Source organism: Sycon ciliatum, chromosome 3 (assembly GCF_964019385.1).
Source record: "Sycon ciliatum chromosome 3, ocSycCili1.1, whole genome shotgun sequence".
Lineage (NCBI taxonomy): Eukaryota > Metazoa > Porifera > Calcarea > Leucosolenida > Sycettidae > Sycon > Sycon ciliatum.
The window spans coordinates 30,644,637-30,716,725 of NC_088645.1; the positions used below are offsets into that span (position 1 = coordinate 30,644,637).

Sequence of the window (72,089 nt, forward strand, 5' to 3'; positions counted from 1 at the left end):
AGTATCTTCAAAGCACACTCTGTGCAGAGTGCTTCTGCATCAGCAACAGCGGATGCTGGTACTACTACGAATGATATCTTGAAAGCAGCAGACTGGAGCAGCCAGTCGGTCTTTCAGAAGCTCTATTATTAGACCCCAGCATGATGAGAAATATGCTCAGGGAGTTCTCTCGAAGCTGTCAACCACTGGCAGAGAGCTACAAAATCACATTGATATGGAGACAGAGCATTCTGAAGTATAATTACAGAATGGCTCAGACCACGCAGTGGTTGCCAGCTATTCTGGATTATGAAGAATGTGATGTCGAACATATCAATGTCCCAACCCTGACCCTCCCTGTGTTATAATGCACATAATATGCTTGTTCCGAGGCTCGCTATTCAAAAGGCCGAAGAACATAGAGGGAACAAGGGCTTTTATCAACGAAACCTGGTGTTCCACGCATGCGTTAACACCAAGGATTCAAATAAAATCACAAAATTCATGAATTTTCACTACAAAAAAGCTATCAAGAGTTAGGAAACTAGGCCAAACACATTGATATGTTCGACATCACATTCTTCATATAATCCAGAATAACTGGCAACCACTGCGTGGTCTGAGCCATTCTGTAACTCGCGGTTGGGTAGGCCCACGGCGGAATTTTTTTGCGAGTCTTTCGGAAAGTTGACCCTCGTGGTCTTGGCCGGCTTTACACTACAAGGTCGGTGCCCGACACGTGCTCTCACACTGCTCTGCGGCAAAATGCGCGTTCTTCTGAAAAAAGGTGACGTCAACAAAAAAGGGGGGGGGTATCTGAAGATTGTGCAGGAGAGATCCGGAGTTGCACACTCTTGTTTATCTACTCTTGATATCACCAAGAGTACATGATCCCCAGTACATAACATAATTCTACTCTTGATGTTACATGTATGTGAGCTGCTGGTGTCGTCTCGCGTAGTCCCGTGGCGAGCGTGAACCATGCGTTTGTTTTCACCGCCTTGTGAGCCGACGTGGCCATACGTGTACGAGTACAGCATAACTGCTGCGTGTGGTTGAAGCACTTGTTCACGAGTTGTCTCACTTCCCTAGTCACTGTATCACCGTCTTTCATTATTATTTTCAAGCTGTAGGTACGTGAATAATTATTATAGTAAAAACTCACATTGCAACCACTGGACTTGCCACTGGACTTGCCACTGGACTTGCCACTGGACTTGCCACTGGACTTGCCACTGGACTTGCCACTGGACTTGCCACTGGACTTGCCACTGGACTTGCCACTGGAGCCCGGACCGTTCGTCCATTGCTTGGAACATGCGTCCCCGGTTGGTAATCGTGAACGAGAGTCAGGTTTAGGAAACACCCAACCTGAACGTGCTCAGTCTCTACTCTTTGTTAGTCGTGAGTATATTGTGTGCAGTCATTCAGCCAGTCATATTGCCACACTGATTAGGTGTATTGGCGGTGAAGCATCCCGGCGGGGAGTATGACTCGACGCCTGCTATTCAACAGTGCAGTGAAGTCTGAATGCAATGCATGGAGCACTGGACCATTGGACCGCATACATGTCCATCTACCCGATGACCAGCGTGTGCAGTACACAGTAGATGTGTCTACTTGGTCGCAATCTGCTATCGTCTGCGGCTCCGGCATTCACACTGATTAGCTGTATTGGCTGGTATTGTAACAATGCATGATGTTGAACACCGGGTTGCTCATGACTGTGCTCAGTTTAATTAGGTTCAGAGCTAGTACATAGTACTCCCTCTAAATACATACTGTCCTGCTGCCATCTACTCCCATTTACTACCTACATGTATTCCTCGACTCAAGAAGTCACGTCCACAACCTGCAATACTGTAAAACCAGAAAGTCTAACGAGTCGCAATGTCTAGCGTTTTAATTATCAATTTGTCCCTTATTTGAAGAAACGTTATCGTGAACCCGGTTTGACATGTCTGTGTAAAGATGTGCAAACAGCCATGCATGTTCTTTCCGTCTTACAAACATCGTTAAACTTTCTGCACGGTATCATGCCAAAATTACCAAAATATTAAACTTTTTTGGAGACTTTACTTCTACCTGCAAACCCCAGAAACGGTCCTTCACTGCGATTCAAATTCAAATTTTCATTCAACTTTCCAGTTTTACAGTACACAAAAGATATAATTTTGAAATCCGATGACATTTTTGCAACAAATGCACTGCGCCTTGCTAGCGCTGAAGCAGGCAAGAAAGGGCAATGCACCGAATAGAAGAAACAGCAACTTCCCTCGTAGTATCATAGTCACAGCAGATCAATACAAAGTCAATCACTAAAAAGAAAAAAGGAGTGCTGCTCGAGGCGAAAGGGAACCGAAACTGGGGACTGGTCAAAATCGGCCACAAAACATGGTGTGAGTACATACCATACAGTTATGTATATTTTAAAGGAAGCATACAGCTTGCTAAACTAGCTCAGGCAACTTGCCACCAAGAATCTAGGGATACTATCTCTACAAGTGTGAAGGAAAAAACCCCAGGAAGAGCTAAAATAAAATAAAAACATAGGGCCCGCAATCACATGCCGCGACGCTCAAATATGCACAACAAAATTAGGGAGGATTGCACGCAGCAAACACAGAGTGGACAGGAAAGCATTGTGAAGGGCGTTGGTAAGCAGGTGTGTGTATGTGTGGGCGCACGTGTGTCTGTATGTCTGGTCGTGAATCAATCATGTGTGATTGAGTGGGCGTGGGTGCACATGCGAGGGTGTGAATGCATGGAAGCGCATGTGTGGGTGTGCATGCGTGGATGTGGATGTACATGCGTGGATGTCCATGCGTGGGTGTGCATGTGTGGGGTTTACATGTGTGGGTGTGCATGCGTGGATGTGCATGTGTGGATGTGCATGTGTGGCTGTGCATGTGTGTGTGGGCCGATAGTGACAGACACACCTGAGCGCGTCAGCGGGAAGAACCGTGGCATAGTTTCAGACAGGCTTGCCCGAGGCTCTGGAGTACAGGAAGATGAAGAGGAAGAGAGAAAGAAACAGGGAAAGACAGACACAATGAGAACGCAGGAGTGATTGCTGACGTACAACAAAGGCCGATGACGATAACATTGAAAGAGGGAAAGAGAGAGGGAGAGAGAGAGAGGGAGAGAGAGAGAGAGAGAGAGAGAGAGAGAGAGAGAGAGAGAGAGAGAGAGAGAGAGAGAGAAAGAGAAAGAGACATACAGACAGAGCGAGAGGGAGGGAGAGAGAGAGAGAAAGAGATATATATATATATATATATTCTTACGCGCCTCAAGTTCACACTACACTACCATAAGAATGTATGGAGCAGTGGAAAAATGCGGGAAACAACACATGAAGGGAATGCAGTACCAGAACAAACACGTGATAAAGTTGTCAGTCCGGTTGCAGCTTGATTCACACTGGAGGCGCTGTACATTCGCAGTTTGAGGCCAGAGCTGTGTCGACAAAAGAAGCACATCAAGGTGCTGCGGCTGTTCAAGCTGCAACCGGACTGACAACTTTATCACGTGTTTGTTCTGGTACTGCATTCCCCTCATGTGTTGTTTCCCGCATTTTTCCACTGCTCCATACATTCTTATGGTAGTGTAGTGTGAACTTGAGGCGCGTAAGAATATTCTTGCTGATTCTCTACCCCCAGTATAAATTCTGGCTTCGTTTTCGTTCTTGCTCATTCCCATGTACCTACTGATGAAAATGGGTGAAAAGCTTTTAGTGTTATGAAACTTACAACCTTGTTGTTGTGTGTATATAAATTTTGTTCGCCTACCTCTCTATTTAAATATATATATATATATATATATATATATATATTTGAAACTCGGATGTTGAGCCATAAATAAATGTGGAAGAGAAAAAGACATATGGATACGAGTTAAGAGTAACTCTCCATCACTGTAACATGATACTATATACAGTCAGAAAGTGCAATAACTAGGCACAAAACTGACAGAGTACTGAAACATTCGACGTCCTGACACCTAGCTTTAACACATCTCCGTGGCGCTAACCGACAGCCTTCCAACTTGGAAGGTTCAAGGTTATGGAAAAGACCAAAGAGGGGAAGGCAAGCGCAACGAAAACGAGCAAAAGCCACAGTCCCAACGGAACAAAGAATGTCGATTGTTACTGGACGATGACGAGACCAGTACGATATTTGACAAAGCGGTCTAACTACAATTCGAAACAGCAAAGCAGCACACCACCCAACTTGGGTGGGTCATAAATATCAAAGATAAGTAAAGAAAGGGAAGCTTTGCGAAAACGAATTGTACAAGCCGAAAGCCAAACTCCTACAGTACTCCTCATGCATGACATTGTGATGGACTAGTTGACTACAAAACAAGTTGTTTCACACGACGTACGTTTCGCCGTATGGTTCATGACGGCTCATCAGGTGTGCAATTTGAAACTCGGATGTTGAGCCATAAATAAATGTGGAAGAGAAAAAGACATATGGATACGAGTTAAGAGTAACTCTCCATCACTGTAACATGATACTATATACAGTCAGAAAGTGCAATAACTAGGCACAAAACTGACAGAGTACTGAAACATTCGACGTCCTGACACCTAGCTTTAACACATCTCCGTGGCGCTAACCGACAGCCTTCCAACTTGGAAGGTTCAAGGTTATGGAAAAGACCAAAGAGGGGAAGGCAAGCGCAACGAAAACGAGCAAAAGCCACAGTCCCAACGGAACAAAGAATGTCGATTGTTACTGGACGATGACGAGACCAGTACGATATTTGACAAAGCGGTCTAACTACAATTCGAAACAGCAAAGCAGCACACCACCCAACTTGGGTGGGTCATAAATATCAAAGATAAGTAAAGAAAGGGAAGCTTTGCGAAAACGAATTGTACAAGCCGAAAGCCAAACTCCTACAGTACTCCTCATGCATGACATTGTGATGGACTAGTTGACTACAAAACAAGTTGTTTCACACGACGTACGTTTCGCCGTATGGTTCATGACGGCTCATCAGGTGTGCAATTTGAAACTCGGATGTTGAGCCATAAATAAATGTGGAAGAGAAAAAGACATATGGATACGAGTTATTTCTGACTGTATATAGTATCATGTTACAGTGATGGAGAGTTACTCTTAACTCGTATCCATATGTCTTTTTCTCTTCCACATATATATATATATATATAGATTGGAAATTTTTATTTCCATTGCTATCAGGTTCGGCCTCATTTTCTCTGTGCTGCGCTGATGAGTTCAAAAAGAACGAAACAGCATGCTGTCCGCAGATTGAGTATATATATATATATATATTTAAATAGAGATGTAGGCGAACAAAATTTATATACACACAACAACAAGGTTGTCAATTTCATAATACTAAAAGCTTTTCACCCATTTTCATCAGTAGTTACATGGGAATGAGCAAGAACGAAAACGAAGCCAGAATTTATACTGGGGGTAGAGAATCAGCAAGAATATTCTTACGCGCCTCAAGTTCACACTACACTACCATAAGAATGTATGGAGCAGTGGAAAAATGCGGGAAACAACACATGAGGGGAATGCAGTACCAGAACAAACACGTGATAAAGTTGTCAGTCCGGTTGCAGCTTGAACAGCCGTAGCACCTTGATGTGCTTCTTTTGTCGACACAGCTCTGGCCTCAAACTGCGAATGTACAGCGCCTCCAGTGGAACGTGGAAAGGGCAAAATTGCATTGCCTTCCGCAAAAAGATTAAAGCTGCAATTTTGAACTGCTATCCTACAGTATCCCCCATTGTAATTTATACAACCAGACCCGCATTCAGGTCTATCGCGAAGGATGTTTCACCAACTCTTGAAAACAGTAATTTTATTTATAAGTATGCGTGTCGCTGTGAGCGGACGTACGTTGGTGAGACATGTCAGCGATTCTCGGAAAGGATCAAGCAGCATATCCCAGACAAGCTGTACAAGAAGCCGCCTGACAAACGTGTGGCAACAAGTGATAGCGCCATCACAAAGCATTTGCAGGCGCAACCTGAATGCATCCCGCAGGAACGCAACAGCAGCTTCAGTGTGATCACACCAGCCCGGAACAGCGCGCACAGATTCACACTGGAGGCGCTGTACATTCGCAGTTTGAGGCCAGAGCTGTGTCGACAAAAGAAGCACATCAAGGTGCTACGGCTGTTCAAGCTGCAACCGGACTGACAACTTTATCACGTGTTTGTTCTGGTACTGCATTCCCCTCATGTGTTGTTTCCCGCATTTTTCCACTGCTCCATACATTCTTATGGTAGTGTAGTGTGAACTTGAGGCGCGTAAGAATATTCTTGCTGATTCTCTACCCCCAGTATAAATTCTGGCTTCGTTTTCGTTCTTGCTCATTCCCATGTAACTACTGATGAAAATGGGTGAAAAGCTTTTAGTATTATGAAATTGACAACCTTGTTGTTGTGTGTATATATATATATATATATATATATATATATATAGAGAGAGAGAGAGAGACAGCCAGAGGGAGAGCGACGGAGAGAGACAGACGGACGGACGGACGGACGGTCGGTCGGACGGACGGACGGACGGACGGACGGACGGACGGACGGACGGACGGACGGACGGACGGACGGACGGACGGGGAGAGAGAGAGAGAGAGAGAGAGAGAGAGAGAGAGAGAGAGCGGATAGTGCATTGAAGGAAACAGTTGGAAAGCATCATCTTTTGTCGTCCACATGTATCTAAGGACATGAAACCGTCAGTTTGTGGTGTTACGCTAAATAAACTTCTACAACAGCAACATCAGACACAGGTTGCGCTTGTTTGAAAGTCATCGCACCTTGTTTTGGTTCCAGTACGTTTGTTTGATACACTCGGCTGTGTTCGCGCAATGCCAATTCCGGTCGCGGAATGAATGGAGCAGAATCGGTTTCCGCGATTCCAAAGAAAAAGTGGAATGAGTTCCCATCCCGAGCGGAATGACAATGCGCTTCGGCCACTGTGGCCTTTGTCGCTGGTGCATACCTCCGCCAACAAACTTTAAACTCGATTCTCGCCATACGCAACATTGTATAGGGTATAGTGCGGCACTGCAAGCTCGGCATAGTTACTTGTTGGTGGTATTTTGACCCTTGGCTGCCTGAGAAAGTGTTCGCCAAGGATAAGAACTGGAAAGATGGCCTCGCACCTCTCCTCCTCATCGTCGAGCAGGGGTTCTAGAATCACAGCGAGACTAGCCAGAACTCATTGTCGAGCCCCACGATCCACAGCACATAATCTTCCAAACAGGTACTGAGCGTGCCACTTGGCTTCTGCTCACTGCAGTGCTTAATTTCTGTCAAATATAAAAAAGCCTCAGTTACGTGTAGAACTAGAGATGTTTCTGTGACTGAGACGAGGTGTTGAATAGTCATGATGAAGTAGTGGACAAACACCATGTATAGGCACCCTAGTTACGGGTGCTCGTAGATCTACGCCGCGTTTGGCCGCACCATCATCTGGACTGTTGTAAGGGGCATGCAGAAATGTACGCAAGCAAAAAAGTAACTACCGATAGCCTTGGCAAGGCTACAAAACAACAGGTGAAGCTGGTATACAAACAAAACATCCAACCATCATTTCCAGAGTTGCACAAAACGCCAGATTCACTAGTCAACGCGGGCGGGTTTGTTTGCTACCCTCATTCCGATTCCACGATGGGTACCGCCCGCCTTTCATGCCCATTCGGGGAAGGACCGAACCAATGCAACCTTAAACTTTCCATGTAAAAGTAGTGCCGGGTTGTAGGAAGTGGACTTACATAACTACGTCAGCAGTTCAATCTCCCCGGAAGAAGATACTTCTTCAATTGAGTGTACATGGGATTTCGTTGCGGGTGCAACAACTACAAATGGTCGCGCCACCTTGCATTTAGTCGTTGACCTTTGCGGTACCCGTTGGCTGACTGCAATTGTTGTTGTGGTTGTGTCTGGCTGGGCTGCAGCCTGTTGGTCATCACCACCTTCCTCCTCGGTGGTGTTGGGGGGCAGGATATCCACGGGGACAGTGACAGGAGTGTCCACAGGCAGTGTCCTGTTGAAGTGGAATTGATGACATCAATAAGTTCGATGTACTTGCACTTTTAAGTGCAAGTACATCGAAAAGAATGAACTGTAATTCTGACGCTCGTCATATAAAACCATTCTGCTCTATCCTTTATTCTATGTAACTTCTACTCGCCATGGGTTTTGAGCCCACATGGAACCTTTCTACATGTTCTCGTTTTATTGTTTTGTGCAGCTATGTTCGGGAGATTGTGGTAATGAGCATGCCATCAGTGTTGTACTGACCAGATAAACTTCGTGTCTTTTCATTACTTTCTTGCCAGTGCTTCTTTTTCTATTCTACTATAGGCTGTCGAAGTGCCTACGCCACGCTGCCTGAAAACTCTTAGTCACACGTAGTTACAAGCCCAAGTGGTAACAAACAAAAGTCGCGTCGCCTGCACTTGTCGTGTTTCCAACGGTCACAGCATCACTTTGACTGGGGCGCGCTGGTGCAGATTGCGACTTCAAAATTGGTTTTACTTCAACAAGTTTCTCCTTGCCTCTCAAGCCATCGTGCAGTGTTTACCTGCTGAGTGTTACCCAGCACCTGAGAGATAGGAGTTATGATTTTCACTTGCCGCTGGACAAGGAAACCAGCCCAGAGTTGGTTGGTCTCAGAACCAAAAGAAATCAGCGATCGCGGCGATAGAAATAACAGAGACACCGATCATTGTTTCTTGGCTGGCGACTACATGTAAAGTCAAACGACAGTACAGGCACAGCAGTGGCCAAGCAAAAAAATCAGCTACGGCTTCTCCTTCTCTACAAGGCGAAAACTAGAAACTCGGCGACAAGTAGCAGTTTATTTGAAATAAATAGTCTCGCTGGTGCTCTCCTCAGTCAAAAAGATGCTGTAGCTGTGGTCACTGCATAATGCTGCCACTGGAAACACGAAAAGTGCAGGTGACGCGACTTTTGTTTGGCACCACTTGGCCAAGTAACTACGCGTTGTCAAGAAGCTGTGACGTCAGAGTTCGACGGCCTACTATGTCTCTATAATAATAATAATAATAATATAATATTCGCGGGATCCGCGTTAGCATCACTTGAATGTTCAGAAACACACAAGCTATAGCCTTCGCTTCCGCAGGCCACCGCTATGCCTTTACACCTTAGTAGCGAATGCAGACCTCACAAGTGAGTCAGGGGAGAGGAGGTGAGTCTCTCAACCAATCGGGCGTGTAACGGCCCATAACCCTGTAAACTGCATCCTTGTTATCCTCACTCGAGCTGTGAGTACCCAGTTGACCGTGGGTTTCGGCGCAGTTCAACACGCGTAAAAAGTCTTTTTACACGCTCCCTGCTGCCAGCGCGGGTCTCAAACTCGGGACCTCATGATTCGCAGGCAGGCCTGCAAACCAATCGGCCATATGCGTTGGTCTCTATAATCAAATCGTTAATCCAGTATTCGGCAGTATTCTAGGGTGTTGACATGGGGGTTTGTCTAAGACCATGATTGAGAAATAGATGGTACCAGGTTCAAGTCCTGCCAGGAAGCGGAAGGATTTGTTCCAGCTGTGCTGCGGCCCATAGTCGATAGGAAACTCGTGGCCTGGCACGAGGGAAACATGAATGCAGCAAATGAGCTTTTCGGTCTCGGACCACTTTGGTGGTGGGCCTCCCACCGCTTTAGGAGCTGCTTCTGCACTTTAAATCTTTAAAGGGTGGTGGAGTTCCTACGGATGCTGAAAATTCACTCCAACTGAGTCTCGAGCGGACCGTGAAATTGATTTCTACGTTTGTTGACAGGGGGTGACTTGGGCCTGTGGAGACTATCCAAAACTGTTATTATTGTTGATGTTATCATTTCACTCGGATGGTGAGCAAATTAAATTATTGTGAAAAGAAGAAGGACAAAATATTACGAGTTATGAATAACTGTCCACCATTTTGTCGCACTCTCTGACTGTATAAGATCTGGTTACGTTGGTGGGCAGTTAGTCATAACTCGTAACATGGTGTCCTTCTTCTTATCAGGATGTTATCATTGCATGTGTAATATGCACAGACATACCACTCTGCCATACTCCACCATTGAGAAATCAATGTGTTATGCACAGACATACCACTATGCCATACCCCACCATTGGAAAATCAATGTGTTATGCACAGACATACAATTATGCCATACCCCACCATTGGAAAATCAATGCAACTGCGTTTATATACAATCTTTTTTTCTTTTTTTCTATTTCGGACATACTTTTGCATGTGCAATGACGGAGACTCAATCGATTTAGGCTAAGGCCTGTGGAGAATCCATAAATACAATTGAAGGGCTCCAATTCAAAACGCTATAATGACCAAACCGGAGCTTTTGCGTTTTTTTGTAATGGAAGAATTCATTATCACGCCACGGACGTCTGTGTGTGTCGGTTTTACGGGTCAAAATGAGATACATCCCAGTCAAAATGATGCCTAAAGTTTATGTTCTTCTGGAAAACACGATAAAGGTCATTGCTGCTGCAGTGCAGACCGAAAAGAACGAAGGAAAAACTGCAGTTCCTGAACTTTCCATAAAACGGTTTTACATCGTGTTGAATCGGAGCCCTTCAATTGCAAATGCGATGCAGAGGTGGATCGTACTTAAATCCGAACATAAAAACGGACACATCGATGTTGATCAAAAATTGCACAGTTTTGATTTATCCTATCGGACTATTGTCAAAGTGAGATGTTGAGACTTGGGCAGTTATTGTAGAAGAAGGTGGCTGCTCCAGACATTGGACCTACTCAGCTTACTCCAGTTCAGCTGATGAGTCAGTGATGACGAGAGGGGAATTCCCCGAAACACTGTGTGTTGAGCAGAGAGTGGTGCTTTCTTGCAGGCTTCACGAGGGGACCGCCTCACGTACTTTTCATGTGCTCCACACGGCAGTCGTGAGTCAGTCGTCTGGGCAGGAAGCGCAAGTTCAAACGTTTGTAGCAGCCATCTTCTTAGACTATTGCTAGTGCCGAAAAATGGAGAGGATTGAAACACTCCTTCATAGATAGTAGCAGCCTGAAACTTGGGAATCTGAAAAAAATAGATTGTTGTAGGTGACCTTCATGCAAAACAGATTTTTGCCAAAAAGTAGGTAACATTCCAATTCTCCGTTTCTACCTTGTTCGCTCACACATGATGCAACCAGGCGAAACTGTTCCTGTGCGCATTTCTCCACCGTACAGGGTTTTCTCATTGTAAAGGCAGGGCAACATGTAACTGCTGGTGGCACTTCGGATGTAGGTAATTTCCAGAGCCACTAGCCATCCTTCATATCCTATGAGCGCATACACGTAAGTAGCGTAAAGTACAGCGAGTACGGGGCGTCCTTTTCTGGTCATAGTGTGGACGTGGGGTCCTGTCTGTAGGTCATACCACACGAACCGTGTATACACATTGCACGTTGTGCAGTCAATCCGTATACACGTTAACATTTGGCGGGCACGAGCTGCACACAAAAACCTAAGTGTGACTTTAGTACACTAAGGCTCTCACATCGCACACAATCTATTGCACTCTGCCATAGGATTATGTGTTTTCCCTGGCTGTGAAATCAAGGTGGGGTGCTCTGGTGGTAATTTACAGTAGAGACCAAGAGCAAACAGTACACAAGCCGCCGCCACACCAGTATAAAGTAGAAATTTATAGTAAGATCCTACCTGTCAACCTTCTTCATCTTAAAGGTGAGAAGGATGGCACATGCCACTGTCACGATGCTTACTACACTAGCAATGCCAACGATAGCTCCAGTTGATACACGCTGCTTTGTAGAATCATCGGCAGTGGAAGGCGGATGCAAGGATCGTGTTCCACTTGACATAGCTGATTTTAAGATGTAGGAGGTAGCGAGTTTGTGTGAAGTAGTCGTGGCGTCGTGGGCAGAAGCGCCGATGAAGTGGTAGTTGAACCGTAGGTTGTGACATTTTGGGCCACAAAAGGACATAAACAGAAACGAGGCATTCAGTACGAGATGTCGAGCAGCAACTAGTTACTTCTGACACACTGAGTGGTGTGGTACAGGCATACTGGGCCTACACAGAGTACACACCGAACCTACCATGAAAGACACATACATTCTTGCTCGCCTAGACGTATACAGCGTGCACACCGAGCCACCATGAAAGACACAAACATCTTTGCACGGCTAGAAACAATTCTGCCACAAGTCTTTCTAGTAGATGCTGAAGAAAGTTGTTGTCACTGCACTAATAGTCACTTCTGCACCAGTAGATGCAACACAGTGGTCATACAGTGTTTTCAAAACCCATTGCAGTGCTTGATGCACTCACTGAAAGTGCAAGGCAAGGAGAAACAGAATAGAACGTACCACTGGTGTCATCACTTGTAGGAGAGACTTCTAAATAGAACACAGCAAAATACACGCACATATATTATACCAGCGATTTTAGGGTAACAAAAGGACATAAACGAGAACGAGGAATTCAGTACCAGAGGTCGAGCAGCAACTAATTTCTTCTTACATGCTCTGTGGTGTGGTACAGACGTACTAGTTGTATACAGAGCACACACCGAGACTGCCAAGAAAGACACATACATCTTAGCACGGCTAGTTGTATACGGAGTACACAACGAGCCTACCATGAAAAACACATACATTTTTGCACGGCTAGTCGTATAGAGAGTACACACTGAGCCTACCATGAAAGACACATACATCTTTGCACGGCTAGAAACAATTCTGACACATGTTTTTCTAGTACATGCTGAAGAAAGTTGTTGTCACTGCTCTAATGGTCACTTCTGCACCAGTAGATGCAACACAGTGGTCATACAGTGTTTTCAAAACCCATTGCCGTGCTTGATGCACTCACTGAAAGTGCAAGGCAAGGAGAAACAGAATAGAACGTACCACTGGTATCATGACTTGTAGAAGAGACTACTGAATAGAACAGAGCAAAATACACGCACACAGATACCAGCGATTTTAGGGTAGCAAAAGGGCAGAAACGAAAACGAGGAATTCAGGACCAGTGCTAGAGGTCCGGCAGCAACTAGTTACTTCCGACATGCTCGGTGGTGTGGTACAGATATACTAGCAGTGTCTGCTCTAGGATTGTAGGACAGCCGGGTACACGTGTACCTGGCGCAACCATTTCAACCGGGTCGGAGCCGGGTACACATGTGCTTGGCGCTGTCTCACCAGCCGAGTCACATGCGAGGTCTGTGGATTCGCCTCTTCGCTGGAGGCTCAAAGCAACACCTCAAACGATCAAGCTCAAACTGAGCACTTGCACACACCGGATACTGACTACTTTCACTTCGATGCGCGCCTCTGCATGATCTGTCACACATACAAGCCATGTAGTCAATCCCTTCAAAGTTCGAGCGTGTAAAGTACGAACCGGGTCACAGGTGATCCGGTACTATATTTTCAACCAGGTCCAAGCGCCGTCCAACCGGGTCAATTACCCGGCTCACCCGGCTCTGGAGCAGACACTGACTAGTCGTATACGGAGTACACACCGAGCCTACCATGAAAGACACATACATTTTTGCACGACTTGTCGTATAGAGAGTACACACTGAGCCTACCATGAAAGACACATACATCTTTGCACGGCTAGAAACAATTCTGCCACAAGTCTTTCTAGTACATGCTGCAGAAAGTTGTTGTCCCTGCTCTAATGGCCATTTCTGCACCAGTAGATGCAACACAGTGGTCATACAGTATTGTTGAAATGAGCGTATCTATAACCAACGAGCGATCGGTTCCACTAACGAGCAAGCTATCGAGCGAGCTAACGAGTTTCATTGATGTGGCAAATATGTTTTTTGAATATTTTTTTCTAAGTTAGATTTTATTCAGCTGGTTCAAATCATCACCACCGGCATTTGGGATTGCTGCTTCTTCACTTCATTCTGCTGTTTGGTGTCGAGATGTCTTTTCAGCGCCGTCGTTGAGTAGCCTTTGTAAGAATGGACCGTTTTGCAAAGATTGCAAAGAGCCCTGGTCCTCGCTGCTTAGCGGGAGAAAATTTCCAAACGACTGAGCGTAACTTTCACTCGAATGGAGAGGCGACCGAAGCATATCCTGCGACAGGTCAGCAGATGCGGAACAAGACATCAGTAGAGTCCACCAAAGCTGCAACGGCAACTGAAACAACTCAAGTGTCGTGCAGACATACAGTCACCGTAACTGCGAGTGATTTTCACTTTGCGTGGGACTGGACTCTCGATCGACCAGGGAGTCGTAAAATATTTTACGACTCCCCAGTCAACATGTACTGAGAAACGCCGCTGCTATGAGGAGCGTGTTCGAGAGATCGAACATGCAACTTTTTCACCTCTCGTTCTCTCCTCAACAGGCGGCATGGGCAAGTCGGCAACAGCCTGCTATAAGCGGATTGCCGGGCTCCTGTCCGACAAGACGAAGGAGCCGTACAACCGTGTAATGGCGTGGATTCGCTGCCGACTTGGCTTTGCTCTGGTTCGCTCCAGCATGGTTTGTTTGCGTGGTGCTCGGCGACGCCCCATGCGCGTCAGCGATGTGGCGGATGCATCTGCTACCTTGGCCGTTGCCGAGGCCCGCTGCCCTGTGTAACTGACTGCAAGTGGTTCCTAAATCAGTTCCTATTCCTCATTGTTGCTTCTTTTTTCCCCTCTAGTTTTCTTTTACGGTATTATAATTTCACGGAGAAGGCGGAGAGCGCGAACATGTGCAGTTTTATGTTTATTATTTGCCATGGCGACCCCCGTAAGTCCAAATAACTGGCAGGGCAGGGTTGGGCCTTTTTCTTTCTTCTCGGATTTATTTTCATGACATGCTCACTGATGGTAAAAAAAATTAAAAAAAAGTTTTGCAAAGTCAACATGTACTGTCATGTGTACGGAGTACGGTGTACGGTGTTCGTTAGTGCAAACAAGCTGGCCGCACAAACGAGCCGAGTTTCTGGCGAGCGAGCTAACGAGTATCCGGTGAGATCGTTTCAACACTATCATACAGTGTTTTCAAAACCCATTGCAGTGCTTGATGCACTCACTGAAAGTACAAGGCAAGGAGAAACAGAATAGAACGTACCACGGGTAACAGGACTTGTAGGAGAGACTACTAAATAGAACACAGCAAAATACACACACATAGATACCAGCGCATTTAGGGTAACAAAAGGACATAAACGAAAACGAGGAATTCGGTACCAGGGGTCGAGCAGCAACTAATTTCTTCTGACATGCTCTGTGGTGTGATACAGACATACTAGTTGTATACAGAGCACACACTGAGACTCCCAAGAAAGACACATACATCTTAGCACGGCTAGTCGTATACGGAGTACACACCGAGCCTACCATGAAACACACAACAGTGGCGGATCCAGGATTTGGCCGAAGAGGGGGCCCAAGGTATCCGTCCCGGATGCCCCCTGCCCCCCCCCCCCCTGGATCCGCCACTGCACATACATCTTTGCACGGCTAGAAACAATTCTGCCACAAGTCTTTCTAGTACACGTTGCAGAAAGTGGTTGTCACTGCTCTAATGGCCATTTCTGCACCAGTAGATGCAACACAGTGGTCATACAGTATTGTTGAAATGAGCGTATCTATAACAAACGAGCGATCGGTTCCACTAACGAGCAAGCTATCGAGCGAGCTAACGAGTTTCATTGATGTGGCAAATATGTTTTTTTGAATATTTTTTTTCTAAGTTAGATTTTATTCAGCTGGTTCAAATCATCACCGCCGGCATTTGGGATTGCTGCTGCTTCACTTCATTCTGCTGTTTGGTGTCGAGATGTCTTTTCAGCGCCGTCGTTGAGTAGCCTTGGTTAGAATAGACCGTTTTGCAAAGATTGCTAAGAGCCCTGGTCTTCGCTGCTTAGCGGGAGAAAATTTCCAAACGACTGAGAGTAACTTTCACTCGAATGGAGAGGTGACCGAAGCATATCCTGCGACAGGTCAGCAGATGCGGAACAAGACATCAGTAGAGTCCACCAAAGCTGCAACGGCAACTGAAACAACTCAAGTGTCGTGCAGACATACAGTCACCGTAACTGCGAGTGATTTTCACTTTGCGCGGGACTGGACTCTCGATCGACCAGGGAGTCGGAAAATATTTTACGACTCCCCAGTCAACATGTACTGTCATGTGTACGGAGTACGGTGTACGGTGTTCGTTAGTGCAAACAAGCTGGCCGCACAAACGAGCCGAGTTTCTGGCGAGCGAGCTAACGAGTATCCGGTGAGATCGTTTCAACACTATTATACAGTGTTTTCAAAACCCATTGCAGTGCTTGATGCACTCACTGAAAGTACAAGGCAAGGAGAAACAGAATAGAACGTACCACGGGTAACAGGACTTGTAGGAGAGACTACTAAATAGAACACAGCAAAATACACACACATAGATACCAGCGCATTTAGGGTAACAAAAGGACATAAACGAAAACGAGGAATTCAGTACCAGGGGTCGAGCAGCAACTAATTTCTTCTGACATGCTCTGTGGTGTGATACAGACATACTAGTTGTATACAGAGCACACACTGAGACTCCCAAGAAAGACACATACATCTTAGCACGGCTAGTCGTATACGGAGTACACACCGAGCCTACCATGAAACACACATCAGTGGCGGATCCAGGATTTGGCCGAAGAGGGGGCCCAAGGTATCCGTCCCGGATGCCCCCTGCCCCCCCCCCCCCCCCTGGATCCGCCACTGCACATACATCTTTGCACGGCTAGGAACAATTCTGCCACAAGTCTTTCTAGTACACGTTGCAGAAAGTGGTTGTCACTGCTCTAATGGCCATTTCTGCACCAGTAGATGCAACACAGTGGTCATACAGTATTGTTGAAATGAGCGTATCTATAACAAACGAGCGATCGGTTCCACTAACGAGCAAGCTATCGAGCGAGCTAACGAGTTTCATTGATGTGGCAAATATGTTTTTTTGAATATTTTTTTCTAAGTTAGATTTTATTCAGCTGGTTCAAATCATCACCGCCGGCATTTGGGATTGCTGCTGCTTCACTTCATTCTGCTGTTTAGTGTCGAGATGTCTTTTTAGCGCCGTCGTTGAGTAGCCTTGGTAAGAATAGACCGTTTTGCAAAGATTGCAAAGAGCCCTGGTCTTCGCTGCTTAGCGGGAGAAAATTTCCAAACGACTGAGCGTAACTTTCACTCGAATGGAGAGGTGACCGAAGCATATCCTGCGACAGGTCAGCAGATGCGGAACAAGACATCAGTAGAGTCCACCAAAGCTGCAACGGCAACTGAAACAACTCAAGTGTCGTGCATACATACAGTCACCGTAACTGCGAGTGATTTTCACTTTGCGCGGGACTGGACTCTCGATCGACCAGGGAGTCGGAAAATATTTTACGACTCCCCAGTCAACATGTACTGTCATGTGTACGGAGTACGGTGTGCGGTGTTCGTTAGTGCAAACAAGCTGGCCGCACAAACGAGCCGAGTTTCTGGCGAGCGAGCTAACGAGTATCCGGTGAGATCGTTTCAACACTATCATACAGTGTTTTCAAAACCCATTGCAGTGCTTGATGCACTCACTGAAAGTACAAGGCAAGGAGAAACAGAATAGAACGTACCATTGGTAACAGGACTTGTAGGAGAGACTACTAAATAGAACACAGCAAAACACACACACATAAATACCAGCGCATTTAGGGTAACAAAAGGACATAAACGAAGACGAGGAATTCAGTACCAGGGGTCGAGCAGCAACTAATTTCTTCTTACATGCTCTGTGGTGTGATACAGACAAACTAGGTGTATACAGAGCACACACTGAGACTCCCAAGAAAGACACATACATCTTAGCACGGCTAGTCGTATACGGAGTACACACCGAGCCTACCATGAAACACACATCAGTGGCGGATCCAGGATTTGGCCGAAGAGGGGGCCCAAGGTATCCGTCCCGGATGCCCCCAGCCCCCCCCCCCCCCCCCTGGATCCGCCACTGCACATACATCTTTGCACGGCTAGAAACAATTTTGCCACAAGTCTTTCTAGTTCACGTTGCAGAAAGTTGTTGTCACTGCTCTAATGGCCATTTCTGCACCAGTAGATGCAACACAGTGGTCATGCAGTGTTTTCAAAACCCATTGCAGTGCTTGATGCACTCACTGAAAGTGCAAGGCAAGGAGAAACAGAATAGAACGTACCACTGGTAACATGAATTGTAGGAGAGACTACTAAATAGAACACAGCAAAATACACGCACATATATACCGACACACAAGCATATGCGTTACACACAGAAAGGCAGAGATGGAAAGAAGCAAGTGAAAACCTAGATTGCAGCTACTAGTGATCCCCATGTGAAGTACACATAGGTTTTGCCATACAGGAGTGTGCACTCAAACATTGCCAGTGACATTAGTGTTCAGCGCCTGTCTCTGTCTCACCCAAGCATGAACCATGGCACAATTCACAACACATCAATGTGAAGTTGTGTGATGCATAGCACATAAGGCACTTACCCACACACTTGCTCCCTGCCCATATATAGTTTAGTTTACAAATACAGTTGACAGTGCCTTGTCCCATCACGTGATTACAGGATTCAACATTGATGTCATCGGAACATCTAACTCTGCAACCTGGAATGGAAATAGAAGAGAACGGGTGCAAAAAAAGTGTGCCATTTACCGGTATTATTATAGACCAGCATGTTTGTGTGTTTGCTTGGAACTAGGATAATTCAAGGTCTATTTTAGATGTTAGTTTTATTACGCAAGTCGTCATTGTCGGCAAAAACGGATAGTGAGCGTGAAATTGTGTGCTAGAGTGATCACTATATTTAGATAGGCATAGCAAGTAGAATGTGACCTCCATCACCAGTTAGTAACACTTCGAGACACCAATGACCGGTGCACAACTTCACGGCCATTTGAAACCGCTTTCCAACTGTTCTCGTTCGGCAACTCGACAGACCCAAATAAAGCTGGAAAAATAACTCACTGCTTCACACTCTTAAAACCCCGAAAAAACCCTCATCACTAGTAGTGTGGAAACGATCTCACCGAGTACTCGTTAGCTCGCTCGCCAGAAACTCGGTTCGTTTGTGCGGCCAGCTCATGTGCACTAACGAACACCGTACTCCGTACACATGGCGGTATATATCGACCGGGGAGTCGTAAATATTTTACGACTCCCTGGTACGAAGACTCCAGTCCCACGCAAAAAGAAAATCACTCGCAGTTACAGTGACCGTATGCCTGCACAACGCGAATGTGTTTCAGTTGTCGTTGCAGCTTTGGTGGCCTCCACTGATGTCTTGTTCCGCATCTGCTGATCTGTCGCAGGACATGCTTCTGTCAACTTTCCATTCGAGTGAAAGTTAGTCCCAGTCATTTGGAAGTTTTCTCCCGCGATGCAGCGAAGAACAGGGCTACTTGCAATCGTTGCAAAACGGTCTATTCTTACAAAGGCTGCTCAACGACTGCGCTGAAACGACAGCTCGGTACCAAACAGTAGTCCGAAGTGAAGCAGAAGCAACCCCAAATACCAGCAGTGATAATTATTTGAACCAGCTGAATTGAATAAGAAATCGAGCTTAGAAAAAAATACGTAAAAAATCATATTGCCGCATCAATGAAACTCGTTAGCTCTCTCGATAGCTTGCTCGTTAGTGGAACTGTTCGCTGGTTTGTTAACCCCTTTAGCGCAAACGTCGTACTGGTACGACGCACATGAGTTGCATGCCCCACGGCCGTCGTACTAGTACGACGCGCGCTGTACACTGTACAGTGAACCTGCATCTCATAGTCGTTGGGTCCGTGTTGAGTCCATAGCGACTTATTCAAACTATCGTAACTCACTCCATACTTGGTCGATTCTCACAATCGAAACCTGTATCTGCACGTGAAAACTCTCAGTTGGCGATAGAAACAATCGCCGATGCGTTACGACTACCGGTTGTTGAGATATGCGACTCGACACGGCAAATTTCAGCTAGATTTTTTCGTGCAGTCTGCAGAACGCGTATTTTCCATTGTGGATCATTTTTTGCGCTACTTGCTGCCATGGAAACAGGATTCAAATGATGGTAGTAGATCCCGCGAGTCTTGACAAAACATTTGAGCTCGATACGAGCAAGGAGACCGAAATGGCAGCTGAATATTTGACCCCGGTTAGTCTTGGCCGTACTCGAGTCTGTCGAGCACGTTGATGAAGTTTGCCAGACTGTAGCACGGGGTTTTGGTTTTGCTCCGAGCTGGGTTTGCCACCAGTTTGTTCCTCGGCTCAAGACCTTTCCAGGAAGCTCAAGATCGTGGAATTTGTCCAACGGAAGGTAAAGTTATCAATCCTTGAACAGGTAGTACTTTCATGGGAAAATACGATTTTTACAGGTGTTGACGTTTGGGCGCGTTCAGGTAGCGTTCAGGTAGCGTCGTGGTAAAGATACGCTTGTTTCAACACCAATAATAACTAGTGTACTGACTTACTTTCACATGCTGGTGGTCTTGGGTTCCATACTCCGCCACTCTGGCATGTAGAATAGGTCACATCCAGACTGGTGTTAGCAAGAAACCCAGCTTGACAACTTATTGATATGTTCGTGCCAATCGCTCTGCTAAAATCAGTAATGGGTTTGAAGTTGTGTTTTGCAAAAATGAGATCTGGACAAAGTTCTGGAAACAAAGAAGAGAACATTCAAGCCGGTTGTAGGTTTTGTGGTAACAAGTCTTCAGTGTACAATAATGGATAGAGTGAAGACTTGAGAAATAAACTCTGATCGGAATTTCAAAATTTGGGACTTGATGGAGAGTTGCAAAGTATTAGGAAATTAGACCAGGTGCCTCGTACTGCTCTTTTTCTCTCCGAAACTCAACACTTGCTAATCAGATACGAAAGAAAGAAAAAACTCATCAGTCACACCCCCACTACTCGAACCAGGGATCTTCGCGAGAAAGGTCCCTGGTTCGAGTTAGTCCCATATAGTCCCATATTAGCTGCAGAATGTGAAAGTGAAAAAAACAAAAAAAACAAGCGCCCTACATCAGAGCCTCGGGACACGAGTCCGTGTGTGGAAGGTGTGGGGGAAAGCATACGGGGTGCAGTGACAGACGTACAGCCAGCATGCAACACAGAGTGTGCATAAACCATGAGCGGAAATCACGTATTATTCATGCCGAAATGTGAATATAGGTCATGCACAAGTGCTACCAAACTAGGCTATTGTTCCTTCGAATATAAATACTCCAACATAGTCGGAGACCAGGTTCTAGATGCGCCTATGGAAGGATATTCGGGACGAGAAAAAGTGGTCGGATCGATAAGGTTGTCGGAGACTCAAGTTTCACTGTGCAGGAATTTAGTGTTATTTTGTATCACACATGTGCAATAGTCAGGTGTACACACACACACATGTGCAATAGTCAGGTGTACACACACACACACATGTGCAATAGTCAGGTGTACACACACACACACACACACACACACACACACACACACACACACACACACACACACACACACACACACACACACACACACACACACACACACACACACACACATGTCCAATAGTCAGGTGTACACACACACATGTGTACATACACGTCATATTGCGAGTGAGACGCAAAGCTAATAAATCATTTCTCAATTTCATTCTCCTTTCTACTCCAGTAACCATGCTGTACAGTACACAGTCAGTTATTGAGAGATTATTGCACAGAAAATAGGAAATGGTTTCAAACTTACCTACAATGTTGAGTTGATATGTTTCTGTTGAGTTGTAATCCACTGTTCTGCAATGGTACAGTCCAGTGTATGAAGTGTTCAGTATAGGATGTACTGTGCTGTTCACCTGTACAATAGTACCTCCTGAGAAGGCACCTGTCTCAGCCCACACTAGACTACCATCAGTCTTCTCTAGTCGAATGAATGGTCCTGATCCACTGGCCACCAAGCATACAGGTAAGTAACTGGTAAAATTGACTGCAGGTTGTCCATCACCAAATGTCACCCTGTATGGTGCTAACTGTCGTGTACCAGCAGCATTTAGACTGACATGTTGACCTGTATGAAGGTACACATGTGGAACAGTGTGACAATGCTAACTCAATACATCACTACCAGCAATGACAATGACCTGACTGGTGTTTCGCTAGGCTTCTGCCGCACGCAGTCCCGTAATGGGCCGTATACCAAGCTCACACTCGACGGAGTCACTCACAACACGAAAGACTTTATGGTTGATTAGAAGTAGAACGCCATGTCACGAACCGACTATTTCGTTCTAAGAAACTACAAGTGCAAAGAAAAACTCTCTGGAAAACAAAAGGCAGCGCAGCCAAACAAAGGTACAGCTAAAAACCTCATGCCGCACGCACAAGAACACAACAACCAAAAAGGCTACACGGTGCCAAGGCTGGCTCAGCGAAACCGACCGCAGCGGAACCTAAATGGTAGCCCGCTGTACAAATTCGATATTACATCAGGCATCAAGGTGCCCCCAAGGGGAGCACATGAAGACAGTAAGATGCCAGGAGATAAAGGTCAAATCACAGAGAACAGACAGCATGACCGCAATGGCAATCAGGAAGAGAAAGCAGATCGCAACTGAACATGATATGAACGTGTAGACTGAACTCCGTGGCATTCTCGCCACGCCATTCTCCCCTTCCTGATGTGTCTACGGAGAGATACATCACCAACACTCGAAGCGGAAAAATGAAAGAAAAAACAGAAAAGATTGCCTGAGTTGCTAGTGCTCAAGCAAACAGAAACAAAAAAAACAAAAATCAAAAAAAGATGATAGGCAACGGAACAAGAAATGAAAACAACATGAAAGAACATGTGCGAAGCAAGAGAGAAGCAAGAGAGTGAAAAGACATGACCATACTTCAATGGCGATGGTCCAATGCTGTTGCTACTCAGTAACTCACTGATATGCTTCCAGCGAGCAGATCTTGCTTATTGGGCGACGTAGCGTGGTCTTCTTCACCTTTACGTCCACGACTCGTACCAGCCCGTCACGTCCTGGGTGAACATCGACAACTCGTCCCAGCTGCCACTGACCACGTGGTGTGTCTTTGGCGAGTAGGATAACGACATCACCGACTTGCACGTTGTTGTAGGGTTTCTTCCATTTGGCACGACCACTCAGCATGGGCAGCCATTCTTGCATCCATCTTGCCCAGAAATGTCTGACCAGCTCCTGGACTCGTCTCCAGCGTCTCCTCAGGCTAGCTGCTGGGTCATCACCGGGTACATCAATACTGTGGCTCGCGTCGCCTAGCAGCAAGTCACTTGGAGAGATAGGAGTACAGTCTCTGGCATCTGAAGATACCGTTGTCAAGGGCCGACTGTTGATCAGGTGTTCTGCTCCAATCGTTGCCGTCACTAACTCCTCATCTGTGATGTCACCTGACTTCAGAATGGCGTACAGTGCTCGTTTGGCAGCCTTCACCATGACCTCAAATGGTCCTCCGAAGTGCGGTGCTGCGGGTGGGTTGAAGTGCCACTGAATCCGTTGACCGTTGGTTGCCTTGATGATCTTCTTCTCGTCCAGTTCACTTCTCAACTCGCGTAGCTCGGTTACTGCACCAACAAAGTTCGTGCCATTGTCAGTGAGCACCTCGTGTGGGGCGCCACGTCGTCCGACCATTCGGAAGAAGCAGTTCAGAAAGCTTCCAGTATCAAGACCATACGCTACTTCGATGTGGATAGCGCGTGTGGCAAGACAGGTGAAGATGCACAGCCATCTCTTTGCCTGCGCTCGGCGTCCCTGCTTGGTGTACATCGGTCCTGCAAAGTCGATTCCAACCCTTTCAAACGCACGGGTGCCGGGTTCAATCCGGAGTGTTGGCAGTGGCGCCATGAGCTGCTTAGCAGGCTTGGCCTTTCGGCGTTGGCATTCAGGACATTGACGATCCACTTCCTTGACTGCTTCGCGTGCACCGACAACCCAGAACCGCTTTACTAACTCGTTCAGAACTTGATTGTTGCCGAGTGCGTGATGACCGTTGCCATGGATCCGCGTGATCACAAGCTTAGTCGTTGGATGCGTCCTGGGAAGGATGATCGGTGAGATCGTGTCAGAGGGCAAGAAGTCCGCGTACTGAAGACGACTCCTTGCACGCAGCAAACCACTGTCATCTAACTGTGGATGGAGTGCTGCAATCTTGCTCTGGGAACTCACAGGTTGTCCCTTCTTGATGGCCTTGATCTCATCTCGGAACTCAGACTCTTGCGCTGATTTCACCAGCATCAACTCAGACTCACTCAATTCGTCCACTGTCAATTCACCCAGTTCGCGGCGTTCGTGTGGCGCGCGAGCGTTGTGAAGAAATCTCATCACCCACGCTTGCACACGAATCAAGCGCTCCAAATCAGAGTATCGCTGCGGTTCCAGTCGCCAAACACTGGGCTCCGTTGCGACTGTGCCCTCATCATCAGTACCCGTCTCAGTGCTGCTCATCAGAACGGTCTCCTTCATAGACTTTGTTTCCTTTGCTTGGGCTGTAGGTAACTGTCGTACTGGCCAGTCATCAGACGGCTTGGCCATGAAGCTAGGACCGGTCCACCACATACTGTCCGGCGTGAGCGATGTTGGGGCGCATCCTCTCGACACAATATCAGCCGGGTTCTCTGCCGTAGGGACATACCGCCATTGATCTGGGCTGCTTGCCTGGTGAATCGTGCTCACTCTGTTGGCAACGAACGTCTTGAACAAGCGACTCCGGCCACGGATCCACCAGATCACGTCCATACTGTCAGTCCAGTAGATGATGTTCTGCGGGTTGATCTGCAACACCTTGGCTACTTCGTTGGCCATTTCGACTCCCAGCACAGCAGCCATCAATTCGAGCCGTGGGATGCTTGTGGCGGTAGTTGGCGAAACTCGTGACTTAGCAGACACAAATACGTTGCTGATCTCGCCGGAGGCGTAGCGGATACGTTGGTAGATGACGGCACCATACGCTAACTCTGATGTGTCGCCAAATACGTGAAGCTCGACATCTTGCGGTGTAGCGCCTGCAATGGCCTGCAAGCAGCGTGGCACTTGAATTGAGCTCAGTGCAAGGAGATCCTGGAACCACTGTCTACAACGTGAGCTCAGTTCGACGGGAAGCACTTCGTCCCAAGTTGCACCGCTAGCCCAGATCTCTTGCATCAGTATCTTGGCACGGATGATCACTGGTGCCAGAAATCCTAGCGGGTCGAAGATCGTCGCGATCTTTCGGAGGATGTTCCTCTTCGTCATCATCATATCGTCAGGTGGTATGACAGCCTGAAAGCTGAACATGTCGCTGTCGCTCAACCAACTGATCCCTAGAGTCTTAATCTGGGATGGGCCGTCTCCGTTCAGGCTGAGTTGCGTTGCCTGATCTTCTCTGGGTATGTGACCCAACAGCTCCGGAGCATTCGACAGCCACTTCCTCACTGCCATGCCTGCTCCCTTCCATGCTGCTGTCACACTCTTGTACAGGGCCACACCCTCGGCAATCGTAGAGACTGAGTCCATACCGTCGTCCATGTAAGTTGATTCGAGCATCATCTCGGCTGCACGGGCGAATTCTGGATCTAGTGTCTTAGCGTGCTCTAGCGCGACCAGTTGCGCTAAGAACGGGGAGCAGTTCAGACCGAATACCACCCGGTTGAATTCGTACACGTCTGGAGCCGACTGCGAGTCTGTATTCCACAGGAATCTCAGATATGGCCGATCTGATTTTCTGACTTCAACCTGTAGATACATCTCCGTAACATCACAGCCAATGCAGATCGGATGCCGCCGAAACCTGAGCAGAACAGCCGATAGATCACGTTGTAACTTCGGACCGGTGTGCAGCAGGTCGTTGAGGGCGGTGCCATCATGCTTAGCTGACCCGTCGAACACAATGCGAACTTTCGTCGTACTTTTGTCCAGTCGGACAACCGGGAAGTGTGGAAGGAGCCACGATCCTGCTTCACGTGGGTTTGCATTCACCTTCACCACGTACCCTTTTCTCACGTAACTCTCAATGGTCTCTGCATAACGCTCTGCAATTTCTGGGACCCGTTTCAGCCTCTTCTGTGTTTGCGCAAGTCTCTTCGCTGCCATGTCGTAATTGTTGGTGGGCCGTGATGCATCTGCCCGCCATGGCATCCCGAAACAGTAGCGACCATTGGTGAACGTCATTCGTTTCTTTGTCGCTGTCAGGACGTCCAGGTTTTCCGGTGACATGGGGTGTTCTGGGCTGGTCACTTGCTCAATTTCCCAGAACTGTCGCAAAGTCTTATCCACACTCAGGAGGGTCTCGCTGCTGGCGATGATAGCGCTGCAGCAGTGGTTTGTGCCCCCGCCACGGCTAACCCCTGCTCCGACGCAGGTCCATCCGAGAGGTGTGAGACGCGCGATGGGCTCTCCGGCTGGTCCAGACACTTCATACAACGCACGATGAAGCTCGGCAATGTCGACGCCAATGAGCAGCTCGATCCTTTCAGGGGTGGCCGGTTCCGGAAACGGTATATCAGCCAAGTGCTCATAGCCAATCTTCTTGCTACTCCAGTCCGTTAGCTGCAGACGTCCTATTACCTGGTTGGGAGTTGTGAGTCCGACTACGGTTGTCCGTGATTGACCGTTAATATTGGCGATATCGAACTCCACTTCCATGGATTTGAAAGTGCTCCGCTTTCCATTCAGCATATTGATAGTCATGTCATGCTGCTCACCACTCATTCCTAGCGCTGTGGCAACGTCTTCATGGATGAAGGTGTTGGTACTTCCGTCGTCCAGAAGCGCATTGACGACGAGCCGCTTACTACCGGACCTGAGAACGACAGGCACAGTGCGTAAACTGGTGTAGCTCGTCTCGGCTGTTGCATTGCTGCATTGCTGGGGGGACTCCCCTTCCATTGGAGTCTCATGCGCTGTTGCGACGCCACAGTGTCCTTGTTCAGCCTTGGTGTTTGCTTTGTCATAACTCCTTTCCTTGCCATCGGCTCTCGGCTTCTTCCTGATCTCAAAATCTGATCGTGCCAAGCCGTGTAGTAGACGATGATGATTCCGTTGGCAACCATCGACACCACAAGTGCGAGTTCGAGGACACTTGTCGCCTCTGTGCCCTGTTCCCAGGCAGCGATAGCACAGGCTTAATTCCTTTGCTCTTGTCCACCGTTGGCCTGTGTCGTGTCCTTTGAAGGTGGAGCATTCCCAAATGCCATGGCTCCCGCTGCATTCTGGACAAGTGGCGCGAGAGGATATGAAAGAAGTCTCCTCGTCTCGTGCCGTCTGTCCGTCTGCCAAGTGTGTATGAGCGTTGCGCTGCTGCAACGAGCGATGGCTACTTGGCCGGGATGATGCCGACTTCTGGATACCGTCTACTATCTCCGTTGCCGTAGTCTGGAATTCAGCCTCCAGTGTCACCCATTTCAACAATGATAACACATCCTCGGTTTGCTGGTGCTCGTACAACCAACGTTGGTACTGAGCCACCATCTGCTTCGTCAGCTTGCTCAGGAGACGGGAGAAGAAGGTGCCGTTCTGTAGCTCCATGTGGCGACCTGCATCTTTGAGGTTCACTACGGCAATCTCGAGCAAATCTGCAAACTTCTCCAGTGCTTGCGGGTTGTAGCGCTGTATCGGCTGGAATGCTTCCAATGTTTCCAGCTGTATAGCCACCTGACGTCGTTGTCCGCCGAATTTTCTTTCAAGCCGCTCCAGGGATATCCTGTATGCCTCTGCGGTGTAGCCAAGCTGCTCTATTGCTCTGAGTGCCTCACCAGTAACATACTGCCGAAGCTGTAGAAGCTTAAGTTGTGGAGAGACGGGTGCAGCGTCAATGCATGCCATAAAGGCGGCCTTCCAGGTCTCGTACATCCGCACATCTCCGCTGAAGGTCGGAACAGCTACTTTCTTCAGCCTTCCAAAGACATCACTGCTGGGCAACCCTGTGCCGTACACAGGTGCTCTGCTGCTTACTGGTTGAGCTGCAGGCCGGAACGCAGGGGCCTGAAAGTTGAGGCTAGCTCCAGGATGTCCTGGAAAAGATCCAACTCTCAACACAGACTTGCCTACATGACCACTGCTTGGGCCTGCAAGTCTGGCATGAATGCTAGCAAGGCTAGATGGCTGACTGGTACTAGATTTGACCAGAGAAACATGGTCCTTCACAGGTACAGCTTGTCCAGAACTAGGTATGGGTCTAGTCACACTTGAGCTTGTGACAGGTACATGCTGTGCAGTGGTAGTACAAGACGTGATACTAGACTGTACACTGTGACTTGAACTGGGGAGGCTCGTGACAGACTCAGTGGTGTGTGCAGGGGGAAGGCTATTCTCCGTTTGATCAGCTCCTTGCTCACCCGGTTTTGGACTGGTGTTGGTCTCTTCAGCTGCTGTGTCCTTGCTGTCATCAGTACTAAAGCCTCTCGGCGTCCTCCGTGACGGTGATCTTTCTAGTAGCAGTCCAATCCTGGGATCTGTTTCCATTGTCAGCGCACTCAGTTCACTCTGCATTTGTCGTAAACCGACTGGACTAGTTGATCTACTGCCTTGGCGTAGTCCGAATTCATCCACACCCAGTAAAGGAAACGACTCCCCTCGTTCAAACTGGCTCTGTGCTGCTTGAGCCTGTCCATACTGCTTCGCTCTTGCAGTCCACAACTCTACAAACTCGTCGTATCTGTCAATTGCCGTCTGCACATCGCGATCGACTTCCTCCATTTCCTCCAAAGTCCGTATCACGTTCCTTTTATCGTTTACGAATTCATATTTTCTTTTCAGCTCGGAAAGCACTGCTGTTACTGCTTGCTCACAGCAGCGCAGCTCATCGTAAAGGTGTCCTGCACCCACAGCGTCGACCTCATTGTCGCGCATTCCTATCGTCAACCCACGTCGGGTATTCGTTAGATTGCGTTTCAGTTGAATCTTATCACTCTTCAGCTTCATGATCAGGCTCTCCATGCCTTCCGTATGTTCACCAGAATCAGCGCCATCATCTCCGGTCGGCTCTGACATCGATGCCGCCGTCGCTGTCTCAGTCTCAGCACTATATTCTCCGCATGCACAACTTTTCTCTCGTTCTTCCTCCATGGTTGGAACTATTTTTGAAATCCAACCTCGTAACTAAATTTCTTCGATCGAAACGTGTATCAACTATCAAACCATCCTCTGCTACCAAATGGTGTTTCGCTAGGCTTCTGCCGCACGCAGTCCCGTAATGGGCCGTATACCAAGCTCACACTCGACGGAGTCACTCACAACACGAAAGACTTTATGGTTGATTAGAAGTAGAACGCCATGTCACGAACCGACTATTTCGTTCTAAGAAACTACAAGTGCAAAGAAAAACTCTCTGGAAAACAAAAGGCAGCGCAGCCAAACAAAGGTACAGCTAAAAACCTCATGCCGCACGCACAAGAACACAACAACCAAAAAGGCTACACGGTGCCAAGGCTGGCTCAGCGAAACCGACCGCAGCGGAACCTAAATGGTAGCCCGCTGTACAAATTCGATATTACATCAGGCATCAAGGTGCCCCCAAGGGGAGCACATGAAGACAGTAAGATGCCAGGAGATAAAGGTCAAATCACAGAGAACAGACAGCATGACCGCAATGGCAATCAGGAAGAGAAAGCAGATCGCAACTGAACATGATATGAACGTGTAGACTGAACTCCGTGGCATTCTCGCCACGCCACTGACAATACTATCACAATGTTAACTCAATACATCACTACCAGCAATGACAATGACCTGACAATACTATCACAATGTTAACTCAATACATCACTACCAGCAATGACAATGACCTGACAATACTATCATAATGCTAACTCAATACATCACTACCAGCAATGACAATGACCTGACAATACTATCATAATGCTAACTCAATACATCACTACCAGCAATGACAATGACCTGACAATACTATCATAATGTTAACTCAATACATCACTACCAGCAATGACAATGACCTGACAATACTATCATAATGCTAACTCAATACATCTCTACCAGCAATGACAATGACCTGACAATACTATCATAATGTTAACTCAATACATCACTACCAGCAATGACAATGACCTGACAATACTATCACAGTGCTAACTCAATACATCACTACCAGCAATGACAATGACCTGACAATACTATCATAATGCTAACTCAATACATCACCACCAGCAATGACAATGACCTGACAATACTATCATAATGTTAACTCAATACATCACTACCAGCAATGACAATGACCTGACAATACTATCATAATGCTAACTCAATACATCACTACCAGCAATGACAATGACCTGACAATACTATCATAATGTTAACTCAATACATCACTACCAGCAATGACAATGACCTGACAATACTATCACAATGCTAACTCAATACATCACTACCAGTAATGACAATGACCTGACAATACTATCATAATGCTAACTCAATACATCTCTACCAGCAATGACAATGACCTGACAATACTATCACAGTGCTAACTCAATACATCACTACCAGCAATGACAATGACCTGACAATACTATCATAATGCTAACTCAATACATCACCACCAGCAATGACAATGACCTGACAATACTATCATAATGTTAACTCAATACATCACTACCAGCAATGACAATGACCTGACAATACTATCACAGTGCTAACTCAATACATCACTACCAGCAATGACAATGACCTGACAATACTATCATAATGCTAACTCAATACATCACCACCAGCAATGACAATGACCTGACAATACTATCATAATGTTAACTCAATACATCACTACCAGCAATGACAATGACCTGACAATACTATCATAATGTTAACTCAATACATCACTACCAGCAATGACAATGACCTGATAATACTATCACAATGTTAACTCAATACATCACTACCAGCAATGACAATGACCTGACAATACTATCACAATGCTGCAGTTGCATTAGCCTTCACACAAACATCAGGGAAGCAAACAACATTGACATCTGACACACATGAAAATAATGACATTGCCAGAACCAAATTCATCCACCATAATATATCTTACCATTGCAGCCTGTCAGCAACAGGGGACAGAAGAGAAGCAAGCAGCCAATCAGGACACCTTCACAGTGGGACACACAAAGAGAAAATGAGAACAGAGATCTAAATTTTAAAAATGACACTAATGTTGTTGTTTCTTTATTTTACTTCACCATATGAACAGGCAAGACTGCCTTCTCACCGGGGCTATTGGCCCACGGCTCTCACAATATGATGAATGTTGGGTATGACTAGTATGGAAAGGACGGGAAGCTAAATGAATCGCACACGAAACTAAAAACCTTGCAATCTTTGTTGGGTATACATGCATTGAATGGGTTGAATCCAACCAATTCCATTTGCATGCAAACCCATGCCTGGTAAGATGTGAACCATCAACCCACAAGGAAATCCTGATACCCACAGGCCCCGGTGCATTGCCAAAGCATGATTTTGACAATAGCTGAAGAGGTCTGGAAGGGGGTGCATTTCACTTTGCTCAGAAATGCGCCGTTGAAAAGCAACAGAAGTGCACACGCGCCCTCATTACAGTAAGCTTCCGTAAAAAGGCTCACGAGCTGCAATTTTAGTTGTGCTTCGAGGCCGACTTGCTCTCCCATCACTTCTGTGAGGATGAAACAGTCCTTTGTTCTGGAAAGGAAAGGAGAAGATAAGTATACTAGGGTCGAAAGGGGTGATCCGAGTACCCGAGTAGCCGTCTGTTTACCTGCTGATCCGTTAGCAAACGAGTACCCGTTAGTCATGTACGACGTTCCGGTACGGTATTATTAGCTGGCTTCTACAGTCGTACAGTTCGCTGTAAAGTTTGAATGTGTTGTTGCTGGTTGGATGCTGCTACATATGACAACTCCTCGGACTGTTTTGCATGCTAGGGCTGTGAGTGTGCATGCTGTGCTTGTCGCCATGCAGAGCACTTGCTGTGAAGTGCATGACTTTGCTTGTCGCCATGCAGTGCACTTGCTGTGAAGTGCATGACTTTGCTTGTCGCCATGCAGTGCACTTGCTGTGAAGTGCATGACTTTGCTTGTCGCCATGCAGTGCACTTGCTGTGAAGTGCATGACTTTGCATGTCCTTCTGGTATGAAATGTGGAAGGCTATTGTACAGTCACTGTTTAAAGGGTATAAACCGGGTAACTATTTACACTCAGCTCAGCTGGGTGTCGGAACGTGATTTAGTGTAGTACGGTCAGCTATCTGAACTGTACAATTTACGCGTGACGGAGGGGTGGTGGAGCCGAAATGTTTGGAAATTCAGAGCCCAAATCAGCACATGTTATTGATTCACGGGGTACTTGCGGCAAATAGTGGTACGGTCAATACCGTAGTGACTGTTGCGTGTCCGACGCCCCTGCAGCTATTTAGTTTCAGCTATACGGCACCAACCCGAAATGCCGAAATAAAAATGCTGAGGAAACTTTTCAAATCGGCTTTGGTGATGCAGTAGTATTGACCGCGTGCCGAAAAATAAATTGCTGTTAAAATGTCAAAAATCATGAAATGCCGGAATTTTCTCTATACACTGTTGCATTTCTAAAATTGGTCCGTGGAGCCAGATCCCAAGCTGGACGCCCAAGCTGGAAACCAAGCTGGATCCCAAGCTGGACCCCAAGCTGGACCCCAAGCTGGAAACCAAGCCGGATACCAAGCTGGATACCAAGCCAGATCCGAAGCTGGACCCCCAAGCTGGAAACCAAACTGGAAACCAAGCCGGATACCAAGCCGGATACCAAGCCGGATCCCAAGCAAGATCCCAAGCCGGATCCCAAGACGGACCCAAACCGGACCCCAAGCCGGATCCCAAGCCGGATCCCAGGCCGGATACCAAGCTGGATCCCAAGCCGGATCCCAAGCCGGACACCAAGCCGCATACCGAACCGGATCCCAAGCCGGATCCAAATCCGCATCCCAAGCCGCATCCCGCTGATGTCGGCAAAGTGAAGAAAGGCAGACCTGAGTGTGGCCTTCACCAGAGCAGGGATCGAGCTATTGGACAACATCAAGAGAATAATAATAATAATATTCTCGGGATCCGCGTCGGCATCGCTTGAATGTTCAGAAACACACAAACTAGCCTTCGCATCCGCAGGCCACCACTATGCCTGTTCACCTTAGTGGCGGATGCAGACCTCACAAGTGAGTCAGGGGAGAGCAGGTTAATCTCTCAACCAATCGGGCGTGTAACAGCCCATAACCCTGTAAACTGCATCCTTGTTACTCTCACTCCGTGCTGTGAGTACCCAGTTGACCGTGGGTATCGGGATAGTTCAACACGCGTAATAAAAAGTCTTTTTACGCGCTCCCTGCTACCAGCGCGGGTCTTGAACTCGGGACCTGATGATTCGCAGGCAGGCCTGCAAACCAATCGGCCATATGCGTTGGTCCTCAAGAGAATAGCAACCGTAATGGAGGTAAAACTGTCACTTGTGGAGTTTGTCTTGAAAAGTAGAATGTTTGCTACGTACAAGCAAGAAGTGCAAGCAAAAACTGTATATCTACCGTGGTTGGTGATTATTTGTGCGAGATGTGTTCAAGTACACGCACTAGCGCAAGTTCGATAAGCGGGGTGCAGTATACTCGCAATGTTGATAAGGTGAAGGTGTACCTATCGAGTTTACAATAAGAGCAACACGCAGGTAAAGACGCTGATCGCGTACCGGCACACGGCCCTGTCCCGAGCGGGCACCATATGCAGCAAACAGAAAATCCGAAGTATCTCGACACGGGCAAAGGTGTTCTACCTTTTGAACTCGTCAGCTTCAGCCGTGGTCGCAGCCATTGTTTCGCAGCCGTCGCACAGCCATTTTGTCGCAGCCGTGGTCCCAGCTCTTTTCACAGCCATGGTCGCACCCATTTTTTCCCAGTCGTGGTCAGTCATTTTTGCAGCCGTGGTCGCAGCCATTTTGTAGCAGCCGCGGTTGCAGCCATTTTCGCAGCCGTGGTCGCAGCCATTTTCGCAGCCGTGGTCGAGCCATTATTTCGCAGCCGTCGTCGCAGTAATTTTCGCAGCCGTGGTCGAAGCCTTTTTCGCAGCCGTGGTTGCAGCCATTTTTCGAAGCCGTGGTCGCAGCCATTTTTCGCAGCCACTTTCTGTGTCGCAGTCATCGTCGCAGTCTGTGACGCCTCCGTTGTCACAACCCTTTTCTGTGTCGCAGTCATCGTCTCAGCCTGTCCCGCCTCCGTTGTCGCAACCGTTTTCTGTGTCGCAGTCGTCGTCTCAGTCTGTGCCTCCTCCGTTGTCGCAACCGTTTTCTGTGTCACAGTCATCGTCGCAGTCTGTGCCGCCTCCGTTGTCGCAACCGTTTTCTGTGTTGAAGTCAGCGTCGCAGTCTGCGCCGCCTCCGTTGTCACAACCATTTTCTGTGTCGCAGTCGTCGGCGCAGTCTGTGCCCCCTCCGTTGGCACAACCGTTTTCTGTGTCGCAGTCGTCGTGGCAGTCTGTGCCGCCTCCGATGTAACAACGACTTTCTGTGTCGCAGTCTGTGCCGCCTCCGTTGTCGCAACCGTTTTCTGTGTTGCAGTCATCGTCGCAGTCTGCGCTGCTTCCGTTGTCAAAACCGTTCTCTGGGTCGCAGTCGTCGTCCCAGTCTGTGCCTCCTCCGCTGTCGCAACCGTTTTCTATGTCACAGTCATCGTCGCAGTCTGTGCCGCCTCCGTTGTCGCAACCGGTTTCTGTGTAGCAGTTATTGTCGCAGTCTGCGCTGCCTCCGTTGTCACAACCATTTTCTGTGTCGCAGTCGTCGGCGCAGTCTGTGCCCCCTCCGTTGGCACAACCGTTTTCTGTGTCGCCGTCGTTGTGGCAGTCTGTGCCGCCTCCGATGTAACAACCATTTTCTGTGTCGCAGTCGTCGCAGTCTGTGCCGCCTCCGTTTTCACAACCGTTTTCTGTGTCGCAGTCGTCGTCGCAGTCTGTGCCGCCTCCGTTGTCACATTTGCTGCCTACATGTATGTCACAACCGCTGTTTGCAACGCAGACATTTTTTCGCAGCCTTCGTCGCAGCCATTTTCGCAGCCGTCGTCGCAGCCATTTTTTTCGCAGCCGTGGTCGCAGCCATTTTCGCAGCCGTGGTCGCGGCCATTTTCGCCAGCTGTGGTCGCAGCCATTTTCGCAGCCGTTGTCACGAACATTTTTTCGCAGCCGTGGTCGCAGTCGTTTTCGCAACCTTGGTTGCAGCCCTTTTTTCGCAACCGTGTCGAAGCCGTGGTCGCGGCCATTGTTTCGCAGCCGTCGTCGCAGCAATTTCGTCGCAGGCTTGGTCGCAGCCATTTTCGGAGCCGTGGTCGCAGCCGTTTTTTCGCACCCGTGGTCGCAGTCATTTTCGCAGCCTTGGTCGCAGCTATTTTCGCAGCCGTGGTAGCAGCTATTTTGTGGTAGCAGCTATTTTTGCAGCCGTGGTCGCAGCACTTTTCGCAGCCATGGTCGCAGCCATTTTTCGCAGCCGTGGTCGCAGCCATTTTCGCGGCCGTAGTTGCAGCCATTTTCGCAGCCGTGGTCGCAGCCATTTTCGCAGCCGTGGTCGCAGCCATTTTCGCAGCCGTGGTTGCAGCTATTTTCTCAGCCAAGGTCCCAGCCATTTTCGCAGCCGTGGTCCCAGCCCTTTTCGCAGCCGTTGTCGCAGCCATTATCAATACGCAACTGGTGCCTGCGTCGCAGTCATTTTCACAGCCGTTGTCTGTGTCGCAACCGCAGCCGTGGTCGCAGCCATTGTTTTGCAGCCGTCGTCGCAGCCATTTTGCCGCAGCAATGGTTGCAGCCATTTTCCCAGCCGTTGTCGCATTCATTTTCGCAGCCGTGGTCGCAGCTATTTTCGCGGCAGTGGTAGCAGCCATTTTTGCAGCCGTGGTCGCAGCCATTTTCGCAGCCCTGGTCGCAGCTGTGGTCGCAGCCATTTTCGCGGCCGTAGTCACAGCCATTTTCTCATCCGTGGTCGCAGCCGTTATCGCAGCCGTGGTTGCAGCCATTTTCGCAGCCGTTTTCGCAGCCATTTTCGCAGCCGTGGTCGCACCCATTTTTTAGCAGCCATTTTCACAGCCATTTTTGCAGCCGTGTCGCAGCCATTTTTGCAGCCGTGGTCCCAGCCCTTTTTTCGCAGCCGTCGACGCAGCCATTTTCGCAGCCGTGGTTGCAGCCAATTTTATTAGAAGCTGTGGTCGCAGCCATTTTTCGCAGCCGTGGTCGCAGCCATTTTTTTCGCAGCCGTGGTCGCAGCCATTTTTTCGCAGCCGTGGTCGCAGCCAATTTTATTAGAAGCTGTGGTCGCAGCCATTTTTCGCAGCCGTGGTCGCAGCCATTTTTTTCGCAGCCGTGGTCGCAGCCATTTTTCGCAGCCGTGGGCGCAGCCATTTTTTTCGCAGCCGTGGTCGCAGCTATTTTCGCAGCCATTGTTTTGCAGCCGTCGTCGCAGCCATTTTGTCGCAGCCATGGTCGCAGCCATTTTCGCAGCCGTGGTAGCAGCATTTTTGCAGCCGTGATCGCAGCCATTTTTGCAGCGGTGGTCGCAGGCAGTTTTCGCAGCCGTGGTCGCAACAAATTTTGCGGCCGTAGTTGCAGCCATTTTCGCAACCGTGGTCGCAGCAATTTTCGCAACCGTGGTCGCAGCCGTGGTCGCAGCCATTTTCGCAGCCGAGGTTGCAGCTATTTTCGCAGCCGTCGTCGTAGCCATTTACGCAGCCGTGGTCGCGGCCATTTTCGCAGCCGTTGTCGCAGCCATTATCGATACGCAACTGCTGCCTGCGTCGCAGTCATTTTCGGAGCCGTTATTTGTGCTCAGTCGTTGTCTGTGTCGAAACCGCAGCCGTGGTCGCAGCCATTGTTTCGCAGCCGTCGTCGCAGCCATTTTGTCGCAGCCGTGGTCGCAGCCATTTTCCCAGCCGTGGTCGCAGTCATTTTCACAGCTGTGGTTGCAGCTATTTTCGCACCAGTGGTAGCAGCCATTTTTGCAGCCTAGGTCGCAGCCATTTTCCCAGCCTAGGTCGCAGCCATTTTCGCGGCCGTAGTCGCAGCCATTTTCGCAGCCGTGGTCGCAGCCATTTTCGCAACCGTGGTCGCAGCCATTATCGATACGCAACTACTCCCTGCGTCACAGTCATTTTCACAGCCGTTATTTGTGCTCAGTCGTTGTCTGTGTCGCAACCGCAGCGGTGGTCGCAGCCGTCGTCGCAGCCATTTTGTCGCAGCAGTGGTCGCAGCCATTTTCGCAGCCGTGGTCGCAGCCGTGGTCGCACCCATTTCTTTGGAGCCATTTTCGCAGCCGTGTCTCAGCCATTTTCGCAGCCGTGGTCCCAGCCATTTTTTCGCAGCGGTCGACGCAGCCATTTTCGTAGTCTTGGTCGCAGCCATGTTACGCAGCCGTGGTTGCAGCCATTTTCGCAGCCGTGGTTGCAGCCAATTTTTTAGAAGCCGTGGTCGCAGCCATTTTTCGTAGCCGTGGTCGCAGCCATTTTTTTCGCAGCCGTGGTCGCAGCCATTTTCGCAGCCGTGGTCGCAGCCATTATCGCAGCCGTGGTCGCAGCCATTTTCGCAGCCGTTTTCGCAAACATTTTTTTCGCAGCCGTGGTCGCAGTCATTTTCGCAGCCGTGATCGCAGCCCATTTTTCGCAGCTTTAGTCGCAGCCATTTTTGCAGCCATGGTCGCAGCTATTTTCGCAGCCGTGGTCGCAGCCATTGTTTCGCAGCTGTGGTCGCAGCCATTTTGTCGCAGCCGTGGTCGCATCCATTTTCGCAGCCGTGGTCGCAGCCATTGTTTCGCAGCCGTCGTCGCAGCCATTTTTGCAGCCGTGGTCCCACCCATTTTTTCGCAGCCATTTTCGCAGCCGTGTCGCAGCCGTGGTCCCAGCAATTTTTCCGCAGCCGTCGACGCAGCCATTTTCGTAGTCGTGGTCGCAGCCATAATACGCAGCCGTGGTTGCAGCCATTTTCGCAGCCGTGGTTGCAGCCATTTTTTAGAAGCCGTGATTGCAGCCATTTTTTCCCAGCCGTGGTCGCAGCCATTTTCGCAGCCATTTTCGTAGTCGTGGTCGCAGCCATATTACGCAGCCGTGGTTGCAGCCATTTTCGCAGCCGTGGTTGCAGCCATTTTTTAGAAGCCATGGTCGCAGCCATTTTTTCGCAGCCGTGGTCGCAGCCATTTTCGCAGCCGTCGTCGCAGCCATTATCGCAACCGTGGTCACAGCCATTTTCGCAGCCATTTTCGCAAACATTTTTTCGCAGCCGTGGTCGCAGTCATTTTCGCAGCCGTGATCGCAGCCCATTTTTCGCACCCATTTTTTCGCAGCCATTTTCGCAGCCGTGGGCGTAGCTATTTTTTCCGTGGTCGCAGCCATTGTTTCGCAGCCGTCGTCGCAGCCATTTTGTCGCAGCCGTGGTTGCAGCCATTTTCGCAGCCGTGGTCGCAGCCATTTTTTCGCAGCCATTTTTTCGCAGCCGTGGGCGCAGTCATTTTCGCAGCCGTGGTCGCAGCTATATTCGCAGCCGTGGTAGCAGCCATTTGTGCAGCCGTGGTCGCAGCCATTTTCGCAGCGGTGGCCGCAGCCATTTTTCCCAGCCGTGGTCGCAGCCATTTTCGCGGCTGTAGTTGCAGCCATTTTCGCAGCCGTGGTCGCAACCATTTTCCAAGCCGTGGTCGCAGCCATTTTCGCAGCCGTGGTTGCAGCTATTTTCGCAGCCGTGGTCCCAGCCCTTTTCGCTGCCGTTGTCGCAGCCATTATCGATACGCAACTGGTGCCTGCGTCGCAGTCATTTTCACAGCCGTTATTTGTGCTCAGTCGTTGTCTGTGTCGCAACCGCAGCTGTGTTTGCAGCCATTGTTTCGCAGCCGTCGTCGCAGCCATTTTGTCGCAGCCATGGTCGCAGCCATTTTCCCAGCCGTGGTTGCATTCATTTTCGCAGCCGTGGTCGGAGCTATTTTCGCTGCAGTGGTAGCAGCCATTTTTGCAGCCGTGGTCGCAGCCATTTTCGCAGCCGTGGTTGAGCCGTGGTCGCAGCCATTTTCGCGGCAGTAGTCGCAGCCATTTTCGCATCCGTGGTCGCAGCCATTATCGCAGCCGTGGTTGCAGCGTATTTCGCAGCCGTTTTCGCAGCCATTTTCGCAGCCGTGGTCGCACCTATTTTTTCGCAGCCATTGTCGCAGCCATTTTCGCAGCCGTGTCGCAGCCATTTTTGCAGCCGTGGTCCCAGCCATTTTTTCGCAGCCGTCGACGCAGCCATTTTCGCAGCCGTGGTTGCAGCCATTTTTTAGAAGCCGTCGTCGTAGCCAATTTCCGCAGCCGTGGTCGCAGCCATTTTCGCAGCCGTGGTCGCAGCCATTTTTGCAGCCGTTGTCGCAAACATTTTTTCGCAGCCGTGGTCGCAGTCATTTTCGCAGCCGTGATCGCAGCCCATATTTCGCAGCTGTGGTCGCTGCCATTTTCGCAGCCGTGGTCGTAGCTATTTTCGCAGCCATTGTTTCGCAGCAGTCGTCGCAGCCATTTTGTCGCAGCCCTGGTCGCAGCCATTTTCGCAGCCGCGGTAGCAGCCATTTTCGCAGCCGTTTTCGCAAACATTTTCGCAGCGGTGGTCGCAGCCAGTTTTCGCAGCCGTGGTCGCAACAAATTTTGCGGCCGTAGTTGCAGCCATTTTCGCAACCGTGGTCGCAGCCATTTTCGCAGCCGTGGTCGCAGCCATTTTCACAGCCGTGGTTGCAGCTAGTTTCGCCGCCGTGGTCGCAGCCAGTTCCGCAGCCGTGGTCGCAGCCATTTTCGCAGCCGTTGTCGCAGCCATTATCGATACGCAACTGCTGCCTGCATCGCAGTCATTTTCGGAGCCGTTATTTGTGCTCAGTCGTTGTCCGAGTCGCAACCGCAGCCGTGGTCGCAGCCATTGTTTCGCAGCCGTCGTCGCAGCCATTTTGTCGCAGCCGTGGTCGCAGCCATTTTCGCAGCCGGGGTCGCAGTCATTTTCACAGCCGTTGTCCCAGCTATTTTCGCACCAGTGGTAGCAGCCACTTTTGCAGCCGTGGCCGCAGCCATTTTCCCAGTCGTGGTCGCAGCCATTTTTCGCAGCCGTGGTCGTAGCCATCTTCGCGGCCGTAGTCGCAGCCATATTCGCATCCGTGGTCGGAGCCATTATCGCAGCCGAGGTCGCAGCCATTTTCGCAGCCGTTGTCGCAGCCGTTTTCGCAGCCGTCGTCGCAGCCATTTTGTCACAATCTGTGCTGCCTCCGTTGTCGCAACCAATTTCTGTGTAGCAGTTATCGTCCCAGTCTGTGCCGCATCCGTTGTCGCAACCGTTTTCTGTGTCGCAGTAATCGTCGCAGTCTGTGCCGCCTCCGTTGTCCCAACCGTTTTCTGTGTCGCAGTCGTCGTCGCAGTCTGTGCCGCCTCCGTTGTCACAACCAGTTTCTGTGTAGCAGTTATCGTCGCAGTCTGTGCCGCCTCCGTTGTCGCAACCGTTTTCTGTGTCGCAGTCATCGTCGCAGTCTGTGCCGCCTCCGTTGTCCCAACCGTTTTCTGTGTCGCAGTCGTCGTCGCAGTCTGTGCCGCCTCCGTTGTCACAACCGTTTTCTGTGTCGCAGTCATCGTCGCAGTCTGTGCGCCTCCGTTGTCACAACCGTTTTCTGTGTCGCAGTCATCGTCGCAGTCTGTGCCGCCTCCGTTGTCACAACCGTTTTCTGTGTCGCAGTCGTCGTCGCAGTCTGTGCGCCTCCGTTGTCATAACCGTTTTCTGTGTCGCAGTCATCGTCGCAGTCTGTGCCCCCTCCGTTGGCACAACCGTTTTCTGTGTCGCAGTCGTCTTGGCAGTCTGTGCCGCCTCCGTTCTCGCAACCATTTGCTGTGTCGCAGTCTGTGCCGCCTCCGTCGTCACATTTGCTGCCTACATGTATGTCACAACCGCTGTCGTCGCAGCCATTTTTTTCGCAGCCGTGCTCGCGGCCATTTTCGCCAGCTGTGGTCGCTGCCCTTTTCGCAGGTGTTGTCGCGAACATTTTTCGCAGCCGCGGTCGCAGTCATTTTCGCATCCTTGGTCGCAGCCCTTTTTTCGCAGCCGTGTCGAAGCCTTGGTCTCAGCCATTGTTTCGCAGCCGGCGTCGCAGCCATTTTGTCGCAGCCTTGGTCGCAGCCATTTTCGGAGCCGTGGTAGCGGCCATTTTTTTTCGCTGCCGTGGTCGCAGTCATTTTCGCAGCCTTGGTCGCAGCTATTTTCGCAGCCGTGGTAGCAGCCATTTTTGCAGCCGTGGTCGCAGCACTTTTCGCAGCCGTGGTCGCAGCCATTTTTCGCAGCCGTGGTAGAAGCCATTTTCGCGGCCGTAGTCGCATCCATTTTCGCAGCCGTGGTCGCAGCCATTTTCGCAGCCGTGGTCGCAGCCATTATCGATACGCAACTACCGCCTGCGTCGCATTCATTTTCACAGCCGTTATTTGTGCTCAGTCGTTGTCTGTGTCGCAACCGCTGCCGTGGTCGCAGCCATTGTTTCGCAGCCAGCGTCGCAGCCATTTTGTCGCAGCCGTGGTCGCAGGCATTTCGCAGCCGTGGTCGCAGCCATTGTTTCGCAGCCATCGTCGCAGCCATTTTCGCAGCCGTGGTCGCACCCATTTTTTCGCAGCCATGTTCGCAGCCATTTTCGCAGAGGTGTCGCAGCCATTTTCGCAGCCGTGGTCCCAGCCATTTTTTCGCAGCCGTCGACGCAGCCATTTTCGCAGTCGTGGTCGCAGCCGTATTACGCAGCCGTGGTTTCAGCCATTTTCGCAGCCTTGGTTGCAGCCATTTTTTAGAAGCCGTGGTCGAAGCCATTTTTCGCAGCCGTGGTCGCAGCAATTTTGTCGCAGCCGTGGTTGCAGCCATTTTGCAGCGGTGGTCGCAGCCATTTTCGCAGCCGTGGTCGCACCCATTTTTCGCAGCCGTGGTCGCAGCTATTTTCGCGGCCGTAGTCGCAGCTATTTTCGCAGCCGTGGTCGCAGCCATTTTCGCAACCGTGGTCGCAGCCATTATCGATACGCAACTACTCCCTGCGTCGCAGTCATTTTCAAAGCCGTTATTTGTGCTCAGTCGTTGTCTGTGTCGCAATCGCAGCCGTGGTCGCAGCCATGGTTTCGCAGCCGTCGTCGCAGCCATTTTGTCGCAGCCGTGGTCGCAGCCATTTTGGCATCCGTGGTCGCAGCCATTGTTTCGTAGCCGCCGTCGCAGCCATTTTCGCAGCCGTGGTCGCACCCATTTTTTCGCAGCCATGGTCGCAGCCATTTTCGTAGCCGTGTCGCAGCCATTTTCGCAGCCGTGGTCCCAGCCATTTTTTCGCAGCCGTCGACGTAGCCATTTTCGTAGGCGTGGTCGCAGCCATATTACGCAGCCGTGGTTGCAGCCATTTTCGCAGCCGTGGTTGCAGCCATTTTTTAGAAGCCGTGGTAGCAGCCATTTTTCGTAGCCGTGGTCGCAGCAATTTTTTTCGCAGCCGTGGTCGCAGCCATTATCGCAGCCGTGGTCGCAGCCATTTTCGCAGACGTTGTCGCAAACATTTTTTCGCAGCCGCGGTCGCAGTCATTTTCGCATCCTTGGTCGGAGCCCTTTTTTCGCAGCCGTGTCGAAGCCGTGGTCTCAGCCATTGTTTCGCAGCCGTCGTCGCAGCCATTTTGTCGCAGCCTTGGTCGCAGCCATTTTCGGAGCCGTGGTAGCAGCCATTTTTTTCCCACCCGTGGTCGCAGTCATTTTCGCAGCCTTGGTCGCAGCTATTTTCGCAGCCGTGGTAGCAGCCATTTTTGCAGCCGTGGTCGCAGCACTTTTCGCAGCCATGGTCGCAGCCATTTTTCGCAGCCGTGGTCGAAGCCATTTTCGCGGCCGTAGTCGCAGCCATTTTCGCAGCCGTGGTCGCAGCCATTTTCGCAGCCGTGGTCGCAGCCATTATCGATACGCAACTACTGCCTGCGTCGCATTCATTTTCACAGCCATTATTTGTGCTCAGTCGTTGTCTGTGTCAAAACCGCTGCCGTGGTCGCAGCCATTGTTTCGCAGCCAGCGTCGCGGCCATTTTGTCGCAGCCGTGGTCGCAGCCGTGGTCGCAGCCATTGTTTCGCAGCCGTGGTCGCAGCCATTTTCGCAGCCGTGGTCGCACCCATTTTTTCGCAGCCATGGTCGCAGCCATTTTCGCAGCCGTGTCGCAGCCATTTTCGCAGCCGTGGTCCCAGCCATATTTTCCCAGCCGTCGACGCAGCCATTTTCGCAGTCGTGGTCGCAGCCGTATTACGCAGTCGTGGTTGCAGCCATTTTCGCAGCCTTGGTTGCAGCCATTTTTAGAAGCCGTGGTTGCAGCCATTTTTCGCAGCCGTGGTCGCAGCAATTTTGTCGCAGCCGTGGTTGCAGCCTTTTTGCAGCCGTGGTCGCAGACATTTTCGCAGCCGTGGTCGCAGCCATTTTTCGCAGCCGTGGTCGCAGCTATTTTCGCGGCCGTAGTCGCAGCTATTTTCGCAGCCGTGGTCGCAGCCATTTTCGCAACCGTGGTCGCAGCCATTATCGATACGCAACTACTCCCTGCGTCGCAGTCATTTTCAAAGCCGTTATTTGTGCTCAGTCGTTGTCTGTGTCGCAACCGCAGCCGTGGTCGCAGCCATTGTTTCGCAGCCGTCGTCGCAGCCATTTTGTCGCAGCCGTGGTCGCAGCCATTTTGGCAGCCGTGGTCGCAGCCATTGTTTCGCAGCCGCCTTCGCAGCCATTTTCGCAGCCGTGGTCGCACCCATTTTTTCGCAGCCATGGTCGCAGCCATTTTCGTAGCCGTGTCGCAGCCATTTTCGCAGTCGTGGTCCCAGCCATTTTTTCGCAGCCGTCTACGTAGCCATTTTCGTAGGCGTGGTCGCAGCCATATTACGCAGCCGTGGTTGCAGCCATTTTTGCAGCCGTGGTTGCAGCCATTTTTTAGAAGCCGTGGTCGCAGCCATTTTTCGTAGCCGTGGTCGCAGCCGTGGTCGCAGCCTTTTCGCAGCCGTGGTCGCAGCCATTATCGCAGCCGTGGTCGCAGCCATTTTCGCAGACGTTGTCGCAAACATTTTTTCGCAGCCGTGGTCGCAGTCATTTTCGCAGCCGTGATCGCAGCCAATCTTTCGCAGCTGTAGTCGCAGCCATTTTTGCAGCCATGGTCGTAGCTATTTTCGCAGCCGTTGTCGCAGCCATTGTTTCGCAGCCGTCGTCGCAGTCATTTTGTCGCAGCCGTGGTCGCAGCCATTTTCGCAGCTGTGGTCGCAGCCATTGTTTCGCAGCCGTCGTCGCAGCTATTTTCGCAGCCGTGGTCGCACCCATTTTTTCGCAGCCATTTTCGCAGCCGTGTCGCAGCCATTTTTGCAGCCGTGGTCCCAGCCATTTTTTCGCAGCCGTCGACGCAGCCATTTTCGCAGCCGTGGTTGCAGCCATTTTTTAGAACCCGTGCGCAGCCGTGGTCCCAGCCATTGTTTCGCAGCCGTCGGCGCAGCCATTTTGTCGCAGCCGTGTTCGCAGCAATTTTTGCAGCCGTGGCCGCAGCCATTTTTTCGCAGCCGTGGGCGCAGTCATTTTCGCAGCCGTGGTCGCAACTATTTTTGCAGCCGTGGTAGCAGCCATTTTTGTAGCCGTGGTCGCAGCCATTTTCGCAGCCGTGGTCGCAGCCATTTTTCGCAGCCGTGGTAGCAGGTATTTTCGCGGCCGTAGTTGCAGCCATTTTCGCAGCCGTGGTCGCAGCCATTTTCGCAGCCGTGGTCGCAGTCATTTTCGCAGCCGTGGTTGCAGCTATTTTCGCAGCAAAGGCAGCAGCCATTTTTGCAGCCGTGGTCCCAGCCCTTTTCGCAGCCGTTGTCGCAGCCATTATCGATACGCAACTGGTGCCTGCGTCGCAGTCATTTTCACAGCCGTTATTTGTGCTCAGTCGTTGTCTTTGTCGCAACCGCAGCCGTGGTCGCAGCCATTGTTTCGCCGCCGTCGTCGCAGCCATTTTGTCGCAGCCATGGTCGCAGCCATTTTCCCAGCCGTGGTCGCAGTGATTTTCGCAGCCGTGGTCGCAGCTATTTTCGCGGCAGTGGTGGCAGCCATTTTTGCAGCCGTGGTCGCAGCCATTTTTCGCAGCCGTGGTAGCAGGTATTTTCGCGGCCGTAGTTGCAGCCATTTTCGCAGCCGTGGTCGCAGCCATTTTCGCAGCCGTGGTCGCAGTCATTTTCGCAGCCGTGGTTGCAGCTATTTTCGCAGCAAAGGCAGCAGCCATTTTTGCAGCCGTGGTCCCAGCCCTTTTCGCAGCCGTTGTCGCAGCCATTATCGATACGCAACTGGTGCCTGCGTCGCAGTCATTTTCACAGCCGTTATTTGTGCTCAGTCGTTGTCTTTGTCGCAACCGCAGCCGTGGTCGCAGCCATTGTTTCGCCGCCGTCGTCGCAGCCATTTTGTCGCAGCCATGGTCGCAGCCATTTTCCCAGCCGTGGTCGCAGTGATTTTCGCAGCCGTGGTCGCAGCTATTTTCGCGGCAGTGGTGGCAGCCATTTTTGCAGCCGTGGTCGCAGCCATTTTCGCAGCCGTGGTCAAAGCCTTGGTCGCAGCCATTTTCGCGGCCGTAGTTGCAGCCATTTTCGCATCCGTGGTCGCAGCCATTATCGCAGCCGTGGTCGCAGCCATTATCGCAGCCGTGGTCGCAGCCATTTTCGCAGCCGTGGTCGCAGCCATTTTCGCAGCCGTGGTCGCAAACATTTTTTCGCAGCCATTTTCGCAGCCGTGTCGCAGCCATTTTTGCAGCCGTGGTCCCAGCCATTTTTTCGCAGTCGTCGACGCAGCCATTTTCGCAGCCGTGGTTGCAGCCATTTTTTAGAACCCGTGGTCGCAGCCATTTTTCGCAGCCGTGGTCGCAGCCATTTTTTTCGCAGCCGTGGTCGCAGCCATTTTCGCAGCCGTGGTCGCAGCCATTTTCGCAGCCGTTGTCGCAAACATTTTTTCGCAGCCGTGGTCGCAGTCATTTTTGCAGCCGTGATCGCAGCCCATTGTTCGCAGCTGTGGTCGCAGCCATTTTCGCAGCCGTGGTCGTAGCTATTTTCGCAGCCATTGTTTCGCAGCCGTCTTCGCAGCCGTCTTCGCAGCCATTTTGTCGCAGCCCTGGTCGCAGCCATTTTTGCAGCCGTGGTAGCAGCCATTTTTGCAGCCATCTTTGCAGCCGTGATTGCAGGCAGTTTTAGCAGCCGTGGTCGCAACAATTTTTGCGACAGTAGTTGCAGCCATTTTCGCAGCCGCGGTCGCAGCCATTTTCGCAGCCGTGGTCGCAGCCATTTTCGCAGCCGTGGTTGCAGCTATTTTCGCACCAAAGGCAGCAGCCATTTTTGCAGCCGTGGTCCCAGCCCTTTTCGCAGCGGTTGTCGCAGCCATTATCGATACGCAACTGGTGCCTGCGTCGCGGTCATTTTCACAGCCGTTATTTGTGCTCAGTCGTTGTCTCTGTCGCAACCGCAGCCGTGGTCGCAGCCATTGTTTCGCCGCCGTCGTCGCAGCCATTTTGTCGCAGCCATGGTCGCAGCCATTTTCCCAGCCGTGGTCGCAGTCATTTTCGCAGCCGTGGTCGCAGCTATTTTCGCGGCAGTGGTGGCAGCCATTTTTGCAGCCGTGGTCGCAGCCGTTTTCGCAGCCGTGGTCGCAGCCTTGGTCGCAGCCATTTTCGCGGCCGTAGTTGCAGCCATTTTCGCATCCGTGGTCGCAGCCATTATCGCAACCGTGGTCGCAGCCATTATCGCAGCCGTGGTCGCAGCCATTTTCGCAGCCGTCGTCGCAGCCATTTTCGCAGCCGTGGTCGCACCCATTTTTTCGCAGCCATTTTCGCAGCTGTGTCGCAGCCATTTTTGCAGCCGTGGTCCCAGCCATTTTTTCGCAGTCGTCGACGCAGCCATTTTCGCAGCCGTGGTTGCAGCCATTTTTTAGAACCCGTGGTCGCAGCCATTTTTCGCAGCCGTGGTCGCAGCCATTTTTTTCGCAGCCGTGGTCGCAGCCATTTTCGCAGCCGTGGTCGCAGCCATTATCGCGGCCGTGGTCGCAGCCATTTTCGCAGCCGTTGTCGCAAACATTTTTTCGCAGCCGTGGTCGCAGTCATTTTTGCAGCCCTTATCGCAGCCCATTGTTCGCAGCTGTGGTCGCAGCCATTTTCGCAGCCGTGGTCGTAGCTATTTTCGCAGCCATTGTTTCGCAGCCGTCTTCGCAGCCATTTTGTCGCAGCCCTGGTCGCAGCCATTTTCGCAGCCGTGGTAGCAGCCATTTTTGCAGCCATCTTTGCAGCCGTGATCGCAGGCAGTTTTAGCAGCCGTGGTCGCAACAATTTTTGCGGCCGTAGTTGCAGCCATTTTCGCAGCCGTGGTCGCAGCCATTTTCGCAGCCGTGGTCGCAGCCATTTTCGCAGCCGTGGTTGCAGCTATTTTCGCAGCCGTGGTCGCAGCCATTTTCGCAGCCGTGGTCGCAGCCATTTTCGCAGCCGTGGGTCACAGCCATTTTCGCAGCCGTTGTCGCAGCCATTATCGATACGCAACTGCTGCCTGCGTCGCAGTCATTTTCACAGCCGTTATTTGTGCTCAGTCGTTGTCTGTGTCGCAACCGCAGCCGTGGTCGCAGCCATTGTTTCGCAGCCGTGGTCGCAGCCATTTTGTCGCAGCCGTGGTCGCAGCCATTTTCGCAGCCGTGGCCGCAGTCATTTTCACAGCCGTGGTCGCAGCTATTTTCGCACCAGTGGTAGCAGCCATTTTTGCAGCCGTGGTCGCAGCCATTTTCCCAGTCGTGGTCGCAGCCATTTTCGCAGCCGTGGTCGTAGCTATTTTCGCAGCCATTGTTTCGCAGCCGTCTTCGCAGCCATTTTGTCGCAGCCCTGGTCGCAGCCATTTTCGCAGCCGTGGTAGCAGCCATTTTTGCAGCCATCTTTGCAGCCGTGATCGCAGGCAGTTTTAGCAGCCGTGGTCGCAACAATTTTTGCGGCCGTAGTTGCAGCCATTTTCGCAGCCGTGGTCGCAGCCATTTTCGCAGCCGTGGTCGCAGCCATTTTCGCAGCCGTGGTTGCAGCTATTTTCGCAGCCGTGGTCGCAGCCATTTTCGCAGCCGTGGTCGCAGCCATTTTCGCAGCCGTGGGTCACAGGCATTTTCGCAGCCGTCGTCGCAGCCATTATCGATACGCAACTGCTGCCTGCGTCGCAGTCATTTTCACAGCCGTTATTTGTGCTCAGTCGTTGTCTGTGTCGCAACCGCAGCCGTGGTCGCAGCCATTGTTTCGCAGCCGTGGTCGCAGCCATTTTGTCGCAGCCGTGATCGCAGCCATTTTCGCAGCCGTGGCCGCAGTCATTTTCACAGCCGTGGTCGCAGCTATTTTCGCACCAGTGGTAGCAGCCATTTTTGCAGCCGTGGTCGCAGCCATTTTCCCAGTCGTGGTCGAAGCCATTTTTCGCAGCCGTGGTCGCAGCCATTTTCGCGGCCGTAGTCGCAGCCATTTTTGCATCCGTGGTCGCAGCCATTATCGCAGCCGTGGTCGCAGCCATTTTCCAAGCCGTCGTCGCAGCCATTTTCGCAGCCGTCGTCTCAGCCATTTTGTCGCAGTCTGTGCCGCCTCCGTTGTCGCAACCAGTTTCTGTGTAGCAGTTATCGTCGCAGTCTGTGCCGCCTCCGTTGTCGCAACCGTTTTCTGTGTCGCAGTCATCGTCGCAGTTTGTGCCGCCTCCGTTGTCCCAACCGTTTTCTGTGTCGCAGTCGTCGTCGCAGTCTGTGCCGCCTCTGTTGTCACAACCGTTTTCTGTGTCGCAGTCATCGTCGCAGTCTGTGCCGCCTCCGTTGTCACAACCGTTTTCTGTGTCGTCGCAGTCTGCGCCCCCTCCGTTGGCACAACCGTTTTCTGTGTCGCAGTCGTCTTGGCAGTCTGTGCCGCCTCCGCTCTCGCAACCATTTACTGTGTCGCAGTCTGTGACGCCTCCGTTGTCACATTTGCTGCCTACATGTATGTCACAACCGCTGTTTGCAACGCAGACATTTTTTTGCAGCTGTCGTCTCAGCCATTTTTTCGAAGCCTTCGTCGCAGCCATTTTCGCAGCCATTTTTTTCGCAGCCGTGGTCGCAGCCATTTTCGCCAGCTGTGGTCGCAGCCATTTTCGTAGCCGTTGTCGCAAACATTTTTCCGCAGCCGTGGTCGCAGTCATTTTCGCAGCTGTGGTCGCAGCCCTTTTTTCACAACCGTGGTCGCAGCCATTTTCGCAGCCGTGGTCGTACCCATTTTCGCAGCCGAGGTCGCAGCCATTATTTCGCAGACGTGGTCGCAGTCTGTGCCGCCTCCGTTGTCGCAACCCGTTTCTGTGTAGCAGTTATCGTCGCAGTCTGTGCCGCCTCCGTTGTCGCAACCGTTTTCTGTGTCGCAGTCATCGTCGCAGTTTGTGCCGCCTCCGTTGTCCCAACCGTTTTCTGTGTCGCAGTCGTCGTCGCAGTCTGTGCCGCCTCTGTCGTCACAACCGTTTTCTGTGTCGCAGTCATCGTCGCAGTCTGTGCCGCCTCCGTTGTCACAACCGTTTTCTGCGTCGTCGCAGTCTGCGCCCCCTCCGTTGGCACAACCGTTTTCTGTGTCGCAGTCGTCTTGGCAGTCTGTGCCGCCTCCGTTCTCGCAACCATTTACTGTGTCGCAGTCTGTGACGCCTCCGTTGTCACATTTGCTGCCTACATGTATGTCACAACCGCTGTTTGCAACGCAGACATTTTTTTGCAGCTGTCGTCTCAGCCATTTTTTCGAAGCCTTCGTCGCAGCCATTTTCGCAGCCATTTTTTTCGCAGCCGTGGTCGCAGCCATTTTCGCCAGCTGTGGTCGCAGCCATTTTCGTAGCCAGTATCGCAAACATTTTTCCGCAGCCGTGGTCGCAGTCATTTTCGCAGCTGTGGTCGCAGCCCTTTTTTCACAACCGTGGTCGCAGCCATTTTCGCAGCCGTGGTCGTACCCATTTTCGCAGCCGAGGTCGCAGCCATTATTTCGCAGACGTGGTTGCAGCCATTTTATCGCAGCCGTGGTCGCAGCCATTTTCGCAGCCGTGGTCTCAGTCATTTTGCAGCCGTGGTCACAGATATTTCCGCAGCCGTAGTAGCAGCCATTTTGTAGCCGTGGTCGCAGCCATTTTTCGCAGCCGTGGTCGCAGCCATTTTCGCGGCCGTGGTCGCAGCCATTTTTCGCAGCCGTGGTCGCAGCCATTTTCGCGGCCGTAGTCGCAGCCATTTTCGCAGCCGTGGTCGCAGCCATTTTCGCAGCCGTGGTCGCAGTTATTTTCGCAGCCGTGGTCACAGCCATTTTCGCAGCCGTTGTAGCAGCCATTATCGATACGCAACTGCTGCCTGCGTCACAGTCATTTTCACAGCCGTTATTTGTGCTCAGTCGTTGTCTGTGTCGCAACCGCAGCCGTGGTCGCAGCCATTGTTTCGCAGCCGTCGTCGCAGCCATTTTGTCGCAGCCGTGGTCGCAGCCATTTTCGCAGCCGTGGTCGCAGCCATTTTTCGCAGCCGTGGTCGCAGTCATTTTCGCAGCCGTGGTCGCAGCTATTTTCGCAGCCGTGGTAGCAGCCATTTTTGTAGCCGTGGTCGCAGCCATTTTCGCAGCCGTGGTCGCAGCCATTTTTCGCAGCCGTGGTCGCAGCCATTTTCGCGGCCGTAGTCACAGCCATTTTCGCAGCCGTGGTCGCAGCCATTTTCGCAGCCGTGGTCGCAGCTATTTTCGCAGCCGTGGTCGCAGCTATTTTTGCAGCCGTGGTTGCAGCCATTTTCGCAGCCGTTGTCGCAGCCATTATCGATACGCAACTGCTGCCTGCGTCGCAGTCATTTTCACAGCCGTTATTTGTGCTCAGTCGTTGTCTGTGTCGCAACCGCAGCCGTGGTCGCAGCCATTGTTTCGCAGCCGTCGTCGCAGCCATTTTGTCGCAGCCGTGGTCGCAGCCATTTTTGCAGCCGTGGTTGCAGCCATTTTTCGCAGCCGTGGTCGCAGTCCTTTTCGCAGCCGTGGTCGCAGCTATTTTCGCAGCCGTGGTAGCAGCCTTTTTTGTAGCCGTGGTCGCAGCCATTTTCGCAGCCGTGGTCGCAGCCATTTTTCGCAGCCGTGGTCGCAGCCATTTTCGCGGCCGTAGTCACAGCCATTTTCGCAGCCGTGGTCGGAGCCATTTTCGCAGCCGTGGTTGCAGCTATTTTCGCAGCCGTGGTCGCAGGAGTGGTCGCAGCTATTTTTGCAGCCGTGGTCGCAGCCATTTTTGCAGCCGTTGTCGCAGCCATTATCGATACGCAACTGCTGCCAGCATCTCAGTCATTTTCACAGCCGTTATTTGTGCTCAGTCATTGTCTGTGTCACAACCGCTGCCTGTGTCGCAGTAGTATTCGCAGCCTTTGTCGGCGTCCCGGTCATTGTCGCAATCGTTGCTGCATCGCAGTCGCTGTTGCAGCAGTTGTCTGCGTCACAATCCTTGCCTGTGTCTCGGTCAGTGTCACATCTGTTGCCGGTGTCGCTTTCATTGTCTGCACCACAGTCGATGTCAAAGCTGTTGTCTATGTCGTTGTCTAAACCTCTACTGTTTTCTATGCTGCCGACATTGCCTGCACCACCTTCCATGGCAGCAGAGTATGAGAAGCCGGCCGTTGATAAGCAGTTTCATGCAGCATGGGCACCAAGCAAGACGCCTGCACTCGGTTAGCAATCCTGACCGGTGATAATGTATTAGACGGATTTCCAAAATGTCATTTCCAATACCTACTAAGGGCAGAAGGAGAGTAGTATTTCTAAAAGTATGTCTAAATGTTCGAACTTATTTATTTTTAGCATCCCCCCACCTCACAACAGAGCAACCGAGTTTTGCATTAAGCTGGGAGTGCCGATTCGAGAAACTGGTAGGATGGCTCTGCTTGGAGCCGCTAGATGGCTCGCAGCTGAGCCAGCAAATGACTCCGCATGGAGCAGGAGAATGACTCCGCATGGAGCCGGCAAATGTCTCCGCATGGAGCCGGGGAATGACTCCGCATGGAGCCGGCGAATGACTCCGCATGGAGCCGGCGAATGACTCCGCATGGAGCCGGCGAATGACTCCGCATGGAGCCGCCAATTACTCCGCATGGAGCCGCCGAATGACTCCGCATGGAGCCGCCAAATGACTCCGCATGGAGCCGCCAATGACTCCGCATGGAGCCGCCAATGACTCCGCATTAGGCCCAGACAGATCCTGCCGGCAATTCTTTCGGCAAAATATCGAAGAATTGAAAGAGCGGAAATTGCCGGCAAAATCGGAGCAAAATATTGAGATGTTGGGTAAAATCGATGCCTGATGCTTGGATTTCCTTGTTCCTTGTCACCCGTTCAGCAGGATACACTGCCCAGGACGAGATCATGTCACCGAAATATCTGAGATTCACTGTGGATCGACTTGATTTTGGAAGAATTCAGGGACACGCGTGTTGAGACCCGTGTTGAGAAACCGACCTTGCGATTTTTATGGAACGTTGTACGGGATTGTACGGGAAGTGGATACAATACACGTTTTCCCGGAGCAAAATGAAGCAAAATATCGATTTTCTTGTGCCAGGCTCGGCAAATTATCGACGATTTCGCAGCAACATTTTGCCGCAAAATATCGAGGCGACCGAAGCAGAATCTTTCTGGGCCTACTCCACATGGAGCCGTCAATGCCTCTGCATGGAGCCGCCAATGACTCTGAGTAGAGCCGCCAAATGCTAAATATATAGAGATGCATAACCAGTTGAGAGCATATATTCTCATGGACTTTACAGATACCGTCATGTGTGCGCCAGAAACATGAGTTGAGCTAGTGGGTGGGAGGCTGGGAAGGAAACCGTTTGGGAACACATGTTCCGCAAGTTGCACGCTCGAAAGTCCAAACAGCAATGACATGCAAGAGACATTGTAGGGCGTGTGCCCACGTGACATGCGCATGCGTGCAGGTTGGGCCAGCTCGCTGGGCTGGCTGCTAACTCGCGTTAGCATGCTAACGCTCATCGCTCAGAAAATGTACGTGTTTAGCACCCCCCTCCCCCCCCCCCCCCAAAAACACAGGCTTAGGGCGCGTTCAGACTGGTGTAAAAAGCAAGCGGAATGTGAAAGTTGTCACGGTGAATCGGTTCCCGCCAGCGCAAACACGGAAAAGGTTTCCCACCACCAAGGTTTCCCTGCAGCCCGCGGTGGGATGCAGATTCCAGCGGAACGAGGCGGGAGCACTTTTGATTATTTTGAGTTTTGACTTCTAGACTGCCAACTTCTTCCATAATGCCGAATGTTCGGCTCAGCAATGGAGAGGGAGCGCATGGAGCTGTACGTGGTGATTTTTGAGGGCTCTGCAGGGAAACCGTTGACTGCAAAAGAGAGGCATACTCTGATCGCTGAGCGGATGAATGCCACCCAAGCAGCACACACTCTGGACATCGTGTTCTTTCTGTCGACAAGCACAAGCAAAAGCACGAGAGCTTTCCTGCGGAGGTATGACTTTGGCCGTATTTCAGCATGGTCGAGTGGAAAATTTCAAAAAGGTTTATTTCAAGAAAACCCCAAAAGGAAGACGGGGGGGGGGGGGGGGGGGGGGCATGCCCTCAGCGCTCGAAGAGACGTTCTACTATCTGCCGGTGTATAGTTCTTGCCAATTAAGGATGTAGCCGGCTGTTTTGCCAGCGCTTGTAAATTGGCTATTTTCAAGCAATTATTTGTTGCGCCAGGGGGTGATTGCCCTCGTCTTCTGAGATCCTGGCTTGGCTAAGCGACACTGCTCCAGACCCTCTTCTAAGGTGAGGCAATATTGGCTTGATGTAGGGAGTCCAGTTCCGGTCGCTGAAAAGCGAAAAATGCAGTCACAGCTCCCCTGTACAAAGTGAATGGGCGCCTCGTGGCTGCACTTCGAGATGCAGTTCGAGGCCCAAGTATCTTCTCCCGCGGCCTTTTCAGCCTTGTCGATGCTATTTTTAGGGAGCTAAGGTCATTACCTGAGTCGAATGGTCTTGGTCCGAGGACGCTGAGACGCTCCCTTCCTCCTTTATTCCCAATCGAACTCGCGCACTTCCACAGAAACAGGGTGACTGCGCCCTACTATAAAGGCATTTGTATGGAAAAAGTCACTAAAATCGCCGTTTCCTTCTCATAAAAGCACGGATGACCGCGATTGGTCCATAGGTTACAGTCTTTTGGCCGCTGAGTCGACTGGTTTTGGTCCGAAAAGGCTGTGATGCAACGTTCGGCCCTTATTCCCAATCGAACACAGTTGAGTAAACGGTCACGTGCTCATGCGTACACCAGTTGCCTGGTCACCGTGCCTGCACTGGCTGCAGGCTACAATTTTCACTTTAAGGTTCAACTCAAAGGTTCAAAGCAGGGAGCCGTAAGAGGCTTTTACGCCTCCCTGGTTCAAAGGTTCAACTCGAGTGACATAAACAGGCCCATATGTAAATGAGCACGTGACCGCTTACTCAACCGTGTTCGATTGGGAATAAGGGCCGAACGCTGCATCGCAGCCTTTTCGAACCAAAACCAGTCGACTCAGCCGCCAAAAGACGACAACATACGGACCGATCGCGGTCATCCTCCCTTTTATAAGAACGAAACGGCGTTTTTAGTGACTTTTTCCATACTAATCCCTATCTAATAGGGCGCAGTCACCCAGTTTCGGTGGAAGTGTGCAAGTTTGATTGGGAATAAAGGAGGAAGGGAGCGTCTCAGCTTCCTTGGACAAAGACCATTCGACTCAGCACCCCGAAGGCTACAACTGGTGAAAATTTTAGGGTAACTTCCCCTTTAAGTTTTTTTGGACCTTGGCGGATGCAAAGGATCCACTCAATCGATCAGGATCCTGATCCAACCAAACGAACATGCCCTAAGCGAGTTCCACGTTACGTCCAACCTCATACCTGCGCTGGGAAGCTGGCCTCTCCGCGACATCTAGCCAGCAATTTCTAATCCAACACTACTCCCATCGCTGCAGAGCAAACTATACTGAGGAAAGGTTTCAAATTCAAAAAAATGCAGGCAAAACCTCAGTCATTTCGGCATCAACTGGCGCACCAGAAAATGTTGGGGTTGGAAGGAGAATCTTGTCATTTGGAGTGACAAGTGATCACCGCTACTTTTTCCTGTACACTTTGTTCTGCAGCGTAAGGAGCAGTGTGGGAGTAGAAATTGCTGACTAGACCAGCTTTCCAGAGCAGGTGTGAGTTTGTACGTATGTCAGCATGGTAGAGTGGAACAATACAAAAAATAGACTTCAAGAAAAGCCAAACAGGATGATCGGGGACATTTCCTCAGTACCAGAAAAGGTGTTCTTCTATCTGCCAATATATAGTTCGTGCTAATTGCAGACGTAGCTTGAGGTTTTATCATCGCTTGTATATCGGCTGTTTTCGACATTATTACTTGTTACGTCAGGGGTGCTGGCTCTAGTCTTCTTTGATGCTGGCGTGGCCAAGCGATGCTACCTCCCGGACCTCTTCTAAGGTGAGGAGGCAATGTTAGCTTGATTTAGTTTTGTTGATAGTTTATTTTGTGTACGCGCCTGTGGTGTGGTTTGGTTCTACACACATACACATACATTATGGGATTTTAGGAACGCTATTTTTCAGGGTACGCCATTTCTCAAGGGATTTTCTTAACACCTGAAAAGGAAACTTAACTGCAACATTAGAGCGAAAGAGGAGAGATCAACTTGCCCACTTGTTCTGGTTTTCTCAGACATGCAGTTTCGTAATAGTTGCACCTTCTGTGTTTAAAGTACTGCTTACCCAAGCAAAGTCCTGAACAGGCCATACCACTCCTTTGCCCTGTCAGCAAAACATCGCACAAATACAAAACAACGTACTTTGATATAACGTTATGTAGAACCAAAGCTTGCACACATACATACGTACACCTGACCACACACTACACACACTCATGAATTCAGACACAAATATCCCAGGCCCGTCGCATCGACTTTGTAGGTGGGGGTGACCATGGAAAGGGGGGGGGGGGGGATGCGGCCTCCCCGGCAAAAATATTTCAACAATTGAAGCCTATTACAAGAATTTCCGGGCATTTGGTGCCATTTCAGTGGAACTACAATGAACGGCCTTTTGATTCGGCAACAAACCAAGAAGACGCTACGATCGGGGACAATAATTTCTTCTTTATCCTCCCCGGGAAAATATTTCAAAAATTGAAGCCCATTGCAAGCATTTTCAGGCACTTGGTGCCATTTCAGTGTAACTGCAATGAATGACTTTTTGATTCTGCAAAAACCACGATAAAAGAGCAGCAATCGCATGTCATCACGAACATTCAAAATCAACATAATTTTGCGAATCGACCTTTTTTTCAGCATCACTTTTCAACGAGGACGAAGCAAAGTCGGCCGAACGAAGCCCAGAGGAAGAAAATCACCCTCTCCACTTCGCCATCACGATACTGACATAGATACGAGACGAAACAACTAAAAAATCCACAAGAAAACTGATCGGCCATCATCAGACTTTGGTCTGAGAATTTCTATCACGATCAAAAATGTACGAGGAGCACTCAAAATAAGCTACAGATGTACCTTTATCACTCTCTACTCCTTTTTCAAGACACAAAAGTCGACTCTCCACTTTCAAACCAGGAACCAGACATACCAGTGGTCCTTTTCAGCTGCTCCACGAGCACAGGAAATGCTCACCAAGGGGCTCAGAGAAGCATCCATTCCAGAAAAAGAGCTAAAATACGAGTGAGACTGCATGCCTGAGTACATGCATGAGTACATGCAGAAAATAGTCAATTTCAGCGTTTCTGCTCCAAACAGCAACTTGCTTCGACTAGCTACAAAGATTACACCAAAGGATCAAACAACCGTTTTCTTCATTTTTTTGACAGGTGGGATCCTTGTGCTTGGCCCAGCACGCCAAAAATCACACCTCGGCGGAGTACAAAAATTACAACTCCCAGATGTCCTCGATTGCTGGCCATGAGTGTGCTCCGAAAAAAATACTGGCGAAAAAGTGGGGTGGCTGTGACGGCCTCACATCCATCCATACACAGGCATGCATACACAGAATCGATTCTGCTCCATTCATTTCGCAACCGGAATCGGATCTGCACTCAACAAACGCAGTCGCGTGCATCAAACAAACGCACCCGAACCAAAACACGGCGGAAGGACTTTGGAATGTTGTCGGAATGTCACCGAACAAACGCAACCTCATTTTCTCTACAGAAAAATGGAACAGATTACCTAGAGACGTCCGCTCCAGCACAACGCTGGACGTTCAAAGCTGCAGTGGTACCCCTTACACTTTTGGTCCCAGACTGTGCATGTTGTATTCCTTGTTCAATACCGGCAACAGTAGCTCATGCCATGTTTGACAATGGATCAATACTATTGATCTCCAGCTGACTATCACACTTTTTCTCTTTTTTATTCCCAGTTCACTACCTTCTTATTGGGAAGAAATGCCCGTTGGGATTTGCAAAATACAACAAAGTCAAAAAAAAGAATTAGCCTGGTATACACCACACGGCTGGTTGACGTGGCTTTTCTGGCCAGTGAATGCTATTTTCTCTCTCTCTCTCTCTCTCTCTCTCTCTCTCTCTCTCTCTCTCTCTCTCTCTCCCTCTCTCTCTCGCACACACACACACGCACAGATCAACGGACACGCACACGCACACCACCCCCACCCCACCCCCCCCCCCCCCCACATACACACATCTATATGTTGCGAAATACGATTCAATTATTATTTACGCACATTGTCGTATATGGTTCTTGTCTTGTAGAATCCAGTGTCTGACGTCATGGTCTAGTCTATATGTGAGTATAGTAGGATGTGTGCCGTGTATTGTATGAGGTGCATGCAAGAGTGTGTATAGTCAGAGACTGACTTGCATTCGTAGTGCTAGCTTTGTCAGAGAGCGAGGGTGATCAGTGGTGCGTCCGTGGTCTGGTTGTCTTGGTCTGGGTCATGTGGTCTGTACGTATTCGTCCCTGATTGGTCTTCGCCTCATATCAGTGTGTACCCCTTTGAAGTTGAAGTACTCGACATGACTCCCAACCAGGGTACAAGCAACCCGGTGTTCTTCTTCCAAAACGGGTCCAAATACCCCCCCCCCCCCCGCCCCCGCAACGGGTCACTGACCCCCGCTTGACCCGGCTCTGGAGCAGACACTACCGCGGACTATGGATGGAGTGCATGGAACATACAGTATACAGCACACAAGGCTGACAGCAGAGAGCCAGACCAGAACTAAAAATTACCATTACAAGATCACGCATATAGCGTACAGCAATCAAAAGCAAAGCGCATTCATACATGCCATTCCTACCTGATGGTGGAGCTTGTCAACCAGATCCACATTCTTTGAATTCGCTGCCGACTATATCTTTGCTATTGTCGCTCTGTCTATCCTCTCACCTTTCTTCAACCCTCAAGTCTTCTGTAGAACTTCTTTCCAGTCGGTCTCTCTGCTCTTCTCTCTACGCTTCATCTCAACAACGTTTCTCTTCTCCATTTCTTCGTTCCTGTACTTCTCTAAACTTCTCTTCTCTCTACTACCTGCATCTTTCTAATAGTTAGTTCTCTTCGTTTGAATGATTTTCTTCAACATGATCATGATCATGACTTATGACTATGTAGTCGACTGTGTTTTTGCACTTTGAGCTTGAGCTTGATTTTCTTTCATGTCTTTTTTGCCGAATGTACAGTGCGCTAGTGCGCTGTCGACATGCCTATCATCCTGGTCATGTCGTGCACTACACACATGCACTCAGTCTGTCTGTCTACCATGGTCTACGTCTACAATCTAGTCGGTGCATGTGCGCACGGCACGTGCGCTGTGTGTGAATAATGCATGCAGCGCAGCTACTGTTGTAGACATGGAAATCCGGTCGCACGTCTAGCGGCCCCAGGCCAGGGCGCTGGCCATGCAGCCGTGGACAAGCTGCACCCACATGCGCTGCATGCAGCGCTAGCGCGATCGTCGCATCGGATCAACAAGTGCACTGCACGCAGCGTTCTGTACGCGCGCTGAGGTCGCCGGCCCCGCGTCAATCGACTGGATTTCCATGTCCGCTACAGACAGTACATGACATACATGTACATGTACTTACATACATACATGTGATTGTAGCCATCATGGTCATCATGGTCATTGTAGCTATCTAGCCATGCGCTTTCTTTGATAGTTGCTGTTTCTGTGAGACGCGTGAGGGCGAAATGCTATGCCTCCATTTTCGTACATGATCTCGCCTCTTGGTGCGCGAGGCGCCGAGCCCATCTCCTGTCTTTTTTTTTGTTCAGAGGTTTTCAGAATGGCTAGTACCAAGAGTAAATGCCCCCTCCCCCCCCCCCCCCCCCCACCGTGAAAAGTGCAACAAGTATTTGCTGCAGGTTGAACTGGCAAACAGCCACCGAGTCGCCGACGCCCTATAAAACGGTATAGACCAGCGCCTCGCTAGCGTCTTCCCTCCCTCCTCTCCTCTCTCATTCTGCATCTCTCATGCACGACCATCTAGCATCTACCCATTGTCCCTTTTCCTCTCTATTATTTTTATTAATCTGTTTTTCTTCTTGAACTCTGTTACTCTTTCACGAATGCTTGATATTTCTGTGAGTGGGAGATCCCCTGGACAGGCCTAGAGCCTCTGGGTGATCCTTTTAAAACTTCAATAAATTGGTGTTTGTGCTTGGTGGGAAGTATACCTACACATACTACATTCCATTTATCAATGGGGCAAGGCATTTTACATTCATTTTTCATTTATATCCAGAGACCGTTTGTCAGTCTTCTTCTTCGTCCCTTTGAGAGTAGTCTCCATTTCCGTCTTGTCAAAAATATAATGTTAAACACCAAAACAAATGCAACCACCATTCATTACCTCTTTCTCCTTCCCTCCTTCTTATCAACCACCACACCACACCGCTGCGCTCTCCGGCTGACCTCAATGCTGCTACTTACCCCTCTTGATCCTTCCGTCCTCATAAAGTAAAAATAAAATATACGGCCATGGGCTGGTGGTGTGTGTGTGTGTGGTGTGTGTGTGTGGGGGGGGGGGGTGGGGGGGGGGGGGATGTAGTCCTACTGGCCCAAGTTTAACAACAAAAATGTATGACATGTACCACGACTTGTTTTTTGCTGCTACATGTACATGTTGTGGAAGAAGAAGGACATACACTGGCATTGACACAGGGATATTCATGGCTTACAGCTTGCCTTGCCGGCATGCCGTCTACACACATACATGTAGTGATGTAGGTTTAGCTGATCGATCCTCTTCAATTTTCCCCTCCATTTAGCTCAAATTTCGTAGTGCGGACGAAGGAGTGGTTTTCCGTACAGATACGGAAAAATGCTGAAGGTTATCGTTTCCAAGAATTCACTCGAATGGAGAGCCAAGGATAAATTTATAGAAAAGAAAAAAGACCAATGAACTACAAGTTACGCTATAATGTCCACTCGTGCTTGTCTGCGTTGCGCTCACCATCCCCTCCTGTTGTTTTTTCTATAACTTTGAACCTTCCAAGTTGGAAGGCTGTTGGAGTGCACATCCAAGATGTGCGAGAGCTGTTAGCCAGTTAGTTGTAGAACGCCAGCACCGTCGGTCAGTGTCGTGCAATGTTATCGCATGAGCTGATTCTTTAGTAACTGGTGGTGTTAGTGGACATTATAGCGTAGCTTTTAGTTCCTTGGTCCTTTTTCTTTTCTATAAAGTTATCTTTTCCGTTCCCAAAGCGAACTCACGACGGCGGCTGAACACCGGGCAACCTGATATTGTGATAACCCCCTAGCGGCAGATGCAGCGCCTAACGGTGGGTGTGAGGGGATACCAAAAAGTCTACAACCATTGCAGGCACAAGTGCTGATCCGCATGATGACTTGAACCAAGTACACTAGTAGTACGCAGTAGTACATGACGTCATTGTACTTCAATCATGCTCTTTAACCAACTCACTGTACATTGTACTTCAATCATGCTCTTTAACCAACTCACTGTACATTATACTTCAATCATGCTCTTTAACCAACTCACTGTACATTGTACTTCAATCATGCTCTTTGACCAACTCACTGTACATTATACTTCAATCATGCTCTTTAACCAACTCACTGTACATTGCACTTCAATCATGCTCTTTAACCAACTCACTGTACATTGTACTTCAATCATGCTCTTTGACCAACTCACTGTACATTATACTTCAATCATGCTCTTTAACCAACTCACTGTACATTGCACTTCAATCATGCTCTTTAACCAACTCACTGTACATTGTACTTCAATCATGCTCTTTAACCAACTCACTGTACATTGTACTTCAATCATGCTCTTTAACCAACTCACTGTACATTGTACTTCAATCATGCTCTTTGACCAACTCACTGTACATTATACTTCAATCATGCTCTTTAACCAACTCACTGTACATTGCACTTCAATCATGCTCTTTAACCAACTCACTGTACATTGTACTTCAATCATGCTCTTTAACCAACTCACTGTACATTATACTTCAATCATGCTCTTTAACCAACTCACTGTACATTGTACTTCAATCATGCTCTTTAACCAACTCACTGTACATTATACTTCAATCATGCTCTTTAACCAACTCACTGTACATTGTACTTCAATCATGCTCTTTAACCAACTCACTGTACATTGTACTTCAATCATGCTCTTTGACTCAGGCAACTCACTGTACAGTGCCTGTCTGATCAACATGATCAAAAGCAAAGCGCATACGTATTGTACTGTCGCGGACATGGAAATCCAGTCGATTGTCCGGGGCCGGCGCCCTCAGCGCGTACGTCGTCGTTATATGCAGCGCACATGTTGATACGATGCGACCAGCAGCAGCGCGTAATAGTAATACCAGGGAGTCGTATAGACCCCCTGGTAATACTGCATGCCATGGCGGCATGGCCAGCAGACGTGCGACCGGATTTCCATGCCCACGACAGTACAATGTCATGTACATGATGTACTATGGTGTGGAGCAGACTGCGAGTCTGTGAGTGTGACAGACCCGTCGACGACCACTGATATCATTTACATGTACATGCATGACGGGTAGTTTTACTGTTACAGCTACTTGTTGCAATGTTGGGCAGAAGAGTCACCAGGTCACGTGGTCACGCTGACTGTTGACTACCACTACCAGTAGTACTACAAAGTACTACAAGTACAACTCAATACAAGTGCTGAGAGTCACCAGGTCACGTGGTAACGCTGACTGATAACTACTAGTACTACTACAAGTACTAGTAGTAGTAGTAACGTCATTACTGACATTAGTTACAAGTACTACTACTACTAGTACTGAGTACTTGAGAACGGTTTTATTGTGCACAACACCATGAAGGAAGAGTAGTAGTAGTAGTATTGACATATCCGTGGCAAGCCGCTTATGTACAACGGCATGGGAGAGGATAACAAAAAAATGAAAATATATTGTTGGGGAAATCCACGCTATTATCGAATATTCAACAATGACGGGTGTGGGGTTATACCAAATTCCCATAATGTGGAAGTACGTTATTATTGTTGAAAGCACTAGGTGATCTGCACTCTACAAGGTGACCTGTGCGATTATATCGTTAAGGGGGCAGCCTACCCATAAATTTCATATGGCATTCAATTGACCGTAACTTTGGTGTTTCTCAGTGGATTTGAGTGAAATTTTGACCACACACTCCTGCCACTATGCTGGCCCTCAGGACATGATTTACAAGTTCTTGCGCCTCACTGACAGGCTTTCCAGGCCGGAAAAACTCAAATTTCCGGCATAGTGCCACGGTGTGCGAGCCACCCAGGAGTCAAACAAATGCATTTACATTTTTTCACATTTTCGTGCCCATTCTGTCCGTGCGCGGGACCCAAACCTAAAACAAGTCCAGAAGCAGCCATGGGTGGTGGGGTAGGGCCCCTCAACGTGGCCCTGGAATCTGTCACAACGGAACGAGTGGGCGTTCTCTCGCGGACTCCCACAGACCCAAGTCAATTTTTGAATTTTTTAGGTTTAGGGTGTGCTACGAGGTCGTACCTTTGATACAACATCCAGTGCTGGGACCTCCACAGCAAGCCATTTCCACAGCGCTGCACACCAAATCCAGGATGCCCTCAGAAACCGGCAAAGACTGCCACTCACGTTTCACTACTGCCTAGTACTGAATCCTACCTGACTTCTTGACACGACTCAAACTTGCCAAAGTCACTAAATCAACGTCAACTACAATAATCAAGCCACATATCTGCAACGTCACGAGGGTGCTGGCAAAAGTCCTGCTGCACGGCGGCGGGCTTCGCCCGCCGCCGTGCAGCCCAATACGTGGTTTTTTAACGTGATTTTTTGGACTTTTTTGGACTTGGGGCAAAATTCTGCACACTTTCGCGTGTTTCCATAATACGACAAGTTGCGCACGGTCTGCTCACATTCAAATACAGTGCTGCCAACAAATGACAGCATGCAACAAAAAAATCTTTCCTTGCAAGGGCACATTTTCGGCCATAACTCTTGAACGGCTGGTCAGATAGGGACACAATTTTCAGAGAATTTGCAGCTATTCATGCTCTTTTAACTGACGTAGCACTCAATATGAATTTACAAATTCGATTTTTCAGCGAATTTTTGGGTAGTCTGCCGCCTTAAATGATTGCCTGTTCCGAGCAACCAAACGAAGAGTACTACTAGTACTACTACTAGTACTAGTGCTGAAGTCACTAGGTCACCATGGTAACGCTGACTGATAACACGTACACTGAGTGTACAGATACTGAGGTTCGGTAGTTACCTCGTCAAGCGGTGACAAAACACAAAGTCGCGTCACCTGCGATTGTCGTGCTTCCAAGGGTCACGGAATCGCATTAGTTACATGTACATGTAAATCTTCGACTGGGGCTCGTGCAAGATCTCCAGGTCAACAAATAAACTCCTATAATATTATTATAGGAGTTTCTCCTTCGCTGGCAAGCCATCCTGTAGTGTTTTCCTGCTGAATGTTCACCAAACACCTGGGAGAAAAGAGTTCTGAGTTTCGCTTGCCGCTGGACAATTAAACGAGCCCCTACATGGCTACTGCCCCCCCCCCCCCTGCCTAACCCCCAAGTAATTAGTTGCAAGACGAACAAAGAAGTACTTGTAAGTTTTATGTTGCCGACGGGCCGAAATAAAAAAACCCAAAAAAACAAAAATTAATAAAACGTCGCCGTAGTGTAGCACCATGCAGCATTTTGGATGGTGCACCGGTGTACAACTGTGGCCCTATAAGTAGCGATCATTATGATCACATTCAAATACATTCTAGATCTACCGTCACTTTCTACGTGTACACGTACGAAAAAAAATCGATATCATCGATTGATTCAATTCAGACTACAATGTATGTACATGGGTGTACTGCCAAAGGCACGTCTAAACGTGAAATTCCATGATAGAGTGGCGTGAACAGAGTAGCAGCAGTACGAGTAGTCGTGTATGATAAATCGTGGATGGCCACCACATGTATACGGGCTGTGGTTATTATCATGATTGTCATGTCAGCGAAGATTGACAGCTAGATGTACATGTAGGTACACGCACATGGCGTACGTACGCAGCTTTCCTAGGCTCAAGCAGTCAAGGCTAGCTGCTCTGCTGGGCTTGTTCAGATTTCTGGATTTCATGCTGTCTTCTTCTGCGTAAACCTAGAAAATAATAGTACTAGAATGTAGCTTGTCAAACATGGCTACAAGTCATGACATCACCAAGCTAGTGAGTACAGCCGTGTACATATACAATGTATATGTACATGTCATGTAGCTGTGCAAGACACCATTATGATGTGTACGTGTCATGTCATGACATCTACTGCAGTCTGGTCTCTGTACTGTAGTATTGTAGTTTGTAGGCAGGATCTGGACTGCTCTTTCTCTACGGATGCAATGTGAACCACGTTCCCCTTTGCGCACCGATCTCATGTATGTAGTTCGGGAGCTGTGAGATGACTTTTTTCATCAGGCCAGGGTATGTCAATTCAGAGAGAGAACTTGAAACTAGGCACAGGGGAAGCTGGTGGCATCTAGAGGACGATTTGGAACTTGGCCGTTCCGAAGCTGGGCGCTAACGTCGATGCGCGGAGGTTCCCTATCTCGTTCCGTAATTAATTTCCTCAATTTTTGAGCCGTTCAGCGCTTGAAAATGGGAAAAATCATCAAACCCTGATGCACCAGTAACCACACGTTTTCCACGCGAATGACTAAAGTTTGCAATTTTTTCAAGAGAACCACGGATTGAAATGTCACGTTACTCTGTCGACGAAATGTTTTGTTTGTTCGATTATGTCGTTGAGTTCTGAAGTAACATGGCTGGCAGTTAGTTTGAAGGAGGACAGGGCTGGTGTTGCTGAGATTTTCGTACATACATGACATGTACATGTAGGTGCTAAGTGACTTGGCATTTTGACCCTGATGGTGACAGGCATGGCCCTTAGAAACCATTCCTCTCCATCGAGGGGACTCTGGATTGTTTTTACCAATAGCGTGTTGCAGATTGATCATGCACGTATTACTATTGCAGCTATGTGCAAAAGAGGAACGACAGTACTCAGGAGTGAGGAAAAAATACCCAAACATCTATCCAACATAGTTTGGTGCTAACACCACACTAACTAAGATCTCAATTGAACTACTATCTATCGCTCTCCCTTACCTTGTCCTTGTCCCAAGGTTGCAAATCTGGGATGATAGTAAATCCCGGATTTGGCGCCGTCCTGAACTTGCCCAGGCTGCAGGGGCAATGAGAATACCCCAGGAAGAAGTACGGCCAGGAATCAACTGCAGCAGAACTACATGTATCTCGGAAAGCGGGATAATGTCTTCTTGCCAGAAAACACAGCGCCTACGCCTAGTGGACTAAGTTCATAACGCAAAGTAGAGTCCCTTCTTTCTTGAGACGCAAACAGCACACGAGCGTTCACCAATGTCAATCATGATACAGAACAGGATGCCTGACTGATAATGATAACGTGGCGTGATGTACATGTAATCGTTCCCAGATCGAGATGTAGACCCATGTTGGCCATAAGCGGAACGTGATGGATCCGTCCACAAGGTTTATGCAGCATGCATGTGTAGGAGAGCGGTACTGCTGTAATGCTGTACTGCTGTACTGTTAATGGATACAGCTACTACAGACGTCCCGGGTAGTAGGGTCATCTTCAAGTACATGATTGTACAATGTAGTCTACGTATGAGCAAATCCATACTAGAACTAGCGATTGATAGCATGCACACTAAGTCTAAGGTCAAAGGCACGTCCGAATCTGAATTTCCATGCTACAGGGCAGTGAGCAGTAGTAGAAGTCGTGTGTTTCTAAAATCCTGGACAACGGACACATGATTGTAAACTGTTTGTGGTTGCGATCATGTCATGCCAGGGAGGATTGACAGCTAGCTTCATGCGCTTGCCACATGTGCACAGCTTTCCGATGCTCAAGGCTAGCTGCTGTAGTCCCGTTGTTTTGACAACTTGGTTTCGTGTGGCTTCCTTCTTACTGAGAATGCGATCCAGGTGTTACACATACGTTCTGGATATCTTGTCCTTCACGAGTGGAATGTTCATTCGGCTCGCGTTGTGTTTCAAGCAAGCGCTGTGCCGGGGAAAACATGATTTAGCTGAGGTAGGTATGCTCTTGCCAGTCTAGCCTAGTGAACATCCGATGGCAGCCGGAAGTGTGAAAGTACGGAACCAGCGGGCTAGTTCGTTCAAGATGAGCTGCAAATGTAGTAGTACAGTATTCATGTACTCTAGTCCCAAATCAAAGGAGTCGTTTGCGGTGGTGGACAACAAGACACTGAGTGTGTAGGGATGATACGTCCAGCGCTGAACAGAACAGCAATTTCGCTAGGATGTAAAAACTGCGCGTGCACCTCAGAACCATTACTCATTAGTTGAAGTGACCGCTAGTGCACTGTCTGTGAACTGCGTTCAGATCAAATGGACGCAGGCAGTGCACATGACTTGTGACGTCTCAAGCTGAGGTGCAAAACCTACAATGCCCAGCTCATTGTCAAACACCGTTACATGACATCGCCAGGTTAGTGTAGTAGTGACACGACTGTGATGTGTACGTGTCATGTCATGTCTACTGCAGTCTGGACTCGGCAGTGTTGCAGGCTGGGTCTGGACTGCTCTCTCTCTCTCTCTGGCCGTCTGGGGATACAATGTCAATGTGAACCACGTTCCCTTTTGCGCATCGATGTCAATACGGGACAGTACTTGCACAGCATGTAGTTCGGGAGAAATGTGCGCGATGCCTTATTTCACCAGGGTAGGCCACTTCAGAGAAAGGACTTGAAACTTCGCACAGAGGAAGCTGGTGACATCTACATGCAGAGGACGATTTGGGAACTTGCCTGTGCCGAAGCTGTGCGCTAGCCTTGGTGCGTGGAGGTTTGTTCTGTCATCGGTCCCCTTTTCGTTCGGCTAATATCTTCATTTTGGAGCCGCTCAGCGTTTAAAATTGTGAAAAATCAGCACGTTTCTCTGGCGCACAAGTAACCAGACGTTTTCATGCCAATGACTACAGTTTGCTAAATTTAAAAAGAAGAACACGAGGAAACAAGACGCGAAACGGAAAGCCATTCTGCCGACGAAAAGTTTTGTTTGTTGAATTGTGTTGTTGAGTTCTGAAGTAACATAGCTGGTAGTTAGTTGGAGGAGGCCAGTGCTGGTGTCTCTGAGATTGTCGTGCATACATATACATGTACAATAATGTAACATAATATTATACACTGTACAAATATTACACAGCAATGAATCAAACAAGTCTCATTCCGCTGGTACGCCGAGTTTCGTGTCAAAACACTTCATCAGACAGCATATGACCAAGACTAACAATCACTAGAATATATACGGAGAAGGGGAAAAGGGGAGAAGGGGGCAAAGGTGATGGAGGTACATTTCAATAGCGCGGGGAAATGGGATGACAAAATCAGCGTGATTATAAGAGGAAAAACACACATGTACTTATACGCGTAACTACTAAGTGACTTGGCAGTTGACCCTGATTGTGACAGCATGCATGTGCCTTAGAAACTCTTCCTCTCCATCAACGGGACTCTGGATTGTTTTTACCAAGAGAGTTTTAAAGATTTATCATCACTGCAAATTATTTCATGCTAGTCAATGAGCGGCCTCAGAGCGTGTGTGTAAGGTGGTAAGGTACACATCGTGGTGGCTGTCTGGCAATATCAGTACATATATTCGTTGAACGAAACACTCCGTTATGCATGCACATGTACAGTACTGGCAACTGAAATCCGACCCCCTGGGCGGTGCGTCGCGCCCGCCCAGGGGGTTGGATTTCAGTAGCCAGTACTGTACAGTGGATATGGGTTATAAAGTCATCGGACATAGTGATAAACTGGCTATATTGATACAAAATTATTATTATTACTTCAAGTATTATTATTATTATTATAGACAACACCTCATGGCATGAGAAGAAAATCAGCCAGTACGGGAGATGTGGGTGTTAACCAACCATGGTGAATAAAAGAAGAAAAGTAATGGTCAAGACGGAGAAGCATGGGAGGGACAGGTGATGGTGAATCTAGTGAGCAGATTTAAATGCGTCCAGGGTACTGGCATTGCGCGTAGTAGCGGGCAGCGCAAGCCAAGCAGAGTAAGCAACAAAGAGTGGAGAGCGTACAAGGGAGGACGTTTTAGCCAAGGGGAAGGCAACAGAGCATCTTGTCTGGGAGCCATCTGTGATTCGGAACCAGTTATACACGTTAAGATGAGGAGGATGTAGAGCTAGTTTAAATTTGTGAGCAAAAGTGCAAATTAATTTTTGACGGTGGGTCGACAGTGGGCAAGCAGTGGCGTGCAAGACGAACAAAGAAGTACTTGTAAGTTTTATGTTGCCGACGGGCCGAAATAAAAAAACCCAAAAAAACAAAAATTAATAAAACGTCGCCGTAGTGTAGCACCATGCAGCATTTTGGATGGTGCACCGGTGTACAACTGTGGCCCTATAAGTAGCGATCATTATGATCACATTCAAATACATTCTAGATCTACCGTCACTTTCTACGTGTACACGTACGAAAAAAAATCGATATCATCGATTGATTCAATTCAGACTACAATGTATGTACATGGGTGTACTGCCAAAGGCACGTCTAAACGTGAAATTCCATGATAGAGTGGCGTGAACAGAGTAGCAGCAGTACGAGTAGTCGTGTATGATAAATCGTGGATGGCCACCACATGTATACGGGCTGTGGTTATTATCATGATTGTCATGTCAGCGAAGATTGACAGCTAGATGTAGGTACACGCACATGGCGTACGTACGCAGCTTTCCTAGGCTCAAGCAGTCAAGGCTAGCTGCTCTGCTGGGCTTGTTCAGATTTCTGGATTTCATGCTGTCTTCTTCTGCGTAAACCTAGAAAATAATAGTACTAGAATGTAGCTTGTCAAACATGGCTACAAGTCATGACATCACCAAGCTAGTGAGTACAGCCGTGTACATATACAATGTATATGTACATGTCATGTAGCTGTGCAAGACACCATTATGATGTGTACGTGTCATGTCATGACATCTACTGCAGTCTGGTCTCTGTACTGTAGTATTGTAGTTTGTAGGCAGGATCTGGACTGCTCTTTCTCTACGGATGCAATGTGAACCACGTTCCCCTTTGCGCACCGATCTCATGTATGTAGTTCGGGAGCTGTGAGATGACTTTTTTCATCAGGCCAGGGTATGTCAATTCAGAGAGAGAACTTGAAACTAGGCACAGGGGAAGCTGGTGGCATCTAGAGGACGATTTGGAACTTGGCCGTTCCGAAGCTGGGCGCTAACGTCGATGCGCGGAGGTTCCCTATCTCGTTCCGTAATTAATTTCCTCAATTTTTGAGCCGTTCAGCGCTTGAAAATGGGAAAAATCATCAAACCCTGATGCACCAGTAACCACACGTTTTCCACGCGAATGACTAAAGTTTGCAATTTTTTCAAGAGAACCACGGATTGAAATGTCACGTTACTCTGTCGACGAAATGTTTTGTTTGTTCGATTATGTCGTTGAGTTCTGAAGTAACATGGCTGGCAGTTAGTTTGAAGGAGGACAGGGCTGGTGTTGCTGAGATTTTCGTACATACATGACATGTACATGTAGGTGCTAAGTGACTTGGCATTTTGACCCTGATGGTGACAGGCATGGCCCTTAGAAACCATTCCTCTCCATCGAGGGGACTCTGGATTGTTTTTACCAATAGCGTGTTGCAGATTGATCATGCACGTATTACTATTGCAGCTATGTGCAAAAGAGGAACGACAGTACTCAGGAGTGAGGAAAAAATACCCAAACATCTATCCAACATAGTTTGGTGCTAACACCACACTAACTAAAATCTCAATTGAACTACTATCTATCGCTCTCCCTTACCTTGTCCTTGTCCCAAGGTTGCAAATCTGGGATGATAGTAAATCCCGGATTTGGCGCCGTCCTGAACTTGCCCAGGCTGCAGGGGCAATGAGAATACCCCAGGAAGAAGTACGGCCAGGAATCAACTGCAGCAGAACTACATGTATCTCGGAAAGCGGGATAATGTCTTCTTGCCAGAAAACACAGCGCCTACGCCTAGTGGACTAAGTTCATAACGCAAAGTAGAGTCCCTTCTTTCTTGAGACGCAAACAGCACACGAGCGTTCACCAATGTCAATCATGATACAGAACAGGATGCCTGACTGATAATGATAACGTGGCGTGATGTACATGTAATCGTTCCCAGATCGAGATGTAGACCCATGTTGGCCATAAGCGGAACGTGATGGATCCGTCCACAAGGTTTATGCAGCATGCATGTGTAGGAGAGCGGTACTGCTGTAATGCTGTACTGCTGTACTGTTAATGGATACAGCTACTACAGACGTCCCGGGTAGTAGGGTCATCTTCAAGTACATGATTGTACAATGTAGTCTACGTATGAGCAAATCCATACTAGAACTAGCGATTGATAGCATGCACACTAAGTCTAAGGTCAAAGGCACGTCCGAATCTGAATTTCCATGCTACAGGGCAGTGAGCAGTAGTAGAAGTCGTGTGTTTCTAAAATCCTGGACAACGGACACATGATTGTAAACTGTTTGTGGTTGCGATCATGTCATGCCAGGGAGGATTGACAGCTAGCTTCATGCGCTTGCCACATGTGCACAGCTTTCCGATGCTCAAGGCTAGCTGCTGTAGTCCCGTTGTTTTGACAACTTGGTTTCGTGTGGCTTCCTTCTTACTGAGAATGCGATCCAGGTGTTACACATACGTTCTGGATATCTTGTCCTTCACGAGTGGAATGTTCATTCGGCTCGCGTTGTGTTTCAAGCAAGCGCTGTGCCGGGGAAAACATGATTTAGCTGAGGTAGGTATGCTCTTGCCAGTCTAGCCTAGTGAACATCCGATGGCAGCCGGAAGTGTGAAAGTACGGAACCAGCGGGCTAGTTCGTTCAAGATGAGCTGCAAATGTAGTAGTACAGTATTCATGTACTCTAGTCCCAAATCAAAGGAGTCGTTTGCGGTGGTGGACAACAAGACACTGAGTGTGTAGGGATGATACGTCCAGCGCTGAACAGAACAGCAATTTCGCTAGGATGTAAAAACTGCGCGTGCACCTCAGAACCATTACTCATTAGTTGAAGTGACCGCTAGTGCACTGTCTGTGAACTGCGTTCAGATCAAATGGACGCAGGCAGTGCACATGACTTGTGACGTCTCAAGCTGAGGTGCAAAACCTACAATGCCCAGCTCATTGTCAAACACCGTTACATGACATCGCCAGGTTAGTGTAGTAGTGACACGACTGTGATGTGTACGTGTCATGTCATGTCTACTGCAGTCTGGACTCGGCAGTGTTGCAGGCTGGGTCTGGACTGCTCTCTCTCTCTCTCTGGCCGTCTGGGGATACAATGTCAATGTGAACCACGTTCCCTTTTGCGCATCGATGTCAATACGGGACAGTACTTGCACAGCATGTAGTTCGGGAGAAATGTGCGCGATGCCTTATTTCACCAGGGTAGGCCACTTCAGAGAAAGGACTTGAAACTTCGCACAGAGGAAGCTGGTGACATCTACATGCAGAGGACGATTTGGGAACTTGCCTGTGCCGAAGCTGTGCGCTAGCCTTGGT

At 49.4% G+C, this 72,089-nt stretch overlaps 1 protein-coding gene across 1 annotated transcript; it reads right to left on the bottom strand.

Moving 5' to 3' along the window:
- Positions 1-11,207: 11,207 nt before the first annotated feature.
- LOC135811952 (uncharacterized) lies at positions 11,208-58,535 on the bottom strand. Its single transcript, XM_065325230.1, has 12 exons — positions 58,249-58,535; positions 55,698-55,736; positions 31,001-31,057; positions 21,708-22,025; positions 20,447-20,632; positions 18,479-18,598; positions 17,582-17,611; positions 16,319-16,348; positions 15,058-15,087; positions 12,889-12,918; positions 12,346-12,375; positions 11,208-11,840 (listed from the first exon to the last, which is right to left on the bottom strand). Exons 2-12 carry the CDS (start codon positions 55,720-55,722, stop codon positions 11,674-11,676), a joined length of 1,023 nt encoding a protein of 340 aa, XP_065181302.1. The 5' UTR covers positions 55,723-55,736; positions 58,249-58,535; the 3' UTR covers positions 11,208-11,673.
- Between the last annotated feature and the right edge of the window lie 13,554 nt (positions 58,536-72,089).

Coding starts and splice junctions, on each gene's coding strand:
- LOC135811952 (XM_065325230.1), bottom strand. CDS start 55,722: ATGGCCTGTTCAGGACTTTGCTTGG. Junction 20,633..21,707: donor ATATCAACTCAACATTGTAG/GTAAGTTTGAAA, acceptor CTTTGTTTCCAG/AACTTTGTCCAGATCTCATT. Junction 12,919..15,057: donor TACAAGTCCTGTTACCCGTG/GTACGTTCTATT, acceptor TGTTCTATTCAG/TAGTCTCTTCTACAAGTCAT.